The sequence below is a fragment of the Nicotiana tabacum genome, chromosome 20, assembly GCF_000715075.1.
Source record: "Nicotiana tabacum cultivar K326 chromosome 20, ASM71507v2, whole genome shotgun sequence".
NCBI lineage: Eukaryota > Viridiplantae > Streptophyta > Magnoliopsida > Solanales > Solanaceae > Nicotiana > Nicotiana tabacum.
The window spans coordinates 138,509,748-138,581,836 of record NC_134099.1 but is presented as its reverse complement, the minus strand read 5'-3'; the positions used below and the strand labels follow the sequence as shown (position 1 = coordinate 138,581,836).

The 72,089-nt window shown below is 37.7% G+C and overlaps 1 protein-coding gene and 1 pseudogene across 4 annotated transcripts; both read left to right on the top strand.

The window, feature by feature from the left end:
• Positions 1–40,446: 40,446 nt before the first annotated feature.
• Positions 40,447–55,607, top strand: LOC107806046 (uncharacterized). 4 transcript variants are annotated; one of them, XM_016630158.2, is made up of 10 exons: positions 40,447–40,875; positions 42,746–42,789; positions 43,078–43,210; positions 45,796–45,919; positions 47,202–47,791; positions 48,092–48,374; positions 52,717–52,987; positions 53,114–53,197; positions 53,412–53,867; positions 55,154–55,607. In XM_016630158.2, exons 1-10 carry the CDS (start codon positions 40,695–40,697, stop codon positions 55,484–55,486), a joined length of 2,499 nt encoding a protein of 832 aa, XP_016485644.1. In that variant the 5' UTR covers positions 40,447–40,694; the 3' UTR covers positions 55,487–55,607. The 4 variants fall into 4 exon arrangements, with proteins under 4 accessions (XP_016485644.1, XP_016485642.1, XP_075096606.1 ...); XM_016630156.2 differs by having other exon boundaries at positions 45,790–45,919; XM_075240505.1 differs by having other exon boundaries at positions 40,455–40,875; positions 47,205–47,791.
• Positions 55,608–67,789: 12,182 nt separating this feature from the next.
• LOC107806045 (protein BIG GRAIN 1-like B) lies at positions 67,790–69,660 on the top strand (annotated as a pseudogene).
• The last annotated feature ends 2,429 nt before the right edge of the window (positions 69,661–72,089 follow it).

The window sequence follows — 72,089 nt, the reverse complement described above, 5'->3', positions numbered from 1 at the left end:
CATCAAACACAACTTCTGCCCTAGTTTCTTGCTTGGGGATTTTTTGATTTTTTTTTTACACTATGTTACACTATGCACACTATGACCGAGCCGTGAAGCGCCTACGTATCCTCTTTGAGGAATCAGGTCAAACGTAGTTCCTAATTCCCTTTTTGTTTTTGTTTTTTTTTCCTTTCCACTTTTTATTATTTTCTTTTTCTTTTCTTTCTCTTTCTCATTTCTCCTTTCTCCTTTCTCTTTTGTTGTTTTGTTGTTTCTGTTGTTTTCTTTTCCTTTTTCTTTTTCTTTTTCTTTATCTTTCCTGCTTGTGTTTTCTAATCCTTGCTACTGATTCCGAACGAGGGGTATGAAAGAAGACCAATAAGGCTCAAAAGGGTTAACGAAGGATAAAGTGTTTAGATAGAAAAATAAAATGCCTTTGTCATTCCAATCTTCAAAACATGCCAAGCACAAACAACAGAATTAAACATTCGCCACATCTTCTGATTGTGCCGGACTTGATAACTATGCCCACACACTCGCCTTTTCATTTGTCATTTTTTAAAGCACCGTTGGGCAATACTCTTGCTTTCGTTACCATGAACGACCCTCTTGGCAATATGGCTAACTTGCTCTTATGTTTTTTTTTGTTTTTTTTCTTTTTTTTTTTTTGTTTTTTTTTACTTGCCCCGGTTTCACGTTGCTCGGGCTTCAAATGATCTCAAGCTGCTCTTATTTCCCTTAAGTGTCCCGATCATCTCCCAATGGCTTTATAATTAACTCTTAAGATTAGGCCCAAACTGTGCGCGCATGTCATGTTACTAGAATTGGCGTTGAACAAACACAAAACAAAAGGATAAAAAGGACTAAACAAAAAGATGACTGGAGGTAACAAAAGACCGGAATTTGCATTAGACAAGCGGTGAAACGGTTCGTATAACGAAACAAGCAAAACAACCGGGGTACAACCTAGGAACAAACCTAAAACAAACCTAGACAACAATAAACAAACCACTCAAAAAATGGAAGGGTAAGAGGGTTTGACACAAGACAATGTCCGGATTACAAACCTGCAAATAACCCGGTCAACAGTAATGCCAACAAAATGAACCACCAAAACTCCTCCCTGACCAACCGAGAAAGGAACGTCTTTCCAATTGCCAAGCTCAGCATCTTAGCCACTGAATTCGGCATCAACATTACTGGGACCTCCACCAACTTCCATCTCATTGTTCTTAACAAATTGCTTTTGGGTTCCCTTTGTGGGCTCGTCCTTAAGAGCAACCTCTGATAGCACTGAAAACTTTGCAATGCGCGGACCTCCAAGGATCTCAGAAGAATTCTCATATTCCTTTTCAAAACAAGTCATATTCAACATATGCATCTCACTACGAATAGGCGATCGACTTTGGCTAGTGACTGTTGCATCTGGATTTTGCACGACAATGTCACCTGCATCAATGAGCTTCTGAATTGCTTTCTTCAGCTTCCAACACTTCTAAACCTAGACAACAATAAACAAACCACTAAAAAAATGGAAGGGTAAGAGGGTTTGACACAAGACAATGTCCGGATTACAAACCTGCAAATAACCCGGTCAACAGTAATGCCAACAAAATGAACCACCAAAACTCCTCCCTGACCAACCGAGAAAGGAACGTCTTTCCAATTGCCAAGCTCAGCATCTTAGCCACTGAATTCGGCATCAACATTACTGGGACCTCCACCAACTTCCATCTCATTGTTCTTAACAAATTGCTTTTGGGTTCCCTTTGTGGGCTCGTCCTTAAGAGCAACCTCTGATAGCACTGAAAACTTTGCAATGCGCGGACCTCCAAGGATCTCAGAAGAATTCTCATATTCCTTTTCAAAACAAGTCATATTCAACATATGCATCTCACTACGAATAGGCGATCGACTTTGGCTAGTGACTGTTGCATCTGGATTTTGCACGACAATGTCACCTGCATCAATGAGCTTCTGAATTGCTTTCTTCAGCTTCCAACACTTCTCTGTGTCATGCCCCGGGGCATCTGAGCAATATGCGCACCTTCGAGAAAAATCAAACTTCTTTGACAGAGGGTTTGGCATTTTTATATGAATTGGCTTCAGCATGTCCAATTGCTTCAACTTTTGGAACAAACTGGCATATGATCCTCCCATAGGGGTGAAAGCCTTTTCTTTTTTCAGCAACCTCTCATTCTTAAATGCTTGATTGGGTCGGAAACCTGATCCAGAGGGCTTTCGGTAGGCTTGTGAGGGTGGATAGGCATTTTGTGGAGTTGGGTACTGGGAAAGTGAAGCATGTCTTTGGGAGTCCCGTGGAGAGAAGTAGCGTTGGGGAGGGGAGTAGTGTTGGGATAATATAGTTGGACGACGAGTGATGGAGCTACTCGGGTGGCTGGGAAAGCTGTTATAAGTGGGTAGATATGGAGAGTATGGGGGATCATCCGTTATTGTGTTAGGTGCTTGAGTAAGGACAGAGTTCAAGAAGCTAGGCGGTGGCGGGGGTGGTGCTTTCCTAGTCATCCATGCCTGATACATGTCTGCCACATGCTGTCTCAACATTTTTACCTCTTCTACCAACCCGTAGTCCTGTTCAACCAACCGCTTTCGGGCATCGGTACCAACCCACTCAGTTCTGTTGTTCTCTGCCATTGTCTTTTGCCTTTGTGTTGCAGGGAAGCGTTACTTTCAGGACCACAACCAACCACCTTTCTAAAGATTGAAAAGGGACAAAATGGAAGCAACCTGTTAGCGTTAGGGTTTTCAACAAATAAGAAAACACACATTAGGGATGCAATGCAACTAGGCAATTAACCCTTTCTATCATGTATTTGCTTCAGTTATGTGCGTCATTCCGGCTTCTTGTAATTGTGCTCCCCTTTTTTTCTTTTTCTTTAACCCTTTCTATCATGCATTTGCTTCAGTTACGTGCGTCATTCCGGCTTCTTGTAATTGTGCTCCCCTTTTTTTTCTTTTTTTTTTTCTTTTTAATGGTGGTCGAATCTTATGTGGATTGCCTACGTATCATGTCCCCGCATGAATCAGACCGGGCATAGTTCTGCCACATAAAAGGTAAACAACAATAAAACATTTTTGGAATCACTTAAAGACGAGCAACAAACTCGGAAGTCAAACGGCCCACATTCTCTAATCAAAAGAAATACAAACTCAAGCAAAATAAAATGACAGATTCCTTCCCCTATATGCCGATTTTGACCAAATGGTTGTTTTTGCAAACGTGGCCCCTTCCCAATTTCACATGAATTTTGAGATCGGGAAGATTATTTTATGACACTTCACAAACTTGTCCGTTCTTTTACGAAAATAGCCTTTTGACAACTGAAAGATACTCTAAGGCTATCTCGACAAAAACGGTTTAAGACACCGCCGAAGCTGGCTCGGCTTATTTTGACCAAAAATCTAAACGGTATTCTTGACCGCCGACTCTTTTCTTATTATTTTTCAAATTAAAATAAAAAAATCGGGTTTTGCCAACGCGGCCTTTCAGCACCTCGGGGACGAAGATTTTAAGGCTGCTTTAGCTAACCGACCAAAATCCTAAAAACATGACCAAAGGTGGCCGTTTATGCAAAGTCAGCCCTCCAACATCCTTTTTGGGAACATTCGGCTATTTCTGACAAAACAGCATCACCTAACTCTATGACGAAAAAATTTTGACATTTTTTTGGCTATTTTTGCAAAAGGGGAGGTTGGACTTGATGAGGGCTGCCTACGTATCTCACATCCTGTGAGAACCAAACCGGCATAGTTCGGGAGGATAAAACAAACTTCTTTTGAAAACAAGACTCTTTTTTATTGACAAATAAAAATATTTTTCATAAAAAAATCTTTTTTTTTCTCGTTTTTCTCAAAAATTCGACAGAGTTTTAACGCTATTCGGACATTGATGATTTTTATCCCAAACAGGCGATTAACTCTCTTTAGCCCTTACACTGCTATTTCTCTTTCCTCAAAAGCCGGTCAGCATCTAAATCCGAAACAAATAAATGCACAAGTAGAAGCAACTAAGATGCATCAAGATGATCGTTTTCATTTTTGGTACATCTGTCCTAGACAGGGCCAACCCCTGTGTTGAGCCTCCAAAGTCAAATGCACGTAATGCAAACAAACGTTCCTACTAGGGATCCGACATGAAGCTGAGTTATTCTAGGTTCATAACCTGAGTATTTGTTCTAGACTGTGTACCCGAGCGTACAACTCGAGTCGAGGAGGGGGTTACGTACCGGGAACCCGCGGGATCGTCCGGCTTTGTAACTTGTCCGACATCTTTCTTATTTCAAGGTATGACACTAACAGAATAGGGAGTCTCGACCAGCAAGCTCCTCCCCGGAGGTAAGAAGAGAAGGGTTTCGGCATAGTTTATATACAGTTCAGATAATATCAAAACGGTAAAAGCAGCATTTAGCACATTAGGCCCAAACATGTAAAAATCATATAATAAACAAAGGCAAATATAACAATTTATCTAAGCTCGAATTCTGAACCCTGCGAAACCAGAGATTCTGGGTTCGGTCCCCAGCAGAGTCGCCAGAGCTGTCACACCTCATTTTTCACCCGCGCCACCGCAAAGGGGAGCAGAGGGGAGTTTTTTCAATTAAAGGACAATCGAAATGGGATTTTATTTAAAGATTCAGAGTTGCCACTTGGGAGATTTGTGGTGTCCCAAGTCACCGATTGAATCCCGAATCGAGGAAAAGAATGACTTTGTTTAACAGTCTGCGCACCAGAAATCCGGATAAGGAATTCTGTTAACCTGGGAGAAGGTATTAGGCATTCCCGAGTTCCGTGGTTCTAGCATTGTCGCTCAACTGTCATATTCGTCTTGATTATCTTATTTTATACAATTATGAACCTATGTGCAAATTTTAACTGTTTACCGCTTTTGTTATTATTTATTCAAAGAATTGCAACGTCGTGAGAATGCATCTCGAATTGCGCCACATAAATGTACCCGCAATTTTCGATACGTTCCAACTTCGTTGAGATTTGGATTTGGGTCACATAAATGTGCACCCGAGTTTAGGAAGATAACATTATTAAATACCCGCCTAAAGATACTAACGCGTTGTTATTTTGAGAAAAGCCGTAAAGTTCGCTATGCGGCCTGTCTCGAAATCTAAGCATTTGAAATAACTGTCCGTTGAGGGCCCCGCAGTTTGTGTATTCTTGTTTGTCGAGGCTCGTCTCATTCATTATTTTTTAAAGGAATTTGCAACGTCATGGAAATGCATCTCGAACCACGTCACAATCAATGTACACGTGATTAACAACGCATTTCTACTTCGTTGAGATTTGGATTTGGGTCACATAAATGTGCACCCGAGTTTAAGAGAGTAAATTATTTAAAGCGCGTCGGAAGTGACTTGCGCGTTGTTATCTTTTGGGGAAGGCCGTGAAATTTTGCTAAACGGCACGTCCCTAAGTCTAAGCATTTTAAAAGAAATATTTATTGAGGGCCCCACAATTTGTATTTTTTATTCGGCGAGGCTCATCTCATTTTTTTATTCAAGGATATCCTAAAGCGACTATGATTTTCTATTTATTGGTCTCTAAGAATAAAGAAAAATCCTAATCAATTAGCATTAAAAGTTCGGGCTTCGAATTCAAGTCCGGGTCCAAACAAAAGAAAACACCTTCTAGTTTGAACCCGCCACCTAACTTAAGGTCCGCCGCCTGTCGTTGTAAATATTAACAAACTAGCTACCATTTCGATCCAGTTCAACTTTAGCTTTATTATATGAATTAGATTATTGGAGTTAATCTATGTGGAATACAAAGCCATTTTTTGAGCTCTTTTTACGGTTTGTTGAAAAATGCATCAATGCTTAAAACTGACATCAAGCTAACATTAATCACTAACATTCGAGAACTAACATTAGTTACTAACATTATTTACATTGCTATTTAAAATGATGTTATTTACTCAAGTGAAATCGCGATTTCAGAACTAACCCTATTAAACCAACATGCTGATTTCCATGAACTATTTGAACCTGTTTCGTGGCATAACCTATTTGAAACTATTACACGACTACTGAAAAAAAAAGAATTAACTACACTATATTTCATAACTAGTAATCACCAACTAAGATTAATTACAATTGATATTCCATGTTTGTAGAAATAGATTCAATCAGTCCAGTTATGCATTTCAAAATCATTCCAATACATACTATGAAATATCAAGTGAACTACTGCTTATACATCAAATTAAACACAAAGAAATAGTTATTTTCGGAAATCCATTCCAACAACTCTTTACTTCCTTTCCATTAAATTTGAGAGCTTTAGAACATGTACCTGGATAATGGAAATACAAAAAGATGAAGGAGCAGTCAGCAACAGTAGTAACACAGCAAAACAACAGCAACCCAACAGCAGCAGTTCAAACCAAATTCGAGGCCCAGAAAAATTTGAAGAAAACCAAACAAGCTCGAAAGAACAGCCCCAAAAGTTTGTAAAAGACTAAACAGCAACCACCAATGAAATAGTAGCCAATAACCAATAGCAAACTCAGAAAGAAACAATTGAAACCGCAACAGTACTAGTTCCTCAAATTACTGAACTTTTAAATGTTAAAAATCCAGCCTAGACTCTCTGGAAAAAAAAACTGAAAGAGAACTCGTTTTTCTTTCTCCAAAAACCAGCCCCAAACTCTCTTAAAAAAATCCTCCCTTTTTTGGTTTTGAAATGACCCTATTTATAACCCAAAACACATATGGGCAACATACTTTAATCAATCCCTTTTTAATCTTTCCATCCCATTATGTTTTGTTCCCCACACTTGCATGTTTTGTTCCCCACTATATTAAACAATGCATTATTGCTCATTACCACATGTCTTGTCCCCCACCATGTATTAAATAATGTATTAATTCTCACCATCATATGTCTTGTCCCCTACTAGGTATTATTTTAATATTATTAGTGCCTAGTGGACGGAGCACTCAAATTAATCATTTTTAAGACTCATTTAAAATCGCGAAAATGCCCCTGAAAATACTGAAATTATCATTCTACCCCATCAGCTATATCCAATCCTCCTAAGTCAATTAACCATACTTTAGCAGCTATAACCAATTCATCTAATCAATTTCCAATTAATAATCAAACTCTGAATAACAAACTCGACAAACAAACTCCTAATCGACAACGTTCATGAATAATCAACAGAGTCAGATTCATATCCGCACAAATTAACGGAATAAACGAGTAGATTTCAATCACTAACTTGAGCATCAATCGAACTCAAAACAGTAGGAAAGTCGCCCAAAACGCCCACACACACAATTTCAATGAATATGCAGTAGGAATATCATGCGAAAATGTTCAAAAATGAAACCACATATTAAAACGAAACCAAAGAAAAAGCAGTAAAAATCCGTGAACGAACTATGACTGACCTTTATGCTAACGATCCGACGTTGAACAATGTTGAACATCCGATGAAACACAACTTCGTTCGCAACACTGTTTTGACGCTTGACTAACAGACACGGACTCGAACGGAACCTCGACGTACTGCCTCGACGTATGATTGAGCATGACCTCGAACCAACCTCAGCTTAAAACTGTTTTGCGTGGGTGTTGGTTGGTGTTGCGACTGACTGGAGATGGAGCTTGGGGTGAGCAGTTGTGGCTTGGAGATGGAGGGGTCGTTTAGGATGATGGGTGAGGCAGCAGAGGTGAAGCAGCAGCAGTGGCTTACGAAGAGGAAGCAGTGGCATGATAGTGGAGTTGGTTGCGCTTCTGGTTTGGAGGTGAACGACGATGAAGAAGATAAAGGAAGTGTTTCATGGTGGTTTCAAGCCATGGCTGCTAGTTTACCAGACTCCGACGTAGGTGGTGGCTGGTGCATATGCGCGTTTCAGGCGAGTTCAGTGACGAAGGGAGGAATGGTCGTTCGTTTGGTTCAGAAATGGCTGGAAAAGAAGCTTAAGACCGGGGATTTTCGATGGTGTGTCCTCTAATGGAGGTCCTGGTCGTAAAACTGAAGAAGCAACATAACAGATAGGGTTTCGTTTTGGATGTTCAGCCGCTGGTTTTCTTCAGCGCTTAAGTCCCTATGTTAGCCATCCATCAGACCTTGTATTATGGGAATGAAGAAGAAGGTCAAGTTTCTGGAGGGGTGGGGTCGTTTGGAGGGTGGTCCCCGGACTGACGAAGAAGAGGACACAGTAGCCGTGGTTGCTTGGTTGCTGTTGGACATCGAAGCAGCAACGTGAGAGAGGTTCAAAGACGATGCAGAAGGTCATCCATGGGAGGTGAGGTTTTGAGCTGGAGCTTGACGACGAAGAAGGCGAAGCAGAAGCTATGGTGGTTGTGTGTGGCTGGTCTGTCGTGGGCTGGTGGACGTGAGGGAGCTAGTTGAAGATGAAGGGAAAGGGGGCGGGCAGCCATGGGAGGTGATGGTGGAGGGGTTGTTTGGAGAAGATGATGCAGCAAAGGGGGCGGATGATTTTTAGGTTTTTGGGGTTGGAAAATGAAAAAATGAAAATGAAAGAAGGGGGGTGTTTGTTTGGGTTATGGGGTGGACCGGGTCGGGTTGACCCGGTAGGGGTTTGGTTAAGGGGTTATCTAGTTTTGGGGTTTAAAATTGAAGAAAAGGCCCAACCCGATTTTCTTCTTCTTTTATTGCTTTTTTTTCTTCTTTTATTTTTTCTTAAACTAAAACTAAACTCTAAAAATCCTAAATTATCCTATAGAACTAAATTAATTTACAAGAGTGTTAATTAATTATTAATAACAATTAACACACAATTAAATAGCAATTACGATAAAATTACACAATTTGGACATTAAATGCTAAAAATGCAACGTACATTATTTTTATGATTTTTTTTCTTGTAAAACAAACTTAATTGCTCCTAATTGTAGAATTAAATTCTAAATGCAAATGCGACATATTTTTGTATTTTTTTATTAATTTAACAAATAAACATGTACGGACAAATACAAATAATTATCCAAAAATGCCACAAAAATTCTCAAAATTGCACCCAAAGGAAAATTATTTTATTTTGAATTTTTGGGAGTAATTCTCATATATGGCAAAAATCACGTGCTTACAGCTGCCCGTCTTTGTCCGAAAACACGAAGAACCCTTCGTGCTTTAACACTCTCTCACCAAAATAATGCATGGCATCACCCTTCGTGATTTAACATACTTCCTCACCCAAACAACAATCTCAAGCAATAGGGGCAAGGAAATAAATGAAATCACAATAAAATCTCGGCAAGGGAACAATAGTACAACAATCAAACCCCGGCAAGGGAACAATATCAAAAACATCAACATTCCGGCAAGGGAGATAGCATTGAAAGCAACAACATCCCGACGAGGGAGACAATATTATAATCCCCTTCTTCTTTTTTGACAGTTACTTCACAACTCACTTCACAACTTGAGTCAATGCTCTATAAGGTTCAATTGCCAATTTTACTTCCACAATTCATTATACAACTTAAGCCAACGCTCTTCAATACTCAAATACCACTATTACTTCCACAAACTTTACTCAACAATAGAAATCATCACAAAAGTCATGAACAATACAAACGAAGTCATAATAATCATAATGTAAGACTCACGGGCATGCATGACACTAACGTATAGATACTCATCACTATGCCTATACGTCGTACTCAACAAATAACACAAAGCAAATAGGACACAACTCCTAATCCCTCAAGCTAAAGTTACACCAAACACTTACCTCAATGCCACAAACACAATTCAAGTCTCAACTATCGCTTTACCTCTTGATTCCACCATCAATTCACTCGTATCTAGCCATAAGTTACTTACCTATATCAATAAATGCTAAATGAATCAATTCCAATGCATGAAAATAGGTTTTCTAAAGTTTTTCCCAAAAAGTCAAAAATCTCCCCCGGGCCCACATGGTCAAAACCCGAGGTTCGAACCAAAACCCGATTACCCATTCCCCACGAACCCAAATATATATTTATTTTGAAATCAGACCTCAAATCGAGGTCCAAATCCCCAAAATTTGAAAAATCTAGGTTCTACCCAAAACACCCAATTTTCCCCCATGAAACCTTTGATTTGAGTTGAAATCATAAGAAAAGATGTTAAAGATTGAAGAAAACGAGTTAGAAATGACTTACAATCGATTTGGAAGAGTACTTGTCTTTGAAAAATCGCCCAAGAGTGTTTTGGTTTTGAAAGGGTTTGAAAAATGAGAGATTTTCGAATAAGTTATAATTTGCACAGGTGCAGATATCGCATTTGTGAAGTTAGGTTCGCAAATATGAACTCGCAAATGCGGCCCAGGCTTCACAAATACGAAGGTAGACCAAATCCTGTTGTCTTCACAATTGCGAACAATTGTTCACATTTGCGGTCTCTATTGAAGTCGCATTTGCGACATAAGCCTCGCAAATGCGAGGGTTGCCCCAGCCCATCATCGCAATTGCGATGGGTCTCTCGCAAATGCGAGCTCACAATTGCGAGCCAGGCTTCGCAATAGCGAAGCCTGCAAACCTGCAACACACAACAATTGAAAATCTGAAACTTCCTAAGTTCAAAACACTGTGTGGCTTATCCAAAACTCACCCGAGCCCTCGGGACCCAAACCAAACATGCACACTAACCCAAAAACATCATACAGACTTGCTCGTGCAATCAAATCATGAAAATAACATGTTAACTAAGAATTAAACCTCAAAACTCATTATTTTCATCAAGAACACTTAAAGTTCATAACTATTCAACCGGAGGTCCAAATCACGTCAAATAAACTCCATTTTCCCTAAATTTCACAGTTATCATTTAAATACTTTAACAAGTTTGTACCGGGCGCCAGAACCAAAATATTGGCCCGATACCAATGGTTTCGAACATCAATTCTTTTCTTTAGTTCATAAATAATTCAGCAAAATAATTTCTTTCAAAAATTGATTTCTAAGGCTTGGGACCTCGGAATTCATTTCCGGGCATACGTCCAAGTCTCATATTTTACTGTGGACCTTCTGGGATTATCAGAACACAGATCCATGTCTGTTTGCTCAAAATATTGACCAAAGTCAACCATAATCAAATTTTAACTCTAGAATTTTCTATTTCTCATATTTTCACATTAAAGCTTTCCGGATATACGTCCGGACCACGCATGCAAATTTAGGTGAGGTAAAAAGTAGGTTTTAAGTCCTCGGAACACAGGATTTTTTTCTAAAACAAGTGATGACCTTTCGGGTCATCACATCTTCCACCTCTAAAATAATCGTTCGTCCTCGAACGGACATAAAAAGGAAGTACCTGAGTTGGGAAAAAGATGGGGATAACGGCTCCGCATATCAGACTCGGACTCCCAGGTCGATGCCTCAGCAGGCTGACCTCTCCACTAAACACGAACAGAAGGGAAACTCTTCGATTTCAACTGACGAACCTGCCGGTCTAGAATAGCTACCGGCTCCTCCTCATAGGATAAGTCCTTGTCCAACTGGACACTGCTGGAATCTAACACGTGTGATAGATCGTCGTGATACTTCAGAAGCATGGACACATGAAACACTGGATGCACAGCTGATAAGCTCGGCGACAATGCAAGTCTGTAAGCCACATCTCCCACTCGATCAAGAATCTCAAACAGGCCAATGAACCTAGGGCTAAGCTTGCCCTTCTTCCCAAATCTCATTACGCCCTTCATAGGCGACACCCGAAGAAATACCCGCTTACCGACCATGAATGCCAAATCTCAAACCTTACGGTCGGCATAACTTTTTTGTCTGGACTGGGCCATACGAAGCCTATCCTGAATGATCCTGACCTTGTCCAAGGCTTCCTGTACTAGATCCATACCCAACAACCGAGCCTCTCCCGGTTCGAACCATCCAACCGGTGACCGACACCGCCTACCATCTAAAGCCTCATAAGGAGTCATCTGGATACTCGACTGGTAGTTGTTGTTGTAGGCTCTGCTAAAGGCAAGAACTGATCCCACAAGCCTCCAAAGTCAATGACACAAGCTCGGAGCATATCCTCCAAAATTTGAATAGTCCGCTCAGACTGCCCGTCCGTCTAAGGATGAAATGATGTGCTCAACTCAACCCGTGTGCCCAACTCCCGCTGAACTACTCTCCAGAAATATGAGGTAAATTGTGTACCTCGGTCCGAAATGATAGACACGGGCATACCATAAAGATGAACAATCTCTCGGATGTAGATCTTAGCTAACCTATCGGAAGAATAGGAGACTGCCACCGAAATGAAATGTGCTGACTTGGTCAGCCTATCAATAATAACCCATACTGCATCGAACTTCCTTTGATTCCGTGGGAGTCCAACAAGGAAGTCCATAGTGATACGCTCCCACTTCCACTCAGGAATCTCAATCTTCTGGAACAAATCACCAAGCCTCTGATGGTCGTACTTAACCTGCTGACAATTCAAACACCGAGCCACATATGAGACAATGTCCTTCTTCATTCTCCTCCACCAATAATGTTGTCGCAAATCCTGATACATCTTAGCGGCGCCTGGATGAATAGAGTACCGGGAACTATGGACCTCCTCTAAAATCAACTCCTGGAGCCCATCCACATTAGGTACACAAACTCAACCCTGTAGCCTCAAAACTCCATCATCTCCTAAGGTAACCTGCTTGGCACCTCCGTGTTGCATCGTGTCCCTAAGGACACACAAATGAGGATCATCATACTGCAGATTTCGGATACGCTCCAATAATGAAGAACGAGCGACTATGCAAGCTAACACATGGCTGGGCTCAGAAACATCCAACCTTACGAACTGATTGGCCAAAGCCTGAACATTCAAAGCAAGCGGTCTCTAACCGACCAGAATATAAGCAAGACTGCCCATACTGGCTGACTTCCTACTCAAAGCATCGGCCACCATATTGGCCTTTCCTGGATGATATAAGATGGAGATATCATAGTATTTCAACAGCTCCAACCACCTTCTCTACCTCAAATTTAGCTCCTTCTACTTGAACAAGTATTGCAAACTCTTGTGATCCGTGAACACCTCACATGACACGCCATATAAATAATTCCTCCAAATCTTTAACGCGTGGACTATGGATGCTAACTCCAAATCATGAACCGGATAGTTCTTCTCATGGATCTTCAACTACCACAAAGCATAGGCAATGACCTTGCCATCCTGCATTAACACCGCACCAAGTCCAATACGAGATGCATCACAATAAACTGTATAAGGCCCTGAACCTGTGGGAAAAACCAACACTGGGGTCATAGTCAAAGCTGTCTTGATCTTCTGAAAGCTCGCCTCACATTCGTCCGACCACCTGAACTAGGCACCCTTCTGGGTCAACCTGGTCATCGGGGCTGCAATAGATGAAAACCCCTCCACAAAGCGACTATAATAGCCTGCCAAACCCAAGAAACTCCGGATCTCTGTAGCTGATGCTGGTCTAGGCCAGTCCTTGACTACCTCTATCTTCTTCGGATCTACCTGAATACTCTCTGCTGATACCACATGACCCGACAATACAACTGACCTCAACCAGAACTCACACTTCGAAAACTTAACATACAATTGACTATCTCTCAAAGTCTGGAGGACCACTCTCAGATGCTTCTCATGCTCCTACCTGCTACAGGAATAGATCAAAATATCATTAATGAAGACTATCACGAATGAATCCAAGTAATGCCTGAACACTTGGTTCATCAAATCCATAAAAGCTGTTGGGCATTTTTCAACCCAAATGACATCACCAAGAATGCATAATGCTCGTACTGAGTGCGGAAAGCTGTCTTAAGGACATCGGATGCCCTAATCCTCAACTGATGGAGCGAGATCTCAAGTCAATCTTCGAAAATACCTTGGCATCCTGAAGCTGATCAAACAAATCATCAATCCTCGGCAATGGATACTTATTCTTGATTGTAACCTTGTTCAACTACCAGTAGTCTATACACATTCTCATTGATCTGTCCTTCTTCTTAACAAACAACACCGGTGTCCTAGTGTTTCGCCTTGGACTGTCATGCCAAGACTGTGATCTTAGCCTTTTTCAAGCAAGTCTTGCAACTGCTCCTTCAGCTCTTTCAACTCAAGCGGGACCATATGATACGACGGGATAGAAATGGGCTGGGTGCCCGGAGCCAAATCAATACAGAAGTCAATATCCATGTCGGGTGGCATACCCGGCAGGTCTTAAAAAATACCCCGGGAAACTCACGAACAACAGGCACAGAATCAATAGAAGGAACCTCGGCACTTAAATCATGAACATACTCCAAATAGGCCAAACACCCCTTCTCGACCATATCCCGAGCCTTCATATATGAGATAACACTGTCACACATCCTTTTTACTACCCCGGAAAGGGATATAATGGAGTTTTTTCCAATTTAAGTGACAATCGAAACGAGATTATTTATTTAAAATTCAGAGTCGCCACTTGGGATAATTTATGGTGTCCCAAGTCACCGGTTTAAAATCCCGAATCGAGGAAGTTTGACTCTATTTACAGTCAGCGAACACAGAAATCCGGGTAAGGAATTCTGTTAACCCGGGAGAAGGTGTTAGGCATTCCCGAGTTTCGTGGTTTTAGCACGGTCGCTTTGATCATACTTGGCTTATTAAGCTGTTTAATTACTGATTTTAGAACCTATGTGCATTTGCCTTTTTAATTAAGAAATTATCTTTAAATAGGTCACGCGCACGTGTGCCCATTTGTTTGGTGCGTCAAGAATCATGTCACGCATACGTGTCCATAATTAATCACGCTTTATTAATTATTAAGAAAATTTGGTCGAAGTTGCGCGAACGCATACCTCGATTTATTTTGAAAAACGTAATTATGCCACGCGAATGTGTATACAATCACGATAATAGATATTAATACGCGCCTAAAGCATACTAGTGAGTACATAAGAAAAGTAAAGCAAAACTAAAATAAATACATAAATAAAAACTCATTTCATGCTCCATTTCTTTTAATTTCTCCTTTTATTAGACCCAACCCGATACCTAAAGCATGGAGACAAATCAATTGCTAATGGCCTTCGGTCTCTCCCCTTACTCCAACAGCCCCAACAATCAGGCAAATAATTTTAACAAAAAACAAATGAGCAAACAGTAACAATCAAGAACAAGAAATAAAGAGCTAATTAATTAGATTACAAAGAAAGAAAGGAATAGAAAATTGATCCAAGCATGACAAGAGCTGCTACTACCCCATTTGCTAACCCAAACCCAATCTTCAAACTAAAACTTAACAATTGCGTATTAATCTTAACCTCTTTCGATCAAATTTTAACTATGCCTTATTTCCACAAACTAATCACACCACTCTACTGTAAATGCTAAACCAAATCTAACAAAGTAGTATAACAAAATTGGCTATTAAGTTAGCATGAAAAGACCATCAAAAGCCCGATGTAGAAAAGATGAACCGAATGCCTAACAACTATGTACAATATGCTGAATCTTTAAATTTCAAATAACTGAAGTGTTCCACATAACTCTTGAAAAACCAAAAATGCAGTAGCAAAAGAAAATAGGTACGGACAATGATATCCAAAACATGGAAAAGCAGTTGACTCACTCACAACTCACTACACCAAATAATTTTAAGAATCCTAAGAAAACTATTGTTCTTTCAATTACACTTGGAGATAATTTGCAGCAAGGAAAATTTGGCAACTTAACTAAACTTCTCAAGATAAAATGTCGATTAAGTGATGATTTTAATGTCGAAAATAAAGAAAGCACGCCAGTAAATGTCACACTTTACGTCAAGAAAACACCAACAAGAACGGCGCATGAAACACAGTTTTATCATGATTAGTTCCAATATTCCAATATGAATCTATCACACTAATCAAACCAAACAGAGATCCAAATAATTCATGCTCATTTACCATCTAAAAATATCACCGGAAGAATTTGATGAACACGCAATCGACATAAAACATAAACTTGAATCGAGAGGAAGTTAAACATAAACAACTACTCTAAATCTCAAACCACCCAAAATAAGTTCAAATAAAATGAATGATACGGAAATAAACATGTTAAGCCAAAATTCTCTTCAAAATCAATGAAGTAGCAATGAGTACACAGGCCTGAACTCTGAGAATTCAGCCGTGAAACAACAAAAAAAAACGAGCAGAAACCGTGATTAGAACCGCGGGCAGCAACGAGAACCTCGACTCGGCATCACAAATCTCGAATTGAACACGAATTAAACTCCAAATTTCAGTCGAATTCCATTTTTCGCGACTGAAAATCGAATTTGAAAGAGGAGACGAAATCTTCTGTCCGAAAATCCCCTCGATTTTTCGTCAACTCTTTAATGTCTCCAAAATTGCTAAAACTTCAGCCTCTATTCCATTTTATTCCCTCTGTTCTCTGTCCGTGTGTGAAAGAGATCGGGATTTCAGGGGGGGTAACGACTGGAGAGGGGTTCGAAGAAGATGAAGTTTCAGGGTAGGGATCGTGTATGTAACAGTTGATCTCTCTAGGTTAGATGCTCCTCTAGGTTTGTGAGATGAAGATTAGAGGGTTTGTTTCTAGGTTGGGATTTTTGAGAAGATGATCTTCAGAGGGTGGGGGGTCTTGTGTTATCAGCGGCGGATCTTGTTTTTTTTGTTTCGTTGCTGGCTTGTTGAGGTTTTTTCAATGGGAAGAAGAATATAATGCCTAAGTCTTTTTTTAAAGAAAATGCTGATTTCCTAATGTCTAGGTTGTGTATTAGGCGTTAGAGTTCCCTCATCTTTGCCATGGAAAGAAGCTTGTCTTCTTTTTGGAGATCAAGACCAATCGAGGGAGGGGGGTCCCTATGTTTGTGGTTTTCGGAAGATGAAATTCAAAGGGGGTCCCCCTATCTGATGAAAAATGGCGCTTTTTTATTAGGAGTCTATTGTCTTAGAGTCTATGTATTTTATAGGATTTTTTAGGTTAAGAGGTATGGGCCTAGGAATTATGGTCTTGAGAATTATGGGCTAAATCCGAAAATTAGGCTTAAAATGGGTTGTTTGAGCCCAAAATATTATTCTTTCTCCGTGAACAAGACTAAAATACTACCTTATTTACTAATTAACCCTACTTAAATAAAATAATTACTAAATTAAGACCAACCGTTAAAACAAACCTATTTTTTTAGTATTTTCCAAGATTAAAATGATTACAAAACATTAATGAAACTATTTTTTTTTATAATTTTCATTTTCTTGTAATAAAATAAAGTAAAAGAGTCAAAATTAGTTGAAATAGCGATATTAAGCCTAAATTAAATATTTACATGTTAAAATATAAAAAATCTTGGGGAGGATCAAAAATCACATGTCTATAGTTGCCCCTCTTTGACTGGAAATACGAAGTATTTTTAGACAAAGAACGACTAGACAGGTTTTTTGACCCGACCCTTATTTAGAAAGACCAAAAACTAAGAGGAAGGAGAATGTGACGAAGCCCTGGAATCTGAACTGCCTACATATCCTTGGCTATAAAGGAATCAGGCCACGTGTAGTTCAGAAGTGAATGAGATGATGGAGTATACCGAGGTGGAGAGCCGATCGAGGTGCCATTCTGTCGAGGTTCCGGTCCGCGGTCCTGTTATTACATCAAAATCAAAAAATGAAAAAGACTAACTAAGTCTATCAACTAATAGTTACAAGATTTCTATCTATAAGTCTTCTTAAGCTTGATCTTGAGTCTTGAATGGTTCTTCATGAAGACTTTGGATTTGAACCTTGAGGCTTGCTAGTTGCAGGTGCTAGTTTGTTCTTCTTCAGCTTTTCGGATCAAGATCGAACATGTGGTGCTTGTGACTTCAACCACGTCTTGAGCAGTTCATATCTTTCTCTGCTTTTGTATTTTGGATTCACTTCTCTTTTCCCCCTCTTTTTTTATTCCGGATTGAGACTACTTTTGTTGGTCATCTTGAACTATTGACCCGCATTCTTGCCGCGAGCTTCTTTTGTGGCTGACTTGAATTGCATTCTGAAGTGAATTCCCTTGTTTTCCAGGTGGGTGTCTGATTGCCAAAACTTGAACTGTCTTCCTTTGAAACTTGAATTGCTTTCCTTGTTCTCTAGGTGGGTGCCTGATTGCCAAAACTTGAACTGCATTCCCTTGTTCTCCAGGTGGGCGCCTGGTTGTCAAAACTTTAACTGTATTTCCTTGCTCTCCAGGTGGGCGCCTGATTGCCAAAACTTTAACTGTATTCCCTTGCTCTCCAGGTGGGCGCCTGATTGCCAAAAGTTTAACTATATTCCCTTGCTCTCCAGGTGGTCGCCTGATTGCCAAAACTTTAATTGTATTCCCTTGCTCTCCAGGTGGGCGCCTGATTGCCAAAACTTGCACTGCTTTTCTTTGAAACTTGACTTGATTTCCCTTGTTCTCCAGATGGGTGCTTGATTGCTGAACTTGAACCGCCTTCCTTTGAACATTGTTGTTTTCCCTTTGTTCTCCAGGTGGGTGCCTGATTACCAACATTTGAATTGTATTCCTTTTCTCTGAAACTTGATTTGTTTCCCTTGTTTGCCAGGCGGGCGCCTGATTGCAGACACTCGAACCATCTTCTCTTGCTACTTGGAACTGTTTTCCCTAGAAACTTGCACCATTTTCCCTTGTTACTTGAAACTGTTTTCCTTTTTTCTCCAAGTGGGCGCCTGATTGCTGAGCTTGACCCGTTTTCCCTTGGCACTTGAGTTGTTTTCCCCTGTTCTCCAGGTGGGTGCCTGATTACAAAAAAACTGTCACGACCATGGTTCGTCCTCCGTGAACCATCATGACGACACCTAGTCTCTACGACTAGGTAAGCCTAAAACGCGGAAGATAAACCAATTTGCGGAAGAATACAATTTAAAATAGAAATAATATAATAAAATAGCATTTAAAAGTTCCGCTCGGCATACAAAATATAACTCTCAAATCTAATATATGTCTCTCCCAAAACCCGAAAACCCATGCATCACAAGCTAAGGGATACATAAGAAGCTCTAACTCCAGAAATGTCTAATAAAGGGAAATACTGAAGGGTTAGGCTATTACAGTAAGATAGAGAAGGATTCATCGGTCTGCGAACGCGATAGATATACCTCGAAGTCTCTACAGAGCGCCTCGTCTCAAGGATAATGAGTCTGAGCAGAGGTACCTGGATCTGCACATGAAAACATGCACAGAAAAGGCATGAGTACACCACAACGATACTTAGTAAGTGTCAAGCCTAACCTCGGTCGGGTAGTGACGAGGAAGGTCAGGGCCCTACTGAGGTTAAATAAATAATAAGATGACAGGATAAGATAAACAGTACAATTGAGAATCTACAGTAAGAATCTACATAGGATAATAAGGATTACAATAACGGAAACAGAAATAAAGGCAAACACCAGGAAGTACCACTCATAACAAGGATGATAACCGGGGATATCTTGGTATCCTCAATATATGTTAGGGATCTCTTGGTATCCCGAGGATCTCTTGGTATCCTCAATGTATGACAGGGATCTCTTGGTATACCGAGGATCTCTTGGTATCCCTCAATATATGCTAGGGATCTTTTGGTATCCCGAAGATCTCTTGATATCCTCAATATATGCTAGGGGTCTCTTGGTATCCCGAGGATCTCTTGGTATCCTCATTATACGTGCTGGGGATCTTTCGGTATCCCGCACTTCAGCTCAAATCGTAAATGCGTGCAGGGGATCTCCCCGGATGTCGTCCCGTAGTCCCAAAGTAAAACACACAACAATGGCACAAGGAATACTCAAATAAACTCAACTCCATAACAAGGTAACACAGACAATTCTAACCAAGCATGCTTCACGTAATACAAATAAGGCAGTTAAAGCAATTAAGTCAATTAGACATGCTTCTCTAACTAACAGTAGGTTTAAAAGTACAAGTAGAATAAATAGAAAGGGAAAACACAATTAAAGTTACTTAATAAAAAACGAATTTTCAACAATTAGCACAAGTATGCACTCGTCACCTCGCGTACAAGGCATTTCAATTATCACAATACCAATCCTAAGGGGAAAGTCCCCCACACAAGGTTAGACAAGCCATTTACCTCGAACCGGCTCAAAATCAACCTGAAACCACGCTTTTGCCACGAGTACTCGACTCCAAATGGCCCAAATCTATTCAATCAATTGCATAATGTAATAACACATCAAGTAACTGATTCTACAATTAAATTCTAAGCTAATACGCGAAATTATGTAAAATGACCAAAATTCCCCTCGGTCCCATGTCTCAGAATCGGGTAAAATTTATATTTCAGAATCCTTACACTCTCACGAGTTCAGTCATACCAAAAGCATCAAAATCGGACCTCAAATGGTCCCTCAAATCATCACTCAAAGGCCTCCAATTAGTCAAGCCCTACCCCCCCCCCCCAACACACACACAATTATCGCTGATTTTCCTTAATTTTTCATGCTTAAATTGATAAAAATCATTCCAATAATGAGTTTAGGGACCAAAGACCTTACCCCAATGAACTCCTCTAAAAATCTCTCTTGAAAAGTGCTCTCCAAACTTCTTCCCGTTTTGAAAAAGATTAAAAATGGCTAAATTTCACGAAGGCAAGAATTTATATGTTCTGCCCAGTGATTTTCGCATTTGCGGCCCTGGGACCGCATCTACGGTCCCGCTTCTGCGGAGCCTAGCTCGCATCTGTGACTTTCACTTAAAGGGCCATTTTCCGCATCTACGGTTACCCTCCCGCAGGTACGGTACCGCTTCTGCGGTGAACTACCTACATTTGCGGTTCCTGAAGAAATGGCCAAATGCCGCTTTTGCGGCCACTTAGCCGTTTCTGTGGCGCCGCACCTTCGGAACCCAAACCGCAGGTGCGTTTATGACAGAACCAGCAGCTGAAGCTGCAACTTTAATTCCAAAATCTTTCTGTCAACCATCCGAAATCATCCCGAGGCCTTCGGGACCTCAACTAAAGGCACCAACAAGTCACAAACCGCTATCCAAACTTGTATCAATCCTTAGAACACCTAAACAACATCGAAACCTCGAATTAACCATAGATTTAAGCCTAAGAACTCCAAAATTCTTAAAAATACGCTTTTGATCAAAAAGCATATCAAACCTCATCCGAATGACCTGAAATTTTGCACACACGTCACATTCAACATTATGGAGCTACTCCAACTTTCGAAATTCCATTCCGACCCTCGGATCAAAATCTCACTATCGGACCAGAAACCCTAAAAATTCAACTTTTGGCATTTCAAGCCTAAATTAGCTACGGACCTCTAAAACACAATCCGATCACGCCCCTAAGCCCAAAATCACCCAGTAGAGCTAACGGAACCATAGGATTTCCATTCCGAGGTCGTCTTCATATTGTTCCGACTACGGTCAACTTTCTAACACTTAAGCTTTCATTTAGGGACTAAGGGTCCCAAAACTCTCTGAAACTCAAAGCCGAACATCCTGTCAAATCAAAATAGCAGAAATAAAGTCAGGGAAAACAATTAATAGGGGATCGGGGTGTTAATTCTTAAGACGACCGGCCGGGTCGTCACAAAAACAGACAAAACAAAAGAAATCTTTTTGCCCCAGTATGACATTGGGAACATCTGTGAGTGTTAACCAATTCTTGTTATCAAAATAAGTTCTAAGCTAAATTCCCTTATCTTGAAAAATTTCAAACCAAGTCTCATCTCAAAAGTGAAAAACTTAAATGCTAAATTATACTTCCCAAAAATAAAACTCTCGTCAGACCATGTCACTTGTGAGGGTCTCAAAACTTACTAAATCCCGTTATCTAGAAGGATACTAGAAACTTACTGCCAAGCCTGTCTGGCACCTGCTTTCCTCATGGAGGGTTTCTCCTGAACAAACAAAATTTTCTGCCCTCAAAGAAAACTTGTGAGTTTAAACATGGTGGTTGGTTTGTGGCCTTGACTTTGAGGGCGATTGCTCCTTCACTTACCATGATAACTTCGATTTCAACTCGAAAGACCTTGCCTGTTTATTGACTAACCACTTTCTCTGTCACCCTTATCACGGAAAATACCTCTGAACCATTCAACCCCAATACCATCCATCTATTGCATTGTGCTCATCCATTGACATATACTGAACCTTTGTGTTTCACATGAATCCCAAAGCACGTTAATTGCCACCTACTCAATGCGCATGTTGTTCTTTCCTGACTTAAACCACTGGTCTTGGTCTTGAGGTCTATTGCTCCTTCACTTGCCATGATAACTTTGATTTCATTAGTTAACCACTTTTTCTGTCAACCTTATCACAGAAAATACCTTTGATCCGTTCAAACCCAACAACCTCTATCTGTTTCATTGTTCATGAATTGACAAATACTGAACCTTTGTATTTCACATGAATCCCAAAACACGTTGATTGTTACCAACTCAGTGCGCATGTTGCTTTTTTCCTAACTTATGCCACTTTGATGTACTAGCCAGATCCCGTTTTGTGCAATTGGAAAGCTGGTGGCAAATTTTGAAGTCATTTCTCACTTGTTCTGACCAAACAGACTCAGGAAGAGGAAGTAAAAAAAGAACAGAGTAAAGGACAATGGAAAGAGATGATTCCTAACAAGAAAACTACAAAGTAGAAACTTATCAGATGTGGATACCAACTCTAATGACCATGACATGCACCCGTGGCCTAATCTGTCAAGCAAATCCAATGTTCAACTCTTGTTGTACCTCTTCGCCATGAAACTGGGCTTCCATGCTCCGATTATCTTATCTGATTCACGGTCCTTATTCGACTTGTAGTGCCCGAAGGGTTTTCACCATCAAGCCTCTCTCATTTTGTTCTTTCTCTCAACTTACCATCGCCGTATGGTGCCTGTGAAGGTTTTCGCCGATAAGACTCTCTCATTTTTTTTCTTTTCTTCTTCTTTCCTCTGATTCTGTAGATGACAAGGCATTAACCATGGTAAAAACATCATATACTCTTGGCATGTCTAAACTCAGCACTCTCAAAGATTATCTGGAAGGCCTTTTTTGGAATGTAATGTAGGCTTTTAGATAGGATTAGAAACAAAGGGTATCATAAAGGCTCAAAAACAACTTAAAAGGGCTCAAAATTACAACTTTTTGGAATCATATCTCTTACAACAACCACAACTTCTGCTTTAGTTTCTTTGCTTGGGGACTTTTGAAATTTTATTTTAATGGGACCGAACCGTGAGGCTGCCTACGTATCCTTAAAAGGAATCAGGTCGAGCGTAGTTCATGAAACTACTTTTTGTTACTATTTTCCTTTTTTCCTTTCTTTTTTTTCTTTTACCTTCTTTTCTTTTTTTTTCTTTTTTTTTATATCTCTATTTTTTCTCCTTTTTTTTTGAATTTTCCTTTTGGATTGAACTTACTAAAATAAACCTATGGGGACATGAGCCCCTTTTTTCGTATGACTTTAACTTGATTCCAAAAGAGAGGAGGTCAAAGAAATCAGTACGGGCTCACAAGGGTATCGAATGGTATAAGTGTTTGGGTAGCTGAAAGAGGGCCTCCCAATCCCTGAAAATGCTAAGTACAACACATGCAACTTGAGGATAAAAATTGAAGATCATGCACAATATTTCTTTTGCAGCTTCGGCGTTGATATCATTAATATGCCTTCCACTTTTCTTTAGCGTCTTGTCAAGTACAAAGCTCTTCTTGGGTGATTTCTTCTTCAAAATGGATATCCTCCGTCAATTCGGAGAAAACTTTCTTGACATTACCTTGTAACTTGAGGTACACTTGAACTCAAAACTTCTCACTTCAAATGGTCTGGGATGCACTTTCCTTTAACGAATTCTTGTCATCCTATTAACTTCCCAAATTATCTGCCCTAGTTCACACAGTTCGGGCTTTAAATGATCTCAAAATGTCCAATCTTTACTTATTTTCCTCAAATGTCTCTATCATCTTCAAAGTTGTTTCATTGCTTATGATTAAACTAACTTTTAAAACCAGGCTGGGAATTATGTGTACATGTCATGTCACTAGAATCAGTGGGAAAAGAACTATAAAAGAAAAAGAGAACTAAACAAAAATGACTAGAAATATCAGGAAACAGAAAATTGCATTAGACAGACGGTGAGAGAGTTTGAACAACAAAACAAACAAAACACACTGGGTTACGACCCTGGAAAAACCTAAATAACACTAAAAGGGGTACTACGACTAAATGAACTAGACAAAATAAAAGGATAGAGCGTTTGAATCACAAGACAATATCTGGATTACAACCCTGAAATAACCCCGGCAACAGAAATGATAACAAAATGAACCTCCAAGACTCCTTTTCGGGTAACCAAGAAGGGAGCGTCTTTCCCATTACCAAGCTAGACGTCTTAGCCACTAAGGTCTACATCAATATTACCAATACCATTACCAATTTCAATATCATTAACTTCACCAAATAGCTCATTGACTCCTTTGACAAACCTTTCGTCATTGCAAACTATCTCAACAATATGTGCATTGTCATGTACCTATAGAGAATTATGTGTGACACTTGGGGTATTACTGCCTTGGACCACAATTATTCCTTCTTGAATCATTCTTTCTATTTCCCTTTTCAAAGCACGACAATCTTCAATGCTATGCCCTTGGACATTAGAGTGGTACATGTACCGTACAGTAGGATCAAATCCTTTTGCATATGGGTCTGGCGTATAGCCGAGGAGCGGCTCAATCAGGCTAGAATGTTTTAACTTTTCAAACAAGTTTGTGTAGGATTCTCCGATGTGCGTGAAATTATCTTTTTGCCTTTGTTTCCCTCCATGCCCCAGTTTTCTAGGGTTGTTGGATGCTCGAAAATGTTGTGAAGGCAAAAGTGCGTTATGCGGTGCTGGCGTTCGCTATGAGGAATGACCCAGTGGTTGGACAGATGGACGGACGTTGTTCGGAGGATAATACTAGGGTGGATTATGTGGAGCTTGGGGATGTTCATAGGGTCGGTATTAAGGCTGAAAGCATTTAGCAGGAATGCCCACTGGATCCTGCCGTTGGTGGGGCTCAGCAACATCTTTTCTATCAATGGGAGGACTGTCCCGAGCAACTTGTTCATTCCATCTAAACCAAAATTTCCTAAAAATTTCCTTGGGTTTTTTTCCCATCTGATATAGGGAGGAGCGGTCTGGGACAATGTCTATATTGTACTGAAAGTGTCGCACAAAACCTTGAGCCATGTCATCCTATGTATGCCACTTACTAAGATCTTGACGAGTATGCCATTCCAAAGCTACCCCAGTCAGGCTCTCACTGAAATACGCCATCAGCAACTCATCTTTCCCGCCAACACTTCTCATTTCACTACAATAACCCCTCGGATGGGCTACTGGATCTCCACGCCCATCATACAAATTAAATTTTAGCATCTTAAACCCTTTCAGCTTTCTAGATATCTTATCTTGCTCCACTGTCTTAGCAGGCTTTGCAGTCTTACCAAAAAGCTCAAAATGAGGAGTGTAAGAGTATGGACCCGAGATCTTGAAAATTAGTTCTGGAGCATAGTGTTGGGCATCGGTGATTTTGAACACAGTCTCGCTAGAGGATCGAGGAAAAGTAGTAGGAGGATGAGCTACAAAAATATGAGTGGTCAAAGGAGAGGGATATGAGGTGGTTCTGGGGGGTTGAGTGTGAAAAAGTTGTGGGGAGATATCAGCAGCAGTAGGAAGCTGGATTTGTGACAGTGGCGGAATAGTTGCAGGGTTTTCAGTGTAGTTAGTGAGGAATGAAGGTGGAGGATTCCCCCTGATCCAGGCTCATCTGTCCTTTCAACCTTAAGACCTCTTCTTTCAACTCAGATTCTTATTCAACAATTCCTTGACGGATCAATAACCCATGTGTCCAAGTCTTTGCTAGTCATGACTACCTTGCTCTTTGACCTTGTGTTGTATGGATGAGTTACCTTAAAAACCACAAACCAACCACCCTTCTGCTCAATGGAGATAACAAAAAGGAACAAAATGAGGTCATCAAGTTAGCGTTATGGCATTTAACAGCTGCAAATATCACATTGCGTGCAATGCACCCTATTTGGTTTGATTAGTGTGATAGATTCATATTGGAATGTTGGAACTAATCATGATGAAATTGTGTTTCATGCGCCGTTCTTGTTGGTGTTTTCTTGACGTAAAGTGTGATGTTTACTGGCGTGCTTTCTTTATTTTCGACATTAAAATCATCACTTAATAGACATTTTATCTTGAGAAGTTTAGTTAAGTTGCCAAATTTTTCTTGCTGCAAATTATCTCCAAGTGTAATTGAAAGAACAACAGTTTTCTTAGGATTCTTAAAATTATTTGGTGTAGTGAGTTGTGAGTGAGTCAATTGCTTTTCCATGTTTTGGATATCATTGTCCGTACCTATTTTCTTTTGCTACTGCATTTTTGGTTTTTCAAGAGTTATGTGGAACACTTCAGTTATTTGAAATTTAAAGATTCGGCATATTGTACATAAGTGTTAGGCATTCGGTTCATCTTTTCTACATCGGGCTTTTGATGGTCTTTTCATGCTAACTTAATAGCCAATTTTGTTATACTACTTTGTTAGATTTGGTTTAGCATTTACAGTAGAGTGGTGTGATTAGTTTGTGGAAATAAGGCATAGTTAAAATTTGATCGAAAGAGGTTAAGATTAATACGCAATTGTTAAGTTTTAGTTTGAAGATTGGGTTTGGGTTAGCAAATGGGGTAGTAGCAGCTCTTGTCAGGCTTGGATCAATTTTCTATTCCTTTCTTTCTTTGTAATCTAACTAATTAGCTCTTTATTTCTTGTTCTTGATTGTTACTGTTTGCTCATTTGTTTTTTGTTAAAATTGTTTGACTGATTGTTGGGGCTGTTGGAGTAAGGGGAGAGACCGAAGGCCATTAGCAATTGATTTGTCTCCATGCTTTAGGTATCGGGTTGGGTCTAATAAAAGGAGAAATTAAAAGAAATGGAGCATGAAATGAGTTTTTATTTATGTATTTATTTTAGTTTTGCTTTACTTTTCTTATGTACTCACTAGTATGCTTTAGGCGCGTATTAATATCTATTATCGTGATTGTATACACATTCGCGTGACATAATTACGTTTTTCAAAATAAATCGAGGTATGCGTTCGCGCAACTTCGGCCAAATTTTCTTAATAATTAATAAAGCGTGATTAATTATGGACACGTATGCGTGACATGATTCTTGACGCGCCAAACAAATAGGTACACGTACGCGTGACCTATTTTAAGATAATTTCTTAATTAAAAAGGCAAATGCACATAGGTTCTAAAATCAGTAATTAAACAATTTAATAAGCCAAGTATGATCAAAGCGACCGTGCTAAAACCACGGAACCCGGGAATGCCTAACACTTTCTCCTGGGGTTAACAAAATTCCTTACCCGGATTTCTGTGTTCGCAGACCGTAAATAGAGTCAAACTTTCTCGATTCGGGATTTTAAACCGGTGACTTGGGACACCATAAATTATACCAAGTGGCGACTCTGAATTTTAAATAAATAATTCCATTTCGATTGTCACTTAAATTGGAAAAAACTCCCTTATATCCCTTTTCCGGGGTAGTAAAAAGGAGGTGTGACAGCTCTGGCGACTCTGCTGGGGACAAGAACTCAGAATCTCTAGTTCGGGATTTAAGAATTCGAGCTTGTTTTTGTGATTGTACTTGGATTTATTTATTGTTAATATTACTGTATTTTGTGAACCTTTTTGTGCTAATTGCTATCTATTTACCGCTTTAATATTATTTGAATTATATATAATTGTCTTCTTACGCCACCCCTATGAGTCTTCTGAAAATGGTACACACGTTCGCGTGGCCCACTTTTTCTGTAGAAGTTATATCAAATAGAACGAGGCTGGGCCAGCAACAAGGCCGAGTAGACTTCAGTGCTCCTGGTACGTTGCCCCCTCTTCGGCTCGAGTTGTCCGCTCGGGTAAGCCAGGTCAAGAACACAACCCCAGGTTTAAACTTAGAATAACATAACCTCATGTCGGATCCCTAGTAGGAACGTTTGTTTGCATCACGTGCATTTGACTTAGGGGACTCAACAAAGGGATTGGGTCCGTCTAGGACAGGTGTACCTAAAATAACAGACCATCTTGATGCATCATATGTGCTACATGTTGCATTTCGTCAAGGGTAAAAGGGTCATTTGGCGGACCAATGATAGTTGAGGGCAAAGAAAAAGAAAAAAAGAAAAAAAGAGGGTGAAGTGTGAAAATAAAGCAAGTAGGGCCGAGTTATGTTTTTCTTTCACATTTTTGTTAAGAAAAAAAACATCAAAAATTCAAAAAATGATTTTTCACTTTTTCATCATTTTTCGAAAATCAAAAAATCAAAAAAAATGGAAAAAAATCCAAAAAGAGTTTACATGTTTCATCATATTTTTTTTCAAAAACAAAAGACAAAAAAACATATTTTTTCTAAATTAGTTGTTTTTTTAATTCTCGCTCGTATCCAATCTGCCCTAAATACGCATACATGATTCTCGTCTTTCGGGGCGTGATACGTAGGCAACCCACATAGGGTCCGATCTTCCTAGTGAGTTTAGGTTCTTGGCTTCGCGGGGTCTTAGCCAAATCTTGCATTTTTAACTACTTTTAGCCACATAGGTTAATTTTAGAAAAATAATCACAACCATGTCTTGCAAGTGTCTAGTAGGGAATGTTATTGTCTCACATAGTGTTGGTTTCAGTTTTCTCATACATGTATGGATCTACTTACCGGAGTTTGAGCATGACAGATACCCCAGGACCACTGCATTCAGGAGCTGCTTGAGGAGCCTTTTTATGTTTTTGAGTCTATTGTTCATGTTTTACTTTTTAGTCATGTACAGTAGTATTTAGTCATTTAGTTGATGCTAGAGTCTGTCATAGTCTAGTTAAGTTTGTCGAGTCTTTTGTTATTATTTCCTATTTTGTATTTGAAAAATGTATTATAAATCGAAAATCCCCAAAAAAGATATTTTGCGTTTTTATATTTTCGTTAGAATTTTCTTTAGAAATACTACTCCTAGAAATTTAAAAAAAAAAAAGAAGAGATTTTGAGGTGGTTTTTCCTTTAGAAAATTAATATCTAGAACTCAAAAAAAAAAAGTTGCTTTTATATTTCCTTTAGGATACTAGGACTAAAAACTCAAAAAATGGGATTTTTTTCTCTTTTGATATCTCTTTACAAGTTTTCTTTAAGGTATTAATTTCAAAAGCCAAAAAGATTTTCCTTTGAGGTTCTTCTTTCGAAAATTAATAAAAAAAAATATATATTCTTTCTATTTTCACTAGAACTTTAGGACATTGTACATAGAAGAAAAAAAAACAGCATACTTTATCTTTGGTTTATCTTTAGAGTTTCTCCCTTAGGTAACCAAAACTGAAATCCAAAAATATTTTTTATCTTTTTCATTTCTTAGTTCGAAATCTTTCTTTCAGGATATCAAACGAAAATTTAAAATATTTTTATTTGGTTCATCCTTTAGATTTCCTTCCTAAAAGAAAAAAAAAGAATCAAAAAATATTTTTCTCTTTTAGGAGTTTTTCCTTAATAATTTCTCATCAAAGTATTCATTAAGGTAAAAAAAATGAGAATGTTAGTTTGTTTACTTTATTCCCGATCTTCCCCAACTACGCAAAGATCTGATTCATGCAGCGTCATGATACGTAGGCAACCTACATAGGGCTCGATCGAATCATTTTTTTATTTATTTAAAAGAAAAGAAAAAGAAGAAGAAAAAAAACACACAAAAAAATAGGGTGAAGTCATGGGATAGTGAGAAATGAGAGGATAGAAAAGAGTGATAATTATGAAAAAAAGGAAGGAGAATGAGCAAACCAATAAGTGCTACAAAAGAAAGAAAAGAGAAGATTGAAATGAACACAATTAGGATGATGCCAAGTGACCTTGTGACCCTAGAAGTCATTCTAGAACCGTTAATCCAAATAATTCATGCTCATTTACCATCTAAAAATATCACCGGAAGAATTTGATGAACACGCAATCGACATAAAATATTAACTTGAATCAAGAGGAAGTTAAACATAAACAACTACACTAAAGCTCAAACCACCCAAAACAAGTTCAAATAATACGAATGATACGGAAATAAACCTGTTAAGCCAAAATTCTCTTCAAAATCAATGAAGTAGCAATGAGTACACAAGCCTGAACTCAGAGAATTCAATCATGAAACAACAACAAAAAACGATCCAAAACCATGATTAGAACCACGGACGACAACAGAAACCTTGACTCGGCATCGCAAATCTTGAATCGAACACGAAGTCAACTCCAAATTTCAGTCGAATTCCATTTTTCGCGACTGAAAATCGAATTTGAAAGAGGAGATGAAAATCTTCTGTCCGAAAATCTCCTCAATTTTTTGTCAACTCTTACTTGTCTCCAAAATCGCTAGAACTTCATCCTCTATTCCATTTTATTCCCTCTGTTCTCTGTCTGTATGTGAAAGAGATCGGGATTTCAGGGGGTAACGGCTGGGGTAGGGGGGTTCGAAGAAGATGAAGTTTCAGGGTGGGGGTCGTGTATGTAACAACTGATCTCTCTAGGTTAGCCGCTCCTCTAGGTTTGTGAGATGAAGATCAGAGGGTTTGTTTCTAGGTTGGGATTTTTGAGAAGATGATCTTCAGGGGGTGGGGGTCTTGTGTTATCAGCGGCGGATCTTGTTTTTTTGTTTTGTTGCTGCCTTGTTGAGGTTTTTTCAATGGGAAGAAGAAGATAATGCCTAAGTCTTTTTTGTAAAGAAAACGCTGATTCCCTAAAGTCTAGGTTGTGTATTAGGCGTTAGAGTTCTCTCATCTTTGCCATGGAAAGAAGCTTGTCTTCTTTTTGGAGATCAAGACCGATCGGGGAGGGGGGGTCCCTATGTTTGTGGTTTTCAGAAGATGAAATTCAAAGGGGGTCCCCCGATCTGATGAAAAGTGGTGCTATTTTATTAGGGGTCTAGGGTCTTAGAGTCTAGGTATTTTGTAGGGTTTTTTAGGTTAAGGGGTATGAGCCTAGGAATTATGGGTTAGGTCCGAACATTAGGCTTAAAAATGGGTTGTTTGAGCCCAAAATATTATTATATCTCCGTGAACAAGACTAAAATACAACCTTATTTACTAATTAATCCTACTTAAATAAAATAATTATTAAAATAAGACTAACCGTTAAAACAAATCTATTTTTTGGTATTTTTCAAGATTAAAATGATTGCAAAATATTAATAAAACTATTTTTTTGTAATTTTTATTTTCTTGTAATAAAATAAAGTAAAAGAGTCAAAATTAGTTGAAATAGCGTTATTAAGCCTAAACTAAATATTTACATGCTAAAATATAAAAAATCTTGGGGAGGGTAAAAAATCACATGTCTACAAACACTACGGGTAGAATGACTAGAAGTCCCTCTCCACTCTAATCGAGGCAAGCCCGGAAGGCTAAGGTCACAGTCTTGGCATGACAGTCCAAGACAGCGCGGTAAGGTGATAACCTGTCCATCCCCCATATAACATCGAAATCAACCATGTCCAGAAGTAACAAATCTACCTCCGATCACAACTATACATGAACGATGGACTCGATCTACCACAATAGAATCACCCACCGGTGTAAACACATATACAAGAGCAATGTGACCCATATCACCACAAGTATAACAAGCCCTCGGATGCTGTGACTGCTGACCCTGACGACCTGAATGACCACCCCGAAAATTCTGGAGCGGCGGTGCACTAATAGGAGTTGGTAGTGCACTGTAGGACTACTGATCAGAATATTGCATATGAGAACCACGGCCACCTGAAGCTCCGTGAGAAACCTGAAGTGTTGACTGAAAAGGCCTAGAATGATGGCCTCTACCATACAGATCCCCGCCTCCAAACGAGGCGCCACTGAATCTGCCTGAATGACGAGGCCTCTTGTCAGACCCTTGACCACCTCCCTGCGATAGAACCATCTCAACTCTCCTGGCCACATTGGCCGCCTCCTGAAAAGAAATCTCACTCCCCGTCTCCTTGGCCATATGAAGTCGAATAGGCTGAATGAGTCCCTCAATAAACCTCTTCACACTCTCTCTCTCCGTGGGAAGTATAAATAGAGCATGACGGACCAAATCAATAAAACTGGTCTCGTACTGAGTAACAGTCATAGAACCCTGATGGAGACACTCAAACTGCCTCCGGTAGATCTCTCTCTGAGTGACAGGAAGAAACTTCTCCAAAAAAAGCTGAGAAAACTGATCCCAAGTCAAAGCTGGTGACCCAACTGGTCTAGCCAAACAATAATCTCTCCACCAAGTCTTGGCAGATCAAAGCGAAAAGTAGCAAAGTCGACCCCATTGGTCTCCACTATCCCCATGTTCCTGAGAACCTCGTGACAGCTATCCAAATAATCTTGGGGATCCTCAAAAAATGCACCGCTAAAAGTGGAAGTGAAGAGCTTGGTGAACCTGTCCAATCTCCACAAAGCATCGGCAGACATAGCTCCTCCATCACCGATCTGAGCTACCACACCCGGCTGAACTTCTCCAACTAGCTGAGCTACTGGAGTCTGAAACTGGGGAGCCATCTGCTCCGGAGTGCGAGTAGCAGGAGTTTGGGCTCCTTCTCCAGCCTGAGAGACGGCTCGTGCTACAGGAAGCAAGTCTGCCCGGGTGACACTCTCCATAAAGCCCACTAGACAGACCAGAGCATCCTAGAGTACTGGGTAGCAATGAACCCCTCTAGGACCTAAGCTGGGCCCACCAGAACTGCCTGGGTCGGAACCTCATCATGAAACTCAACCTGAGGCTCTGCTACTAGTGCTGCTGCTCAGGGCTGAGCTCTGCCCCTACCTCGGCCTTTAGTACGGCCTTGCCCTCGTCCTCTACCCCTCATGGGAGCTGTTGTTGGGGGCTCGGGCTGCTGATCAGTGGAAGAGGAAGCGCGTGTTCTCTCCATCTGCGAAAGAACAGAGTAAAAATTTAATTAGCATTGAGAAACCAAACTGCACGACAGGAAAGATTATATGTGAATGTTTTCCCAACTCTGTAGCCTCTGGAGGATAAATACAAACGTCTTTGTACCGATCCCTCAAACTCTACTAAGGTTGTCTGTGAATTGTGAGACCTATGTAACCTAGAGCTCTGATACCAACTTGTCACGACCCGAATTTCCCACCCTCGGGAGTCGTGATGACGCCTACTAGTGAAAGCTAGGCCAGCCAATCGTTTGAACAATTTACTTTTTCCCATTTTTAATCCTTAATCAATTAGGAACCAACAGTTTATAATAGCGGAATTTAAACAAGCGGAAGAAACAAATAAAATCATTTAAATATTTCCAATACAACTTCTTAAACAAAAACTACCCAAAACTAGTGTCACAATTTCACAGACGGTCTAGGAAACTACAAACAAGGTCCGAAAAATAAATGTGACACTGTTTCTAAAATACATAAATAAAACAGGATGAAAGGATAGAGGGAGACGCTAGGGCCTGCGGATGCCTGCAGGACTACCTTGGATCTTCGTATGGACTGAAGGCAGCCACCCCAAGTTAAGGTCCAAAAGCTATTGCACTAGGATCTGCACATAGTGCAGAGTGTAGTATCAACACAACCGACCCCATGTGCTGGCAAGTGCCTAGCCTAACCTCGGCGAAGTAGTGACGAGGCAAGGACCAGACTGCCAAATAAACCTGTGCAGTTAAATCATGTATAATGGAAAATAAAAACAGGAATGTACAGCTAAGCATGGGAGGGGGAAACATGCTGCGGGGAAACATCAAATGATAACAGAAGGACAACAGGTAAATATAAGTAACACCATATCTCAAGTATCAACAAGAATCAGAAATCAAACAAGTGCACGGCATCACCCTTCGTGGTTTTACTCTCGTCCTCACCATAAGAATCAATATAAACTAAACAGCATCACCCTTCATGCTTTTACTCTCGTCCTCACCATAAGAATCAATATAATCGGCACGGAATTGTACATCGTGCGGCACGACATCACCCTTCGTGCTTTTACACTCTTTCTCAAAAAATCATACACAGCATCACCTTTCGTGCTTTAACACTCCCTCACCAAAATAATGCATAGCATCACCCTTTGTGCTTTAACACTCTTCCTCACCCAAACAAAAATCTCAAGCAATCGGGGCAAGTAAATAAATGAAATCACAATAAAATCTCGGCAAGGGAACAATAGTACAACAATCAAATTCTGGCAAGGGAACAATATCAAAAACATCCACATCCCAACAAAGGAGATAACATTGAAAGCAACAACATCCCGGCAAAGGAGATAATATTGAAAGCAACAACATCCCGGCAAGGGAGACAATATAATAATCCTCTTCTTTTTTTAGACACTTACTTCACAACTCACTTCACAACTTGAGCTAATGCTCTATAAGGTTCAATTGCCAATTTTACTTCCACAATTCATTATACAACTTGAGCCAACGCTCTTTAATACTCAAATACCACTATTACTTCCACAAACTTTACTCAACAATAGAAATCATCACAAAAGACATGAACAATACAAACAGAGTCATAATAATCATAATGTAAGACTCGCGGGCATGCTTGACACCAACGTATAGATACTCATCACCATGCCTATAAGTCGTACTCAACAAATAACACATAGCAAATAGGAGACAACTCCTAATCCCTCAAGCTAAGGTTAGACCAAACACTTACCACAATGCCATGAACACAATTCAAGTCTCAACTATCGTTTTACCTCTTAATTCCACCACCAATTCGCTCGTATCTAGCCATAAGTTACTTAACTATATCAATAAATGCTAATGAATCAATTCCAATGCATGAAAATAGGTTTTCTAAATTTTTTTCCAAATAGTCAAAAATCGCCCCCGGGCCCACATGGTCAAAATTTGAGGTTCGAACCAAAACCCGATTACCCATTCCCCCACGAACCCAAATATATAATTTGTTTTGAAATCAGACCTCAAATCAAGGTCCAAATCCCCAAAATTTGAAAAGCCTAGGTTCTACCCAAAATACCCAATTTCTCCCCATGAAAACCTTTGATTTGAGTTGAAATCACAAGAAAAGATGTTAAAGATTGAAGAAAACGAGTTAGCAATGACTTACAATCGATTTGGAAGAGTACTTGTCTTTGAAAAATTGCCCAAGAGTGTTTTTGGTTTTGAAAATGAGAGATTTTCGGCTAAGTTATAATTTGCACGGGTGCAAATATCGCATTTGCAAAGTCAGGTTCGCAAATGCGGCCCAGGCTTCGCAAATGCGAAGGTAGGCCAAATCCTGCTGTCTTCGCAATTGCGAACAATTGTTCGCATTTACGGTCCTTGTTTAAGTCGCATTTGCGACATAAGCCTCGCAAATGCGAGGGTTCCTGCCCCAGCCCATCATCGCAATTACGATGGGTCTTTCGCAAATGTGAGCTTGCAATTACGAGCCAGGCTTCGCAATTGCGAAGCCTGCAGACCTGCAACACACAACAATTAAAAATCTGAAACTTTCTAAGTTCAAAACACTCTATGGCCTATCCAAAACTCACCCGAGCCCTCGGGGCTCCAAACCAAACATGCACACTAACCCAAAAACATCATACGGGCTTGTTCGTGCAATCAAATCATGAAAATAACATGTAAAACTATGAATTAAACCTCAAAACTCATCATTTTCATCAAGAACACTTAAAGTTCATAACTCTTCAACCGGAGGTCCAAATCACGTCAAATAAACTCCATTTTCCCCAAATTTCACAGTTATCATTTAAATACTTTAACAAGATTGTATCGGGCGCAGGAACCAAAATACGGGCCTGATACCAATAATTTCGAACATTAATTCTTTTTTTTAGTTCATAAATAATTCAACAAAACAATTTCTTTCAAAAATTGATTTCTAAGGCTTGGGACCTCATAATTCATTTTCGGGCATATGCCCAAGTCTCATATTTTACTGCGGATCTCTCGGGATCGTCGGAACACAGATCCGGGTCCGTTTGCTCAAAATATTGACCAAAGTTAACCATACTCAAATTTTAACTCTAGAATTTTCTATTTCTCATATTTCACATTAAAGCTTTCCGGATATACGTCCGGACCACACATGTAAATTGAAGTGAGGTAAAAAGGAGGTTTTAAGGCCTCGAAACACAGAATTTGTTTCTAAAATAAGTGATGACCTTTCGAGTCATCGCAGTTATATCTTTCTTCGTGAAATTGCTCTGTGCTCTAAACTATGTAATTCTATTCCTTTATGTGATCAGTTTCGTGTCTCTAAGCATGTTTCTCTCTAATTTGTTTGTATGTAATTTTAGTAGAAAAGCATGTTTATGGGGGTGGTCGGGTCTCTAGGAGAATGAAGAGTGGGTTTGAAGATCTTGTCGTGTTAGTTTTGTACGATCTAAACTATTGGTATATTTAACACTTTATGGGCTATGTTAAAATAATTTTCCAGACTAATTTCTTGTGGATTGAATACTTCATTGTGTTTCCTTATGAATTGCATATCTGAAAACCTCTTGTGCTAGTTGATCCCTTGTTAGTTTATCATCGAAGGAATACGACTATAGGTCTGTTAAACCATAAGTGTATACGATCCTGCGAAGGCTATGTGTTTCTCTGTACTGATAGAACCTACTTATTCGATTTCATGTATTGCAATTCATCAAGTTATGCGCCCTATGAATTTGAAAGTTTGGATTCGAATGTTGAAGACCATTTCGTTGCTGGGCTACCAGGCTTTAGTTTAGGCTTTCAGGAAAGATCAAGTCTTACCTATTTATACTACATATGAAACTTATTTAACCCCTAATCACGTTTTAACTTAATTAGTGGTCATATATAATTTACTAATTATATACAAATTAATTTTAAATGGGTATCCCTTAACTGTTGCCTTTTAATTTAGTAAATCCTCCAATCACAATAATTTTTTCCTCTTTCTTTCTTTAAAATCAACACTCTTCCTACGAGTTTTTTTCTTCTAAATCTCGTATTTTTCTCTAACAATGGTGAAAAAGGGGATAATTTTTTTATCTAACTGAATTTTTCCATGGTTGGAGTTTGGATCTTTTCTGGGCTTTCCCTTTTCTTGTTGGCGTTCCGATGGCGGGCTAGCAGCAGATGGATATTAATTATTTGGCTCGATTGTTCAAATTGAAATTGTCAATAAATAAATCTTGAAGGTGTTTAACTCTCCACCATCATTAAAAAGATTTGAAGCTTTGAATTCAAATTTGGAGTTTTCAAAAAATATTATTGTTTGGATTGGGTGTTATTGCAAAAAGTTGTGAATATTTTATGGTGCTTCTATCTCGATTTTGAGGGTATCTAGTGAATTTCAGATTTGATTTTGGCTATAGTTTCAGACTAAAATTCGAAAAAGAACACATGACATACAATATACATATAAATTTGTATTAAAGTTGTATAGTAATTATATGAAATTTGTATGAAAACTCTATTTCGTTGTATTTTATTTGTAGTTGTAATTTTTTTTGAAGTTGCATGAAAGTTGAAAATTAATTGTATATTGTTTGAAATTTATATTTAAGTTATAAATACTATCTTTTTACATAAAATTGTTGATATGTATCAAAATTATATTAAGAGATGAAGTTTTAATTGGAATTTCAGAGAGGAAGAAGAACACACTACAAATAGAATATATACAAATCATATACAAAATACATAGAAAATACATATTGTGCAAATTTTATATGAAAGTTGTATTTAAGTTATATGATATTGTAGTTGTATTTAATTGCATAAGGACGATGTATGCAAGTTGTAGATAAGTTGTATACTATATAATTAGTTGTATGAAATTTTTCTATAGCATGTATGTTATCAAAATTTGTATTAAATTTGTCTAAAAATTATTTTTAATTTGTTATAAAATTACTTTATCTTAGATCTTGGGCGGATAGCGGGAATCGAATCCGCATCTTCTCCTTGGCAAAGAGAAATTTTACCATTCGACTATATCCGCATTTTTTTATTCTTGATACACAATATGTACCCACATATATGATATAATCGAATTTTTTTGTGTGCAGTACCGGGACACATATTCTCTTCGGAACTATTCCAATTACTTTTTTATTTAGTTGTATTCTTTTTATTCAAGAAGTTTGACCCTCTTCTAATTTTTTTGTTTTCTTTATTTGATATGCGTTTTCTTTGGGGACTTAGATTCCAATTTAATGTGTGTCACAATCGAGAAAAATTACTAAAAGAATTGATATTGGTTTCTATTTAGGAAAAGGAGGCAAAGAGGGAGGAGAGTTGAATTAATTATGGCTTAAAATAGGTAACGCACAACTTGAAGGAGTCTTATTTGAATGGAAGAAAAATTTGGCGACCCGACCCGACCCTAACCAATACCCATATACATATATTAAAAATAGTACTAAAAGTGAATCATATACCCGAAATACATGATACTTGTATTTTTCTTTTTCTTTTCGAGGTTTTCATTAAAATTAACAGCAATATTGTTTCAAGAGCTCTCTGATTATCCAATATTTTTTTTTGGTCAAAATCTCATGCAAAATACTCAAAAAATATTATATGCAAAATACTCTAAATTATTTATGCCAGATACATAGTAGGGGTGTGTGTGTATTATGCCTTTTCCAAATAATTTTTCTTTATTTGGAGTATTTTGCATGTGATTATGACAAAAAAAAAAAGTAGTAATAATCAGAGAGCTCTTGATCTAATGCAAATCTTAAAAAGAGAAATAAAAAATAGAAGTATCGTGTATTTTGAGGGAATGATTCAATTTTTCGTATTATTTTGATTTATGTATATGAGCACTAGGTTAATCCATTCCTATTCTAATTTAGTTATTATTTATTAGACTAAAAAAATATATGGAATAAATGCTATTGGAAGATCGTATCTTTCGTCACTAATTTTTGTGTTATTTAGTGAAAGTTTTATGATTTTTTTGTGTGAGACAACATAGTTATATGACTTTGGTGAAAAAAGTCACAGTTATATGTTTATTTCTGAAATTTACTCTTTAATAGACATATTGACAGCATAAAATGCTCAATAGGAGTTGTGAATTGAATTGGCCTAATATCATATTTAATTAGGACTTTTTTGTAATATACGAGATTTTAAACTTATTTATCCGATTTGTCTAAGTTTTTCTATTTACAGAAAGTAACTAAAGTTTTTTTACAAAATATATACAAATTCGGTCAAAATCTACAATTTAAATATAATTTTTTTTGCATAGAATTCAGTCAAAAACTACAATTTACACAAAATTTATATACAACTTGTATATAATTATGTTAGTTGTAGATATTTTGTATACAGTTTTACACTCGACATACAAAATATATACAATTTATTTATGTATTTTTTTCGAGTTTCATTATGAAATTCCAACCAAAACCACGTCGAATTTTCACCAAACTCTCTCAAAATTGAAATATAAACTCTAAATGATATTCTAAATCATTTGCAACAACACCCAATCCAAACAAAAATAATTTTGTAAATTCGAATTCAAAGCTTTTAAGCTTTTTAATGGCTATCAATGAAGTTAAGCTCATGTATACACGACCAACTTCAGTTTAGTTTCAATTACACCATCAATTAGTTTCTGTTTAGTTCCAAACGCCACAATTGTTAATAATTTATTGTTTATTCATCTTAAAATAGTTATGGTAACTCATTTGTATTGGTGCTTCATGTATGTATTCTATGGCTTTTAACCAGTTGCATCATTCTTCTTCACCATTCTTCAAATCTCCGAGCATATTCTTCTGCAAAAGCCAAATCGAAGGGAAACAGGGAGAGAAATATTTATACGGAGAAGGAGAATAAAGAAGAATAAAGTCTAAAATGGGTGAGATTGGAGTCTAATATATTAATTTGTATATAAATGGTAAATTGTACTATATGCTAATGTAATTAAGTAATAACCTCTCTATAAGGGGTAAATAAGTTTATAATGTAGTATAAATTGATAAAAATGCCAATTTAATATTTCAGACTATACTTGTACTACGTCAAAGTTGGGAACTACAACATTATAAATGTCATTATGTATGGTACCTATCTAACTCCTAAAAATGAATGACGCGTAAAGAAAAAGTAGACTAGTTAGTAGTTAATTATCGTGAAAAAGTTCCTTGATACGCTACTTGAACAAAATTTTTCACTCATAATCCAATCGAAAATTTCAAAAGGACTATTATTATTCACATACCTTTTTAAAGATAAACTCTTTTAAAATATCCAAAAAATGTCTCAAAAAAAAGTCACACAATTAATACCAATATCAAAATAATAATATTAAAATCACATGAAATTACATTTTTATTTTGAGTATTAAATTTCAAACCTATTATCCAACAAATTTAGATTCCATTTAGATTTGTACAAAGAATAGAACCTATAATGAGCTCATACGGATGTACACATGGTACAATGAAATGAAGGATGCGGCAATAATTTGGCTATAACACTAAAATAAAACCCCTAATCGAAATGGCTAAAGTAAAAACCTTTTAAAAACCCTCACCTCTTCACTCCATGAGCCGTTCTCTGTAGTTTCCTTCTCCCCTTTTTACCGAATGCAAAACCCTAATAACATTCCCTAACACAAACTTCTCTGTTATTTTCAATCACAGTATAAAGAGTTCGATTATCTAATCAATTGCATTTAACAGCTAATTTCATTCACGTATATATTTTTCTAACATACTACATAGCGAAATCTTCTTCGGAGATGGTATCGGGTTCAAATTCAAAAGCAGATGGTGGGACTCATATTTTGTCTGCGGGCGTAAGAGAAATACTAGAATCTATTAAGGAAGTTGTTGGAAATCATTCTGATGCTGATATATATGTGGCTCTTAAAGAGACCAACATGGACCCTAATGAGACTGCTCAGAAATTGCTCAATCAAGGTCTTTATTCTATAACCCAATTTGTGCTTTTCTTGTTTTTATGCTTTTTAAACAGAGGAATGGATATAGAGGATGATTTTATTTTATGCTGCATTTTGTTGTATCAAAGTTATTAGAAGGGCTACAAGTAAGACTAACTATTTGGGTAACGCAAGGGTGTGGTCTCGTGGTCAATGAAGTGAGAGGAGAACCTTGAGGTCTCAGGTTTAAATCCTAGCGGGACAAAAGAGAAAAAATACTAGGTACCATGTGTTTAAGTCTTGGTGGAGAACAGTGGCGGAGGTAGAAGCCGAGCTACGCCAAACCCAGTAGCTTTTGCTCAAACAATGTATTTTGTGTTAAGAAATTTACTATATATGTATAGATATTAAATTTTGGAACCCAATCATTAGTAAGTGATTGGGTTCTTGGAGGGAAGCATGCCGAGTTTCTATTTGGAAACAGCCTCTGTACCCCAGGATAGGGGTAAGGTCTGCGTACACACTACCCTCCCCAGACCCCAAACCCATAATTTTAGAATCCTTGCTCCGCCTATGCTGGTCCGGTACCTATGCTGGTGGGAGGTAGCAGGTAGCATGATGGAATAGTAGTGCAAGCTTGCCTGGTGCTGTCATAGAAAAGCAAGAAAAATATTTGGTAGCCTGTTTAGTTTTTGCCCTGCAGGGATTTTGTTAGAGGCTGTTCTTGGATTCTGAATAATCCTTTGTGATAATGGCGCCAGGGCTTAATTCAAGTAGAAGTTGAGGGGCTTGTGGCTTAGGTCACAGGTTCAAGCCTTGCGCTATGCGAACTAAAGCCTGATATTTAAGTGGATAAGCATAGAGGGGTGGACCCATTATCTTAAGAGTTTCGAAGGCTGTGGTTGGTCCTAAGGGATGGCCCCAAATGGATTTCTCACAAAAAAATTCTTTATGATATTGGATAGGGAGTAGGGACTAGGTATTTAGTGCAAATACAAGGAAATATTTTCAACTACTCCCTTTGTTTCAATTTAGATGAGGTAGTTTGACTAGGCATGGAGTTTAAGAGAAAAGAGGGAGACTTTTGAAACTTGTGGTCTTAAAAACGTAAGGAGTAAAAGCTTTATGGGGCCATGGCATTTATGTGGTTATAAAAGCTTCTCATCAAGGGTAAAATAAAAAGTTTAAAGTTGAATTATTTCCAATTATAGATATGTGTCATTCATTTTGGAATGGACTAATAAGGAAAGTGTGTCATCTGAATTGAAACGGAGGGAGTATATGTTTCTGTAGTTAGAGCCTGCACCCACTGTCAATGTGGTTCATCTGCCACTGACTTCTTTTGGAAGTCTTGGACAGTGGGAAATGGAAGCTTTGTATTATTGGTATTATATTCGGGGAGGTTCTGTAACAAGTGTGCTCCCACCATTTTGCTAATTACTATACTTTTGTGCTGTTGATGTCAGGTTTCTGCAAGTAAGTTTTATAAATCATGGGCTGATGTAATTGAACATGCATACAAGTAGATGTGATGTTAGTTATAACAATTCTAGCACCAATCCGCGCATGCTATATGCAGTTATTATAGTTAACTTTTTCAATAAGATGGTTAAATTTTTTCCTTGGACTTTACATATGTAAAAGTTAATCCATAGTTAACACTTCTTCCTAGAACATTAGAAAGATGATATGCCCATGGATTATTATTACTCCATTAGATTTATTAATATTAGTTTTTCGGTTTTGATATTCTGGTGGATATTATTGAGACTGCTGCATTTTGGTGCTAGTTTTAGCTTTTGCAGTATCCTCCAATTTGGAACAATCTCTATTCGCAAGTAAAAATCCATCATCTTTCCCTTCATTCTCTGGTGTGAAGTGTACCTAATGCTTCAGTTTTTTGCATTCAGATCCATTTCACGAGGTGAAGCGAAGAAGAGACAGAAAGAAAGAGGTAAATAATTTAAGACTGTTCTGTGCTTCTAGTTCTTATGTGATGAGCTTGGCAGATTATTCCTGATGTCCATTGCAGTCAGACAGACATTTGATTTTTTTTGGGGTAGATCAGCCACTTCTATGCAAAACTCAAAGGAATTTACATGTTTCTTTCTCTTGTTTAAGTTGTTTTCTAGGAGTGATTATGCCGTCTAATTTATGTACAGTTGTTGACTAAATTATTTTAGTAATTTTACTCTAGTTTTTGTTCTTATTAAAACTGAAACTTTTCTCCGTCTTGCTTCAGAACCATGGGTATAGAAGTTCTACAGCTCCAGAAAATGGAAGTTATTCAGAGCATGGTACTCAGGAAATGAGGGTCAACACACATGTCAATCGTAACATCCGAAGAGGGAGCTACAGTCAAACTGCTTTACCTGGTAATTTGATCTTATGCCAGATTTCTTTTTCTTATGCTTTGTGGTACCTTATGGTCCTAGCAATCTCCTGGCGAGGTGCTGGTAGTGGGAGGTCTGCGAGCCTTTTGCAGTGTTTGAAAGCATCCAAAAGATTCTATATTTGTATAAATGTCATTTTATTGGTGTCTATTCGTGGATGAAAGCATTTGAAGTGCATCAGTTGTAAGAAGAAAGCTCTTCTTGTGCATGCTCGCTTTGTGTGGACAACCATGTTTCTATTGAGAACAGATAGGGTCATCAGGTGTAAGTACGCATAACATATATATGGGGGTGGTCTTTGCAATCCTATTCGTTAGTGCTTATAGTGGCAATATGTAATGGCTGGCTGATTTATATATTTTCTTAGTATTTTTCATTCTATCTATGTACCAAAAACTTATAACAATTTCCACTGATTGCAAATTTTTCTCATTTTCTCTCCTCAAGTAGCTGGAAAGTGGAGAAATTATATAAATACATGTGGGTAGCTGTTTAGAGTAGTCAGCTTATATTGGGTATTGTTGCATTGTCGCCTAGATTATGTCAGATGGGTATTGATGTCACTCAAATACTTCTTATTTCTGACGTGTGTATACTGTACTTTCTCTTCATATGTTTCTTATGTGTCTGTTCTCTCTTGTTAACAAATGGGTAATGATGTCAGTCTAATACTTCTTGTCTCTGACGTGTGTATTCTATACATTCTCTTCATATGTTTCTTATGTTAACAAAATGGTTAAATTCAACTCTTTTTGATTAGTAAATAAACCTAGTAATCATGAATTGCTCCGATAAAGAAAAGGGTGCATCAGTATCCTTACAAAACCCAGTCCCTAGCTGCTCTGATCAGTGAGCTGACACTGATATATTCAACTCTCCTGCTTACCCTGTATTTCATGTCAATTTCGCAGTTTTCTTAATTTTTGCTGAATATCATGCTCTTCTTAAAATACCAGTCAGTAATATCAGAAGTTTTAAGTGCAGAAAAGTGAGGCCAGTGGTGCTTAAGCGCAGAACTGAATTGAAGCACGCATTTCAGTAAAGAAAATGAAGAAACGTTGTGCGCGTGTGTGTGCACGCCTGTGTGCATGTATAATGCAAAGAGACAACAACAACAACGACCCAGTAAAATCCCACTAGTGGGGTCTGGGGAGGGTAGTGTGTACGCAGACCTTACCCCTACCCCGAGGAGTAGAGAGGTTGTTTCCTATGAGTATAATGCAAAGAGAAAAAACTGTAAATACAATGAGTTGTATGGACAAAAATAAAAATATGAATTCCATTTCAAAAAAGAGATAGAAACCTGATAATTGGAAAATAGAAAACATTTCAATTGTAAAGTACAGATTACTATACAATTTAAAGTTTTGGGGGAAATGGGTATTGGTGTAAATGATATAGAAGCAATGCTGAGATTTCTTAGATGGGCTAGAGACGTAGTGAAGGAAGATCCAGTTTATTTGTCTACTTTTTTTGGACCCTCAATTCCTTCTTGGTATTGATCTCTTTTTTAATTATACATACCTTATGACAACAACAACGACGACGACCCAGTGAGATCCCACAAGTAGGGTTTGGGGAAGGTAGTATGTACACAGACCTTACCCTTACTCCGAAGGAGTAGAGAGGCTGTTTCCGATAGACCCTCAGCTCAAGAAGACGAGAAAAGACAATATATCGGTATCATCAACCGAAACCATAGAAATAATAACATCATAGAACTAGAAAATAAATGAAAAGCAAAACAATAACCAGTAAATAAGGCCCGACACTATGAAAAACGGAAGAGTAGTGAGAACACAATATTAACCGCTAGCAGTCTAAGAGGGTGTTTGGATTGACTTATTTTAAGTGCTTATTGGTTTTAAGCACTTTTTTAATTTGTGTGGTGTTTGACAATGATAAAAAGTGCTTTAAAGTACTTACTTTTAGGCATAAAAAGTACAAAAATAAGCCAAAAGCCAAAAGTTGGTATTACCAACTTATGGCTTATAGCTTAAAAGCTACTTTTATAAGCCAATCTAAACACCCTCTAAGGCAAAATCCTATACTGGTACGAAGTGCCTCCTATCATACAACCCAATACCTTATGAAAAATAAAAAAAACAATTCTGATAATTTATTAGTTGAAATATATACGAGGTAAAACCATTCTCGGTTCTTTCCATAAAATTAACTACTTTTAATCGAAAACAAATTAGAAGTAAAAACTGTGTCAACAAAGTGCAGAGTGCAGACACAACAATGTAGTTTTGTAGTTCTTAATCAAATTTATGTGACTGGCTTTTATGATGAATTTTTAAGTTTTTCTTGATCATACATATTTTCCCATCACGCTACTGTTTCTTTTTATTTAATAATATTATCCATAACATTTCTTAACAATTAATCTTTCACTTCTTCAGCTACATTTCTTGCCTCAAGTGAGTCTTTTTGCTACAGCGCTATTGATAATTTCTCCTTTTCTTCAGTAATTTTCTGGTGATTCTGCAAAATACTTCTTCGTTTTTTTGGCTTTGATCCGTGAGTTAAGTTAAGAATTGATGGCCAATTGTCTCTAGATGCAGGACTTACCCGAGAATTCCGGGTTGTGCGAGATAATAGAGTTAGCCAAAATGGTAATAGCGGGATAAAGCCTGTCCAGACTTCTACATCCGCCGAACCAGTTGTTTCAAATACTTCTGCACAAAGGTACATTGTGCTGTCTTGTTTCTAATACTTTCTATACTTAGAGAGGCTGGCTGGTCAAAGTAAATTTAAATGAGGTACATTTGTTACTACATGATGTGTTGGTCAAATGTTCAATTTCCAAGTTATAAATGAGCTGTTTAATTAAAGTGTGGACCTTGAATTGATTGAATACTCAATATGTTTACTGTGGAAGTTGAGATAAGTTTCCTACAATGTGCATGACGAATATTTTGATGTTTGAGTCAAGTGGTGATTGAACTCTTATAGTAAAATAGGGATTTACTCTCCCCTTTCCCCCCTTGCCTTTTATTTTTATCTTCAATTTTTGAGGAACGGCTGTGGGGGCTAATGTGGCGATGTATACCTGCCAATTATGCTCATGTATGTTTAACGTGTGTGTGTCAGTTCTCCCTAATTCAATCTTCCGTAGAGAGGTGCATTTTAAATTTAACGAAAATCAATACTCCTCTCCCGATTAGGTATTGTTTTTCATTTGGGTCTATCTTGAAAATATACTCTTTTCATTTCATATTAAATGAGATTAATTTGAAAATTGAAGTTAACTAAATGATGTTTGGGATTAATATATTTTGAAATAATAGTCGAACAGGTAACATATACTAGTTGAAATGTGGGTTTTCACTATTGTTACCGCATTTGTAATGATTTCCTATCTATGTATTTGCTTAATTCTATTTTTGGTATTTTATCCTTCTACAATATGTGCTTTGCTTCAAAGACGCATGCATTTCATTTCTCGCTCATCCCTTATACATCAGGCCCTTGTCACGCTTTATGCTTTTGAAAACATTGTATTCTCTGGTATTATCCTGTTCTCCTACCTGAATTGGATGAATCTAGACACCTATGGTATAACTGCATATTTTTGTTGATTTTCAACCAAGATGAACTTGATTCCTACTTCTTTGGCTATTCATTATTCACATATCTTATAGTACCTTTAACTGTTACTGTACCGCGCTATTATCATAATCATCTTTTGTTTATTTACCTTTGAGCTTTACTTTGCTACCTATCTTTAAAGGGCAAACCTCCTAATTGAAGTTGTTTGATTCGAGAATGCCAATGCATTCCCTTTTGTCTTCTTGTGATCCATTTTTACTGCATTTGGTTGTACATTATTGTATAAGATGCGAGTCTGGGAATCTAGCTTGTTTTTATTTGATGCCCTTTGTTGTTTTGGTACGGGTTTCCCCCCTCTTTTGAGTAACTCACAACTTTTAACTAGTAGTGTGTATTTTTTTCTTGTTGGACTTTACAGCAGTTCAAAAGGGACCTCTGACAAAAAATTATCTACTGGGAGTCATTCATTTCAAGCTCCAAGTAGGAATTCTCAATATACACACTCCAATGATGCTAAATTAAGTGGCACTAATGGTCAAGGTTTGACTGGAGAAATTCAGGCATCAGTCTCACACTCTGCTTCACAGATGAGAGGAGTGAAGCAAAATGGTTCTCGGCCACATTCTATGACATCATCAAGCAATTCTGTCATTGGAGTTTATTCGTCCTTTTCAGATCCCGTTCATGTACCATCTCTTGATTCCAGACCGGCTGCAAAAGTTGGAGCTATTAAGCGTGAGGTTGGGGTGGTGGGTGCTCGTCGTCAGTCTGCTGAAACTTTTGCCAAGCCTTCATCTTCGCAAAGCAGGTCAATTTCGAACTTACACATGGAGCAGGCCCGACAGGATGGTGGTAACTCTAAAGGATCACTCAGACCTTTAAGTTCTCATTCTAGAAGCGACCAGAGTGCTGTATCTGATTCTCCTAAATCCAGCTTTCCAGTGAGCAGATCTTTCTCGGGAAATCAACATATTAATAGACAACATCAATCTGTGGGTCATCAGAAAAGTAGGCGCTTCAGTTTAATACTATGTATCTTTCCCTTTGTTTTTGTTCGAGTGATTGCTGCTATATTTTCAATTTGTTGGTGACATCCTTATAAAGAAACTGTCTTTCAATTCCAACTTATGTTTGTAGAAAGGGAAGAAGTAACCAGTAGAAGAAAGGGGGTTTTGGGGGGAGTTCCCTGAATGTTATCATGTAATTTAGTGTGTAAAATGGTTTCTAAATTGTGCTCTGCTTGGCTCATTTTGCTTGTGCTCTCATTTTCTAGATTAACCTTACTACATTCTGGTTGTCTTTGTATAGCTGTTCAGTGGAAGCCCAAGTTAAACCAGAAATCAAGCGTCAATAATCCAGGGGTCATTGGAAAACCTTCTCAAGCTTTAACCAATACGTCAGAAGACTTGGAAAAAGAAGGATCTCAGTTGCAAGATAAAATGTCAAGGCTAAACATCTCAGACAACGTGATCATAGCTGAGCATATTCGCGTTTCTGAGACTGACCGGTGTCGGCTGACTTTTGGCAGCTTTGGAGCTGAATTGAAACCTGCCAAGGATTTGGATGAAGAATCACAGACCGAGTCATCAAGGTTAGTGATGTATAAGTCTTACTAATCTATCCTGGTAATTTGCTTATTCCTGAAAACTCTGAACATGGGGGCTTTCAACACCTGCAGTATCCCTGCCTCCCAGCTATCAAACCATATGTAAGGAATGAAAGAGGGCTTTTACTTCAGTTAGGACCATTTTAACAGGCTAAATATTCATGGAACCTCTTGAGACAATTAGACATGATTAAGCAGTTGTACATGCATATTCAGCGCCGTAAATGTCAGAGTAATCAGTGGATAACCCCACCCCCAAATGAAAAATCAAAATATCAAATTCATCGGTTTGAAGGAATGGATAAGGTAATCATTTATCCCTATAAAAAGGAATGGAGAAGGCTATCATTTTAGTTAGCATGCAATTAACAGCCTAGATATTCCAGTGTAATCCCTTCTGACAGTATAGGCAGTATTAAACAGTCATACATGCATATTCAATTCCATAACCTCAAAGGTGTTGGGAGAAAAGAATACAGGAAGTTGGCTCCTTCTGCGTAAAATTCAAGATGTCATTACCTTTTAAAAAAATAACCATCTCCTTCTGCATAAAATTCATGATGTCACGGAAGCAAGTTTAGAATGGAGAACTTGCTCATTTCAAGCGCGAGCATTTCAAGGCAACATGTAAGATATTGGTGTTTTGAATATAATATTGAATTGTAGATAGGTTATGTAGCAAGGCACCAGCTTATTTGATACCTCCAAGACTACTATTTATATAGCCTTATCAAAAAAATGACTACCAGTTATATAAGTTAGGTTCTAGGTTGGGTTGCCAGAATGTAAGTGCCAAGTCAGGTAGGTAATGGAAAAAGATACTGCAATTCTTTCATGGTGGAAAAGATCAGATCTGTTGTTGGTGATGGATTCTAGGGGGATCATTAGGTTGTAGTGAGAAAATAAAATGAAGTCAGTGTGTTGTTTGTATGTTGGTGAACTTCGCAAATTTCTTATTGTTATTCTCTTTTTTTACTCCCTTTCAGTCTCGTTTCTTATAGATGACATTTCTTTATAATGTGTCCGGGCTAACTTGCACGCGTCTCGACTATTCAACCGTGTATCTGCTATCTCCTACCATCATAGGTACTGGCTAACTCTGCCATCGAGGCTTAGGCAGATGGAAAGAAATGATCTATTCTTTTTTTTTGTTTGTGTGGATCTGGTGGGATTTGAACTTTGGTCTCTAAGGTTTTCACCCACTTCATTAACCGCTAGGCCACACCCTTGGGTGCTATATAAGATGTTTGTTTTTTTGAAACTGGTAACTTTTCTATATTTCATATGTAGCAAAACAATACTTAGGTAGTACTGAAACCATATATACAAGAGACTCTAACTATCACTGACACTCTCTATATTGAATCTAAAACATCAATAATGGTGTTAGTATCGTTTGTGTAGATCTGATTACACCAAAAATACAACAGCAAAATAACGTTTAACTTGATCTTCTGCACTCCATTCTCCACATTCTCAAAACATTTGGAGTTTCTCTCTTTCCAAATTGTCCACTAAATGCAAGCAGGTATAATTCTCCATCTGGTCCTGTCCTTTGCCTGTAGTCCTTTGCAAGATGGTTAACTGTCTCTGCTGTTTCCCCACACAAAAAGCATCTAGAACATAAAATGAAACCTCTTTTCATCAAATTATCTTGTGTAAGGATTGCTTCCTTAGCCAGTAGCCACACAAAGCAAGCAACTTTGTGAGGAATTTTTGTTTTCCAGATGTGTTTCCAAGGCCAATTGGCTATCTGCTGGTTGGAGTAGTTCATCCTCTTGTAAGCTGCATTAACTTTGAATAAACCCTTACTGCTGCCTTGCCACCATAGTACATCTGCACCTACTTGTAATCCACTAAACTGATCTAGTGCACAGAAGAATTCAACCACTCTCTGTGCTTCCCAATCGTTGATATGTCTTCTAAAAATGATGTTCCATCCTTGAGGTGTCCACATCTCTGCTATAGTCCTTTGCTGGTGTAGAGCTAAATTGAAGACTTCTGGAAAAGCTACATCCAATCTGCCAACTTCATGCCAATTGTCCTTCCAAAAGCTAGTCTTATTCCCATCAAATACTTTGATCTTGGAATCATCCATCAACTCACTCCACAGTGTTCTAATGGATCTCCATAGACTATAACCTCATATGGTGTAGTGACCTCCTTAGTCATCCATTTGTCTACCTGTCCATATTTTGCTTTAATAATGTTTCTCCAAAGGAGTTGATTCTCCTTGTTGAGCCTCCACAACCATTTCATTCTAAGAGCTTTATAGCCTGTTTGGCCAAGCTTATTTTTGGCCAAAAGTACTTTTGGCCAAAAATTGAGGTGTTTGGCCAAGCTTCTGGAAGGAAAAAAAAGTGCTTTTGAGGAGAAGCAAAGCAGTTTTGGAGAAGCAGAAAAAAGTAGTTTCTCTCCGAAAGCACTTTTTTGAGAAGCACTTTGAGAAAAATACACTTAGAAGCAGTTTTTTAAAAGCTTGGCCAAACACTAATTGCTGCTCATAAATGCTTTTCAAACTAATTAGCCAAACACAAAATGTTTCCCCAAAGGAGTTGATTCTCCTTGTTGAGCCTCCACAACCATTTCATTCTAAGAGTTTTACTCTGAATCTTCAAGTTCTTGATCCCTAGCCCTCCAAGGTTCTTGCCAAAAGTGAGTGCTTTCCATTTCACCAGGTGGTAGCCCTTCCTTTCTTTGTTCCCATTCCATAAAAAATTCCTCCTGATGCTATCTAACCTATTGATGACCCCTGGTGGAATGGGGAACATGGACATCATATATGTTGGAAGTGCATCAAGAACTGAGTTGATAAGAGTCACTCTGCCACCTAGAGAAAGATGCTGGGTTTTTCCACCTGGCCGGTTTCTTTTCACACTTCTCTATAACATTGTTCCAAATCCCAATTGACTTAGATTTAGCTCCCAAAGGCATTCCAAGATAAATTGTTGGTAAAGCCCCTACTTCACCACCCAGAAACAACAGCTAACATATCCATGTTTGTGACTTCATTGATAGGGTAAAGAAAACTCTTCCTCCAATTGATATGCAAACCAGATATTCCTTCAAAAAGAACCAGAATCACCCTGAGGTGTTTCAGTTGATCTTCTTCAGCATCACAGAATATGAGGGTATCATCAGCATATTGTAAATGAGTCACTTCTAAACTATTATTGCCCCTTCTAGCTACTTCAAAACCTTTTATCCACCCATACTGATTGGCTGTTTCAATCATATTGTTAAGACTTTCCATAGCAATCACAAACAGAAAAGGTGATAAAGGATCACCTTGCCTTAGTCCCCTTTCTGCTTTGAAAAAACTTGTTGGGGAGCCAATTTATAAGAACTGAAAATCTGGCTGTTGACATGCAGAATTTAATCCAATTTATCCATTTCTGGTCAAAACCCATTCTTCCTAGCATGCTCAGGAGGAAATTCCAATTGACATGGTCATAAGCCTTTTCAATATCAAGTTTGCACAAGATACCAGGTTTCTTTTGTTTCAACTGCTTCATTGGCTACCATTACAGCATCCATGATCTGTCTACCTTTAATAAAAGCCATTTGTTGACAGTCCACCAATTGTGAAATTACCCTTTTTAGTCTCTCTGTCAAAACTTTGGAAAACAATTTGTAAATGCTACCTATCAAGCTGATAGGCCTGAAATCCCTTAGTTCCTTAGCACCTTTCTTCTTTGGAATGAGAACAATAAATGTTTCATTGAAGCTTCTTTCAAAAACTTCTTTGTCATAAAAGTTTTGAAAAGCTTTCATGATGTCATATTTCACTATCTCCCGGCATTTGATGAAGAACCCCATAGTAAAACCATTTGGGCCAGGGGCTTTATCTATTGCACATAGCTTCAAGCACCTAAGCACTTCATTCTCCTCAAAGTTACCCCGTAGAGCTTCCTTATCCTCAGTTAAAATAGGGCAATTGTCATAGTAGCATGCAGGTCTCCATTGAGTAGTTTCTTTGTACAACTTCTGATAGTATCAATAATTTCCTCTTCTATTCTAGCTGGCTCCTCTGTTAATTCTCCTTGTATCATTAGTTGGTTGTTTCCTTCCCCATTGTTTCATTTCCCAGTATGCCTTACCTCAACCATGGGATATATTGTTGCCTTGTTGGCCACTTTGTAGGGGCTAAGAGGAAAAGCAAACAAAGATTGTTAAGACTTTAGTAGAATTGCCCATAATTATTTGATGCTTCTCTTTTAAATTATTTTGTCATTCAATTGGAGACTACAACAGACTCTTTCTATTTTCCCCCTTGTTGAATTTTGAATGCCTGACTGATTCTGGAAATGATTTAATTTTGTGATAGACTGTCAGTTTTGGTTTCTGAGCCTTCCACTGATGAACCTGTTGGGAGCAAGCAATTAGATTTGGCTGATGATCGGGTTCAGAATCCAGGCCTGACTTCTCCTGGATCTGGTGTAATTTTAGATCAAAAGCTGGCAGATAATAGAGAGTCTTCAAGCCCCGAGGATTTGGGAAATTATACAGATGTTGGATTGGTTCAAGATAACAGAGCCTCTTATACCCCCTCGGAGTCGCAACAGCAGCAAGATGCTTCTAACTTATCAAGTTTCTCAGTGAGTTTCGTTCTCTTTGGTTAATGTTCTATGTGATTTGGTTGTGGCAGTGTTTCTAATGTTCTCTTTTAAATCTTTGATCATTTTCCTCTTATTCTTTTGCGCTTTTTGATGGGATGCAAGCAGACTTATGATCCCCAAACTGGGTATGATATACCATATTTTAGACCAGCAGTAGATGAAGCTCTTCATGGCCAGGGTGCCCAGGAGGTAAAGCGAATTTTCAAACTTTTTAGCAATCAATATGCATGCCTCTCTTCTTTCGAGGAACCAAATTGTTGTCCTGACTTCATGTCAGCATAGAGACATATCCCATCATATTATCATCACCCTGCTGGGTTTTATCTGAGTTCATAAATTGAATTGTACACTAGGTTGATATTGTTCTGTGATATTACAACTTCTAATGTTTTCTGAATTACAGGCCCTCAGTTCACATGCTGCAAATAGCATGCCTGCATCGACAATTCCAATGGTGCAGCAAGTACAACAGCACCAACCCATTGCCCAGATGTATCCCCAAGTTCATGTCTCCCATTTTGCTAATCTTATGCCATATCGCCATGTTTTCTCCCCTGTCTATGTTCCTCCAATGGCTATGCCTGGCTATTCCAGTAACCCTGCCTACCCCCACCCGCCGAATGGCAGCAACTACTTGCTGATGCCTGGAGGTGGCTCCCATCTTAGTGCAAACGGGCTCAAGTATGGAATCCAGCAGTTCAAGCCTGTCCCCACAGGCAGCGCATCAGGGTTTGGGAATTTTACTAGTCCAACTGGATATGCTATCAACACTCCTGGTGTAATTGGCAGTGCAACAGGTCTTGAAGATTCATCTCGGATGAAGTACAAGGATGGTAATCATTACGTTCCTAATCCCCAGGTGAATATCCAATTTTTCTTCTCTCTTTTATGATTCAATGGCAGTTTTTTAACGTATTGTCTGATATTTATGAATCACAACAATACCCAATCCATACTCTGGTTACTTGCCTTAAGGAAAAAAAATCAGTGCCATCATAGAGGTGTAAACGCCATATACATTATTGATTAGTTTTCTTTTCCTGCCAGCAAGTATTTTATTGTGATCCCGCTGACTTCTTTTCCATCCTGAGACCAACCTTCAAATGTCTGCAATCTCTTAATTGCACTACTATTTTGTACTTTGTAATCTTGTCTCTAATTTCTAGTTCTTAGGGAAGACTATCTCACATTTTATACACAAATAACCCTAAGTCTAGGAGAGAGTGAGGGAGTGGGGAAGGGAGAGAGTGTGCTGGACGGTGGACACTGGAAAATACAGAACAGATGTTTCTGGTGCTTTGGAAGAATGGAAGAGAAACCGATAGAGCCCACATGGACAAGAATCTATTAATTGAGCCCACATGGACAAGAATCTATTAATTAAGTCTAGGAGAGAGTGAGGGAGTGGGGAAGGGAGAGAGTGTGCTGGACGGTGGACACTGGAAAATACAGAACAGATGTTGTTTCTGGTGCTTTGGAAGAATGGAAGAGAAACCGATAGAGGCCACATGGACAAGAATCTATTAATTGAGCCTAGGTTGTCCTAGGTCGCCATACATCGTCTAAGCCGTCAAAGTTCCCTGGGTTCTAAATTATGGGTTGGCTTCATTTAAGTGGCTAAGCGTTTACAGCTAAGGCAGTGCACCAAAGGTTAAAAACAAACGATTAATTCATTTGGTCTTCTGCTAACTCAGAGGTTGGAGAATGTAGAACCAGGACATTTTCCTTCTTTCATATTGGAGAAGATTGTTGTGTGAAGTCTGTAGAGCATGACTTGTTGCTGTTAGACCCATAGATTAATTTTGTTTCAAAGTTCTGATTTTTCACAAACATTTTTCTAAGACCCGCTTATTTGATACTCCCTCCGGTCCACAATAAGTGGCCAATTTGCTTTTTATTTTTGGTCCAAAATAAGTGTCCATTTATATAATTAAGAAAAAATTCAATTTGTTTTTACAAAATTACCCTTATATCCCTAAAAAGTTTTCTTACTCACATTCAATATTTAACTAAGGGTAGTTTAGTCATACTAGGTATTTTTGTATAGAATTTAGTATTTTCTTAATGGGCGTGCTAAAAATAAATTGGTCACTTATTGTGGACTGGAGGGAGTATTGATATGGTCTTTGAACATTTGATTGACAGGCAGAGACGTCTGAAATGTGGATGAATCCAAGGGATATTTCTACTTTGCAGTCAGGATCATACTACAGCATGTCGGGGCAAACCCCTCATGCTACATATCTTCCGTCTCACAGTGGACATGCTTCTTTCAATGCAGCAGCTGCTGTACAGTCATCCCATATGCAGTATCCGGGCTTGTACCATCCTCCTCAGCCTACTGCAATGGCTAATCCTCATCATTTGGGCAGTGCCATGGCTGGTAATGTTGGTATGGCTGCAGCAGCTCCTGGAGCTCAAGTGGGTGCATACCAGCAACCTCAATTGGGTCATATGAATTGGACAGGAAACTTCTGAATGAATGAATGTCAGTTATTTTGGCCCTATCTTATGTGGGATGACTTTAGCTATAGGATTTTCATTTTCTTGTGGAATGAAAAGCACATAGTAATTTCTAAATCAATGCCTTCAATGTTAATATTTTCCTCTGCTTACTGTATTCACGGTCAGCGTTCTCTACCCCCCCCCCCCCCGGGTTTCTTTCATTTGGGGGTGCTGGTCCAATGCCGTGGCACTGGTGGAAGAAGGCTAGTTAACTATTACACAGGCTGCTATTAAATGCACACGCAAATTCAGTCCTTAATCAAATTCAAATTCTTGAGTTCTTATTTAGAATGCAAAATGAAGAGAAATTTTAAATGAATTCCTTCTCTGTGGTCATCTGAAACTCTGATTCCTGAGAATCAGTTAGCAACAATGAGAAATGGAAAAGAGAAAGGAAAAGGGAAAAACAGGATGTGAAAGGGTTGATTTATTGTATGACTAACTGATCTTTATTGAAGCCAAATCACTTGTTTGGTACGGGGGATAATTTCAGGATTAAATTTGAAATAAATTTATCTCATGTTTGGTTTGGATAAAATTGTGGGATAACTAATTCCGGGATTGTAGTGTTATTTTTATTCCTATAGGAGGATGAAATAACAATTACTTTTGGGATAATTAATTTTAGGATAATTTGTTTTTAGATCAAACGACCCCTCCCTGAGTGTGAAACCAGGTACAAATCATTGAAGGTTGCGTGTGTATCTCTTAATACGCGCATATATATATATATAAACTGACGTATGCACGTAGTATAATTCAAGTGTGAGATGACAGTGATAATACCCACTGTATATGCAGCTTCCACCTGCATTTGGATCCACAAAATCTATATTCTTAGAACGTTCTTATTGAACGAGTCTAGGATATAAGGTTGCTTTAGCTTTGGTAGAGAGTTAATTAAAGGTTTCAGATAATCACTGTGACTTGGCCTTTTCTTACATCTTATATTCTTCAGTGCAAGATCACCTCGGGATCGCCAATCTGCTACTTTTGTCACTTTGTTCTTTTACTTTACAGTGTGGAAGAGCATAAAATCAAATACTAGAATGCGGTTTACCTCTTTTTTCTTTAAAGAGTATCGTCCTCTCTTTTCTTGTCTAATCTTTGGTCCCCTTTTTTTGGTAGTTTCTTTCCTATTATAATTTTTTTTTTGTTAAAAGGGATATTATATTATATATTGCTAGATAACAAAAGAAATATAGCAGAGTCATTGCTAGGGTATTGTAGTACCCCCATAGTAGTAATGTTATGCACGATTGTGTCTATATTACAACCCACAAAAGATCTAACCAATTCGGTTTTTAGGATGCCTGTCCAAAATATATCATTGACAAACATCGGAGGAATTGATAACATCCTAGACTTGTTCAAAAAGACTTCTTTTGCTGCCTCCTTGGCCAATGCATCAGCTACTCTGTTCTGCTTCCGATAGATGTGCTTCATTACCATGCTGTCCATCCTTTGAATTAGTGACCTGCATTCACAAATTAAAGGATCATAAATAAGGCTTCCTTTCGATAGCATATTGATGGTTTTAGAGGAATCAATGTTTATTTCCAGAGGTGTCAAGTTATTTTGCTCCGCTAGTTGCAGTCCCCTTAGGAGTGCCTGTAATTCTGCCCTAGTGTTTGTTGTGTGAGGGATATTACCCCAATATCCAGTCGCCATTGTGGTTCCTAAATACTCCTCCTAATCCTCCTATTCCTAGGTTCTCCCTTGCTGCTCCATTTGTGTTTAGCTTGTACAAACCTCTACTTGGGGGCTCCCATTTTAATACAATTTGATGCGTTATTTTTGTAGAGCCATTTTTTGTAAGCAGGTATTCAATAGCTTTGGAGATTGTGTTTTTGGTGTTGATGTGTTCCTTCTTATTATTGAATAAGTTACTGTTTCTAGTTAACCAGATGTGCCAGAAGCAGAAGGGAATGAGATTGTCCTATAGGATATAGCTGTTGAAAGGGACATTTCTAATTGAGTACCATGTTGATGGCCACTGATGGCCATTGAATACTGGAGCATGTTGTGAACGGTCTCTTGAAGATTTTGACAGTATTTCATTCCAGAAGTGGACAACATTAGGACACTCAAAGAAGATATGGTCAATAGTTTCCTGGCCATTGTCACAATAAGGACATTGGGGGTCACAGTTGATCCCAATTCTATGGAGGAAACTCCTAGTTGGGAGTCTCTTATGGGCGAGTAGCCAAATGAAATTCTTGATTTTGTTGGGAGCTTGCAACTTCCAGATCCATTTGAAAGAGCCTTCCTTACTAGAATGGATGCTGGTGACAATCTTGCTTAGGAAGGAGTAAGCAGAACTATTTGAGAATTGGCCATTAGGAGTCAAGTTCCATATGAGGTTGTCTTCTTTAGTTGGAACAAGGGGAATGAACACTGAGTTTAACAGATTCAGGATACTTGTGGGAAGGGCAATAGACAAGGATGATGTGTCCCAAGTTCCCAGGTTGTGGATTGAGCTAACCTTAGCATTAAGGTCATTTTGGTTTAAGGGACCCTCAATCATCTGTCTGATTGCAGACTGATTGGGGATCCATGCATCATTTAAGAAGCTGACCCTATTTTCTTTGTGGACTAACCATCTGCTTGCTTTATTGTAGTTTTCCCAGCCCCATAGGATACACTGCCAGATTGTTGATATTGGGTGTCTATGGTATCTAGAGACTCTAAGTAACCTAGCATTGTTGGACATGTTACAGTGCTTATGAATTAGAACTCTTGCCCATAGACTGTTGTTATTCTTATAAGTCCTCCAGGCAAGATTGGTAAGAGAAGCTTTATTCTTAATACTAGCCTTTTGGAGTCTTAGCCAGGCTGATCTTTGTGACCACCTCCCACTTGATTAGATGGAGATTCTTCTTTTCAGGAGTGGTGCCCTAAAAAAAGTTCCTTTGGATTTTGTCAATCCGATTGGTAACTTTAGTGGGCAGGTTGATGTACTGCATGACATGACTAGGAATGCTGTTTAAAGAAGTTTTGGCTAGTATTGTTCTTCCAACCATGTTTAGGCATTTTGTTTTTCAACCAGCCAGTTTGGATTGCATGTTATCGATGACGAATTAGAAGTCTGCAGTTGTTTGTTTTTTATGGAGAATGGGGAAACCAAGGTATTTTCCAAAGGATGTGGTGTGTTGGATGGACAGGGAGTTGGAGAGGTTCTGTATGGAGTCTTGTGGAATGTTTGAGGAAAACATGACTCTTAATTTGGCAAGATTGATTTTCTGTCCTAACTGCTCATTGAAATTCTGCATAATGAAAAGAATGGTATTACAGTTCCTGCCATTGGCTTTAGCAAAGCGGGTTAGATCATCATCAAAGAAGAGATGAGATATTTTTGGGCCAGATCTGCTTATATTTATGGGTTTCCACTGGTTATCTAGGAGTGCCTTATCAATTTATCTTGATAGCCTTTCCATTCACATAATGAATAGGTAGGGAGACATTGGGTCTCCCTGCTTAATACCTCTTGAAGGTTTGAAGGAATCAGTTTCCCCCCCATTGACAAGAATGAATATGGATGAAGAACTGATGCAGGACATGATGAGTTTGGATAAGCCTTGGGGGAAGTTGAAAGTAACAAGAATGTCTCTAATAAAGGACCATTCCAGCCTATCAAAGGCCTTCTCTAGGTCGGTTTTTAGGATCATGTTGCCATTTTCCCCTTATTTTCCTAAAGTGAGTGATGTACTCTTGGACAATGATGACATTATCACATGCTCTCCTATTAGAAAGGAAACTGACTTGGCTTGGCCCAATGATATGAGGCAGGATAGGCTTTATCCTATTCACAATGATTTTTGTGACTGACTTGTAAATTGTGTTACAAAGTCCTATTGGCCTAAAGATTTTTTAACATTGAAGCTTGGGGGAATTTAAGGATTAGGCACAAAAGAGTTTGGTTCATGGTGTCATCCATAAGAACTTGAAGAGAAACATTTTTGATAGAAGTTTGTGACAAAGTCACCTACTATGTCCCGATATTTTTGGTAGAAGAAGAGGAGGAGGCCATCAGGGCCAGGAGATTTAAAGGGTATGTGTGAGAAGACTGCCCCTTTTATCTCACTTAGATCAAGAGGTCTGTCCAGAAAAGCTTTTTGACCTTCAGACAGAATGGGGGACATAGTAGGATGGCTGGTGAAAGCCCAAGGGGCTTTGGTGTGGGATGTGGTATATACATCAGTGAAGAAGCCCAATATTTCTGCTTGAATATCCTTCTGGTCATGGAGCCAGTTTCCATTCTCTTCTTTAAGAGAGAGGATTCTGTTCCTTTTTCTTCTATTGAGGGTGGAGGTGTGAAAGAATCTAGTGCTAGCATCACCCTCATTAATCCAGTTTATCCTAGATTTAAGCTTCCAGAAATCCTCTTCATTTTTGAGGATTAGGTTAAGTTCAGTATCAAATTTGTTTCAATGTGTAACAGATAACTACTGAATTGGTAGCTAGGAGATCTTTGGATTCCAGCAATTCTTGCTAGGATTTTTCTCTTTTGGTTAAAGATGTTTCAAAAATTTCTTGGTTCCACTTGGTGACCAGAGTCTTGAAGGAATCAGTGGATTGGAGGAGATTGGAAATGATTTGAGAATGCCCTATTGATGATGTTAGGGAAGGATGAGTGGCTAGCCCACATCGACTCAAACCTGAAGGGCCTTGGTAGGTTGTTGTTTGGAGACCCTACCAAGTTAATTTGTAGAGGACAGTGGTTGTGGGTCTTAGGGAGGTGTAGTACAATTGCCTCAGGTTACTGTTGAATCCAACTTTCATTGGTGAAGCACCTATCTATTCTTTCCAAGATTAGAGAGGTTCTATTACTGTACCTTTTATTCGTCCAAGTGTATTTACTTCCTTTATAGCCTAGGTCTAAAAGGTTACACTCATTTATACAGTTCCAGAACAGATTGCTGCGGCTGAGAGTTATAGGATTACCCCCAAATTTATCCCTGGCCTTTAAGACTTCATTGAAGTCTCCTCTTACAAACCAGTTGGTTGTGAGGTTTTTTGATATTGTGATTAGGTTCTCCCATATGAGTTTCCTATTAGCTAAAAGATTACTAGCGCAGATAGTAGAGAAGAGCCATGGAGGGTGGGGGACTTACCTTTACCATTGCATGAATGCCTTGGTGGGTAGTTGCCACTTCTTCAACTGCCACATACTCTTCTTTCCACATGAACACTATTCCCCCAGAGAGCCCGACTGCCGGAGACTGAATGATCATATCAAATTGGAGCTCTTGAGCCAGTTTCTGGTGGTCTGCCATTTTTGTTTCAAGCAGGACAAGCATGGCTGGCTTGTGCATTTTCACCATTTCTAAACAGTGCCGCTTGAATTCGGCATTGTTTCCTCCCCTAACATTCCATATGATGTAATTCATCAATGGAGTTGGGGATGGTTGGTGAGGTCCCTCTTGAGGGTTCCTTGGTCCTTGCGGACACTTCGTTGGAGGTGGGGGTGATTTTCTCTTGAGGCTCAGCACTAGGGTTAGATTGAGTAAGGGCTTGATTGGACCATGGGTTTGGATAGAGACTAGACTCATTCCACACTTGACCATCGCTCTGGGGAAGAGTACCACTATTACCTTGCTGGTTTTTGAGCTGAACTCTATCGCTCTCACTGAGTCTAGTAGGAGCGAGTCCGTTCGTGGTGTGGCATGAGTTGCTCCCTCTTCCTCCGGGGCATTCTTCTTCTTGAGGATTTCTAGGGCTTTGGATATCCCTTTTTTGATGTTGTGGAGAGGGGGTGAAGTGCTCTTCTCTCTTGGAGCAGAAGATGATGGTTTGTGTTGAGTCTGATGGTCGATCATTACGAAGACCGGCTCCACCGATGGATCCTCCTTCGTCATATTTGGGAAGAACGGTAGGGTTTGGAAGCTCTGTAGTATGTGTTTGTTGAGTGCTTGGGGGTCGGTTAGTGGTGAGTTGCTGTCTCTGTTGACCGTCGACTGCCATAGGAGAGGCTCAAAGGCTGCTAGGGCTTTGCTCAATGCTTCCACCGTGACTCTGGCTAGGTGAGCTGGGTTTTGTACAATCAGGGTCACCTTCTGATTGCCCAGGGTGAAATTGTAAGAAAGGTCCTGGCCCTGAAAAGCAAGCTCCAACCAAGAGGCCAGTTGGTGGTCTGGTGGTGGTGGTAGGGAGGTGATGATAGTTGGTGGTATTTCATTATTCATTTTTGTGTTTTTTTGCATTACTACTTTGGGTAACGAAAGGGTGATCTTAATATGTACTCTCCATAACCCACTATAAGCCTATTATAGCCAGAATCTATTGTCTGGTCTCAATACAGTGCGCCTATAATTTTATGGCTTTTAAGTTGGCCTGAAAGACTCGAAAGACATATTTAATGAGTTTCCAATGAGTGAGTTAGTAGGTGCCTTTAGGTCGAGTATAGCGAAATGGATTCGCTTAAGAGAAGCTTTCTTGAGTCGAATAACTACTAATCAAATATGAGAGATTGTTCATTGGAATTATTATAATCTGATTACTCGTAAGGTTGCCATACTTTTTGGGCTAAGCATGTAAAATTATGGGCGAAGTGCACGATATCTACTTTTAAGCCCAAAGAATTTTCAAAACCACCATTGTTTAGTAGATATTAATTTCTTATAGCTACCATATACATAATTATTTCCTATAGCTATTATTTAATTTAGTTGTTATGCGACAGTATTTGCATTACTGTATTCATGAATACAGTAGCAAAATTTGCCTAAAAAATAGGGGAATCCAACTGTTTAATAATGAAAAGAGGATCAATTAGCGTGTATCACTCCTAATTTAACTCAACAAAATTAATTCTACATAAATTTCGCTGCTACTATGCTGTATTCCATGTATTCGCGCGACTATATTTATAAATACAGTGAGGTAATCAAGAAATAGGATGTATATCGTTCTATTTAATTCGTCTGTATACATTGTATTCAATTCATAGATATTCATTATTCACTATTATGCATTGTATTCAATTCACCGTATTCAAACAACAAAAATCACAAAATACAGTGATATTCAGCTATATTAAAAAATACAGACCTTTGGAATACATAAATACAAAAATATAGTAGTATATTTGAATATATTTGTACAGAATAGAATGTTTTTGTATCATAGTATGTGACCAAATAACAAAGAAGAGAGGAAAGTTCGTCGAAGATGGTATTTTTTCGGCCAAGCAAAATACTGTATACATCGTATTAAAACTAAAAATGGAGACGAACAAAAATCCAACCCTCAAATCTTCTCCGATGTAGCCATGTCCAGATCTGTTCGCCCAAGAGAATGAGCCAATAGTGGATGATGACGCTGACGATTCTGACACCGACGACGATCCAGACGACAATCGCGATGATGACGCCGACGATTCTGCTGATTTGATGGAGAAGAGAGAGGATTGAGAATCTTTCTAATAGAGAAAGAAGAGAGAGAGAGAGAAAGAACATAATTGGCGCATTTCATACCTCAATGGTTTGGTATAAGTAAATACCTATTTTGCTATAAATAGAAAAGGTAGCTATAAGAAATAATATTTTGAAATTATTTTTATTTTTAATAAATAGGGTGTAATAGTTTGCTATAGGAGGTAAAATTTTCTTTATAATATATTCACAATTTATACTCCCTCTGGTCCACAATAAGTGACCAATTTGCTTCTTTATTTTGGTCCAAAATAAGTGTCCATTTATATAATCAAGAAAGAATTCAATTTGTTTTTATAAGATTACCCTTATGTACATATCCCTAAAAAGTTTTCTTACTCCTCACATTAAATATTTAATTAAGGGTAGTTTAATCATACTAGGTATTTTTGTATAGAATTTAGTATTTTCTTAATGAACGTGCCAAAAGTAAATTGGTCACTTATTGTGGACCGGAGGGAGTAATGTATTTAAATATTAGCTAATTCATCCAAACTTGAGGATGTTGTATTCTGAAGTTTGAGTAAATTAACTAATCTTTAAATATATTATAGACTATGAATATATTTTAAACAATACAATTAAAAGTGAATACCGAGCATACTTAAAAGTGGATGCCACTGATGTCATTTCCACCAAAAACTACTGACTTCAATTCCTTCATATGGCCTATCTCCACCCTTTAGTTTTCTCGCTTAGCTTTACAGCTGACAATTGAATTAGCTCACATGCAAATAACAAAAAATCAACTTACTATAATTAGAGTTGGTTTTATCCATCAAATTGTATCCATTTAGTTTAATTCTGATTCATTTCATTGGTATTCAAAAGACTTATTACAGTTTGATTACTTTTGTGTTAATTGTCAAACAATGCAGCGATTCTCCTTTGTACGAGTTTAAGACTAGCTATGACTTGCAGAACTGTAATTGGTAGAATTTGCTATAACATACAAGTAATGGGAAGAACACTAGCATTGATTGATACGACAAGTTTCGTAGGCAACTTAGGAGAATGGTAGTATATGAAATGCTGCTGTACATCCATATTGTCACGCCCCAACCTCGGGAGGCCCGACCGGTGCTCAATCGAATAAACCCATCTGAGCAAGCCTTTTTAACAAGTTCTACCCAGCTCAAAACGATTAAGAAACCATGCTTTCGTTTATTTAGACAATAACAAAATCGTACATTCAACCTTGTTGATTTATTTTATATCGCAACCTTAAACCATAGTTAAGTTTCCAAGATTTCCTACAGGTACAATTTAGAGGAACAAAAGTTTAAGATTACAACCTAGGTCATAGACCCATCCAATACCCGTACATAACCCACACAAATGTCTACGGAGCTTCTATGGATACAAAAGACAAATTATAACAACACAACAACAAGGCCCCGGCTATACCTCAAAAGTGGAAGTCTACAACAAAAGATATACAACATAATCCCTTGAAGGAGGAAGAGGCTCACCAAGACTTTGAGAGGAGGACACTCCGCTACGCGCGATCGGCATTGTCCGCTACAGAGCCACCTACATTCATTTAAAAATATAGCGCTCCCGACAAAAGGGACGTTAGTACCATGGAATAGTACTAGTATGTATAACTAAACACCATCTAGTTAGAAAAAACTTTCATACAAGAATAAGGAAATCACAAGTATAGCTCAAACACTTTAATTGATCACAACATTATCAAATACAAGAATCATACAATTTTCACGTCATTTTCCTATAGCTTTTAGTTTTGGGCAAATTTCATAGTATTCATCATTGTCCACAATACCACCGCTATATTGAGCGGAGTCTCGACCCGATCGGCTAGGTTGCCTCATTTGAGACATACACTTCAAACACAAATACAATACCACTATGTATGCGGCATGGCGTCCGATCTCGGCCCGATCAGCTAGGCCGCCATACCAAGGCGTTTCTCTTTTCCATCAATCATCTCATTTCAATCTTTGTTTCACATATATCATTTCATAGGCACTTGGGGCCACATCCATCACGTCATATATTTGGCTCTAGGCCACATCTTACATCATTCCCAATTTTAATGTTAGATTTGTAATTTAGGATAATATGTGCACACAAGAGCAAATAAAATTGTAAGCATAAATGAGACTTCACATAGATGGCACAACATATGCAGCTTCAATCTTAATTTAAGGTCTAGGAATTTCAATACATGATTCATATTCATTGCACCTTTTCAAGTTATGAAGAATAACACTTCGACCACATTGAGATACATCTTTCACGCCTATAAGGTTGCAACTCCAATTCATGTTGAACAACAATCAATATAACAATCCAATCTTAATCTTACCGCATTTACACAAATACCAACGGAGCTCAATTTCTAAAAGACAGGGTTTTAGCCATACATACCTCGATTGAGCTTTCCTTTAATCCTATAATGTTCCGGAATGTTCGCACTTCAATCTATTTATGCAATGTAGCACAATTGAACCTATAATCAGGAAAAGATCATAATTTAAGCTCACTTGAGCATTTTATCAAGCATTGAGTGTTCATCAAGGCCTTATGGTCCTTTTATGCAAGATTACACTAGCCCTTTCCCCATGCCTCTCTATTTATAATTTTACCATATCTTCTAAGAACACATGCATGCAATGTAATCACCCTTATCCCCATGAATTACCTCACTAATGGCCCTTTATAACTATGTTTAAAATTAAGAGCTTAGGTGATGAAGTCTTACCTCCTGTGATGAAGATTTAGGTGCCCCACTTGATTATCTTCAATGTTTTACAAGGATTTGTGGAGCAATTTTGATGAAAGGCACTTCCCTTATCTTAGGCCCTCGTACTCACTTTAAAAGCACCAAGAAAGTAGGCTCAAAATGAGCTATTGCACAGGATATAACGACAAAGGGTCGAGTTTAAATTTTAGAAATCTGGAGCCCCGATTCAGATCTGCGGTCTCATATGCGATCGCAAAGTTGACATGCGGCACGCAGAATGGACCGCAAAAATGCTCCCAAAAACCTGAACAAACTGCTTGGGTATGCGACAAGAATGTGGTCCGCATACCTGTTCTGCGGTCGCACAATGCACCGCAAAACTGCCCCTCGCAAAAATTTCAAGGGGATTATGCGATGACTATGCGGCCCGCATATCGACTATGCGATCGCATAATTGGCCGCATAGTTGACCTCAAAATTAACCATCACACTGCCTGACTCTGCGACGACTATGCTGTCCGCATAGCTATTATGCGACCGCATAGTTGACCGCAAAATCGCACTTTCTGGAAAACACTATTCTTTAACTTTTTAATGCACAGATCAATCCAAAGAGCGAGCCGCAAAGAATTTTATGAATTTCTAACACATGATCCTAACTTGGCACCACGAAATTCGGGTTTTTGAGTAGAAATTTTCACGGGGCCTTACACATATACCCCACCAGCCTTTATCTTTTTAAAATATAGTTACAATCTAGGTCTATATTATTTATTTTAAGGTTTTCTCGCATACCCTTGGAAAAGTTACTACTAGCTTTAATATATAGTTACAATTTAGGTCTATATTATTTATTTTAAGGTTTTCTTCGCACACCCTTAATTAGAAAAGTTAACAACAAAGGAGTAGATTTAATTAAAAGAATATTTTCTTAACTATCATTTCTCTTCCCTCAAATATCTAATTTAATTAACATTCCATTAGTAAATCTGCCCTTCGAATTGGAACTTGGGAGATGGGTGAAATTCAAAAATGGCCAGATCTATAAGTGGTAATTGAAAAATAGTCACAGTTTTAAAAGTAATCGAAATTGTACTTTTTATGTAAAGATAAATCTGAACGAAAACACTTTTCAAAATCCAAAAAATATTCCAGCATAATATACAGGAGTTCCAGCATAATATAGTAGTCCAGTATAATATGCTGGAAGTTCATACACAGGTACTCCAATCTCCAGTATATTATACTCGAACTTTCCGTATGTTGGAGTTCTAGTATAATATGCTGGAAGTTCATACACAAGCACACCAATCTCTAGTATATTATGCTAGAACTTTCCGTGTTGCAACAAAATAATAACTATTTTTAAATGACTCTGCAAACGCTAACTATTTTTCAATTATTAATCCAAAAACTGACTATCCCGTGTTATTTTCACTTGGTAGATAGTATAAAGCCCAAAGTGGAATTATTAATAGATAAAAAGGAGAATAGACTCACACTTCCTTTCTTAGGCGTGTCATCCAAATCCAGGCTCTCATTATGCTATATATGCTCTCTCCTCTATCTTGTCTGGTTAAAACCATCATCAAACCCAACCCCGTATAACCCATATTGATGACTCTTGTCTACTCCATCCATCCGTTCATTTTTATTTGTTCATAAAATTTTTTACACGTCCTTTAAAAAATAATAGTTGAAATATATATTTTACCTTAGTACCCATCATAATAAAAGTATTTTGAGAAGTCTTAGGAAATAATTTGTGGAATGAGTAATTAATGATAATGGTAAAACAAGAAAAATAGTCTTCTTTTGATTTGCTAAAATTAACAAGAAAAAGTATATATTTTTAATATGGGGAACAAGTAAAAGTTTACTGAGGGAGTACCATTTTTCCTTTAGCGCTCCACAGATGCTCTTTCTTACTCGCTAGCCCTTTCTTGAAAATGTATGTGAATACATGTGCTCGCAGGAGATAACAAGTATCCTAAAATTAGTTGAGATGTTCGTAAGTTGGTCCGGACATTACAATTATAAAAAAAAAAACTTTTTCAATGAAATGTTAGCTAGCTAAGCTCATGCATGTCCCTACTCCAAATTATACACACACTCTCTCTTGAAGCATTTGGCTCTTCCAAAGCAGACAATAAAAAGATCAAATTATCATTTTCTCTCCCACTTTCTCCCCCCCTTGTTATTTTCTTCTTCTTACTACTGCTGGACAAATACTCACTCTCCTCTCTTTTGCTCACTTCTTTCAGTTTAGCAATACTATAAATTATATACTCCTGACATATGGATAAATATAAATACTACCCACGAGATTCTTGTAGCCCTTCTTTCTCTTCTACACTTCTTGACTCTATTTACCACTCCATTGACCAAACACAAGATCATAAAAAGCATTATAAGGCAAGTGAAAATGTTGTGGTTAGACGAAAATCTGCTGCTGATTCTGAGAAGAATTCAAGCTCCTCAAATTGTGGCTCTTCGCCTTGTTATAATGGTCTTACTAATAGGCCAAAACCTATTAGAACTACCATTTCAACTGACCAATATTCTCCCAAACACCTCAACTTTTATGGTAAGTATATATTTGTCTATATATAATCACAGCCATTTTATTCTGTTGAATAATAGTAATTCAAAGTTTTTCCTATTTCTTTTGTTTGCTAGAGTAGTCCATCTTTCACAATTTGTTAGTCAAAATATGGATATATTAGGCAAGTCGGATTTAGAATTTGAACTTTAATTATGGGTTGGAGTTCGAAATTTTACCACAAACTCATTCGATTTCCTAGGTACGAAATATATTGTTGTTCTTATTTAGTAAGAAAGGGAACCTTGGAGCAACATTAAAAATTATCTCCGTGTGACCTATAGGTCAGAAACTCGAGCTGTCGAAGCACCACTAATGCTTGCATTAGAGTCAGATTCAGAATTTGAACTTTATGGGTTGTTCTAGTTTGAAATTTTACTACAATACATATAATTTACTGGGTACGAAATATATTATTTGTTTTTATTTAGTAGAACATATATATAGGGTCTGAAATAAAAAATATTGAGTTTAGATTGAACCTATAACTTGTATACTAAAATGTCAGCCCCTGATAATATGCTTAAATTATGCTAGTAGATGAGGATTATTAGAATAGGTTGTAAGCAAAATATGCAATTTCACTTTTTTTTAATGGCAATATTAATTTTGTTTTCAGTTTTTTCTCAGCTCTCTTAATTAACATTTGTTCCTATTATTGATACTCTATTTAATGTTTCAACAGATTTTTCCTTAGCAAAGGAAAAAGCTAAACATCAAGAAGATGGCTTTGTGAAGACAAAGTCAAGAGCTTCGAAAATTTACAGAAATTTAAAGAAAGTTAAGCAGCCAATTTCTCCAGGAGGTAGACTATCGAGTTTCTTGAAATCACTTTTTACAAATTCAAAAAAATCAAAGATTTCATCAAATTCTAGAGGGTATGAACACGAGGAAAGAAAATTAAAATCTGCAAATGTATCAACTTGTTCTTCAGCTTCTTCATTCTCTAGATCATGTTTAAGCAATAACAACAACAACAATAATAATAATATTACTACTCCATTTTCAAGAACCAAAAGATCAGTCAAATTCTACTCAATGAGTAGTGTAATTGTAGACGATAAAGATTGTCGCAAGAATAATTTGTGCGTGGACAAACAAAAAAATCGTCGAGTGGAGGAGGCATCTGCTAGAGATTTGCGAAGAAACTGTCAGTATAGTTTAACATGTGATAACAGTCGGAGTTTTGATATTGATAATGAGGATGAAGAATATGATGATGAAGATGCAAGTTGTGCTAGTTCTGATCTATTTGAGCTTGATAATCTTTCATCCATTGGAATGGAATTGCCTGTCTATGAAACAACAAAACTATGGTACTAATCGAGCCATTAATCGCAAATGGTAAATTTCTTTTGTAATTCTTATAATATATTTGATAATCGTAGTGGTATTGATATTATTAGCTGTGAGTGGTTTTGGGGTTTACATCAAGAGTATATGTGACCTACTTCACTTTCTTTTTTATCATAATTCGTAACGTCTTCTTATTTTCTAATTTTCCTTATTATTCTTTGCACTAATTAATATAGTATAGTAATAGTTACACAATTTGGTAAATTGTAAAGTAATTATATATAAATTTTATGATTAACACGGATTGCTATCGTGATGAATATGGTAAGTAATATGCTATCATTGATTAAACTACGTACACTAATAATAGTGCTTTTTTAATACTTTCAATTTATGTAAATTAAGTAGTTGTCTTATTTTTGTTTACTTCTTTGCTTGTTTGCTAAAGAGAAAGATAAAATAAAGGTCGATTGTCAAGGAAAGATCAAAGAAAAAAGAGAATGTCGTTTTCACACGTTAATTAAGATGACGAGATAAAAGCAAAGCAAAGGGGCAAAGACAGATTTTCTTCATTTTTCGTCCTTCGTTCTCACTCATCAAGAAAGAGATAGAAAAGAGAGAATCCCTTTCTCTCTTTATATATACTAGTCTTTGGGTACGCACTTTGCGCGTATATCATATCTCAATGAGATAGTATTTTTAAAATATGACATAAATATTAAATATTTAATAATTTTGTGTTTACGTTATAAAATAAAAATTCATACTCCTAAAAATAATGAATATTCATCTTATATAGCTAAGTCAATAAAAGAAGAAATTGCCTTATAAAAGTTCTCACTGATTAGTCGATGTATTCACAACCTAAATTTATTTTAGCTTTATAATTTCAGCACTTCAACATTGTAAGTTATCATGATTCCTAGGGTTGTTCACGGTTTGACGGAAAACCGAAACAAACCGAAAACCAAACCAAACCAATTAAGTAAACCGATTTTTTTTTGATTTGGATTGGTTATGGTTTTAAATTTTAAAAACCGATAATATTTGATTTGGTTTTGGTTCTATTATAAAAAACGAAAAATAAACCGAACCAAACCGATTAACTATATACAAAATTTAATAATTATTTATATACAATATAATATCTTTTTCTAAATAATTTTAAATATTTTATGCAATTTAATTGTTATTTTGAATTTTGATTTATCCTACTTATATCTTAAAAGATTGCCTATGCCCAAAACAATAAGAATCAGCCAATTTTTTTTTCATTAAGAGACTTTACTTCTCTAACCCTCCGCACATACTTTTGCCTAACAAAAGAGTTAAAAAAAATCCTACCATAAGAGTAAAGAAAGCAAACTCAAATTGCAGGACTGCAGTGGCTAAAACTTGAGAAAGCAAACTTTTAGTTTGTTTTTTTGTCCATTCTTTTCATCTAAAGAGGTAAATAAACTTTCAGTTCCGGAAGAAATATATAAAAAGCATAAATTTAGCAAATTATTTTCAGATTATTGTATAGTGTTGTTTCACTATTATCGACTTATTATTAGCTTACTAAGAACCGAAAACCGAACCAAACCAAACCAAACCAATAACAACCAAATCGATGGTTTGTATTTAATTTAGTTTGGTTTTGGTTTTAAAATTTTAAAAATTAATTAAATTGGTTTGGTTTTGATTTTAATCAAAAACCGATCAAATCGAACCGTGAACACCCCTAATGATTCCTTTTCAGTTTCAACGAGAACATATAACTCTTGAAGATTTAAGAGTTTTACTTAAACTTTTTATTGAAAAGCTATTCTCCATCTCATTCTAGAAAACACAAACAAAATCATCCAACAAAAAAAGGCAATCTAAGTCTAAATCTCATCGAATTTTAGTATCTTTTATGTTGGCTTAGTTCTATCGTTAATCGAAATTTAAATTCTTTAAAGTATAGATCGCATTGATAAATTCTAACCAATTCATTCGTGGAACTTGTTAGTATAATTCTCCTCAACTTAAGAGTACAACTTACCAACACTAAAGGAATATCAAAGTAAGAAAATTTATATCGAATCTTAAAGTCCTAAACTTAGTTCTACCAACAATAAATTATTAATTATAATTGTAATGTACATTGACATAATTAACTATAATAAAAGGTAAATAGAATATAAAAAAGTATAATTTACCGACTTATTATGCTTTGCTCTAAAAGATCCAAAACGAAAATAATAAATGAAAAGTAAAGAAAAAACCTTCAATTTAATTATATGGTCGGCAACAACTTCCCAAAAAATCATCAAAGGTATTTTCTGTTTGAACTTTAGATGGTTACGTTCTGTTGGAATAGTAGCACATCTAATAATAATTTTAACTTGTAATAGACAACTTAATTCCTAGAAGTTTTAGTAAAGGGCATAATCAATTTGCTAAGTTTACATATTGTATAGGTCTTTTTGTCCAATAATTTTATTTATTAAATTAAATAAAAGAGGCAGAAGAATGAATAAGTTTCATAATGTTACTTGTAAATAAAAGAGT

What these genes read in the sequence shown, in the direction of transcription:
- LOC107806046 (XM_016630156.2), top strand. Translation starts at nt 40,695, where the DNA reads ATGGTATCGGGTTCAAATTCAAAAGCAGATGGTGGGACTCATATTTTG. An exon ending in GAAGAGACAGAAAGAAAGAG is followed by an intron (nt 42,790 to 43,077) that starts GTAAATAATTTA and finishes GTCTTGCTTCAG; the next exon opens with AACCATGGGTATAGAAGTTC. An exon ending in ATTACGTTCCTAATCCCCAG is followed by an intron (nt 53,868 to 55,153) that starts GTGAATATCCAA and finishes TTTGATTGACAG; the next exon opens with GCAGAGACGTCTGAAATGTG.